Genomic DNA, 72,089 nt, shown 5'->3' on the forward strand with positions numbered 1-72,089 from the left:
ATATTTCCTCATACAAATAACAGATCAAATTTCATCTCTTCAGAAATGTCTTCTCTGATAGACTCCAATTAAAGATACCATCTCCCCACATTACCACTCCTCTCTATAATAGTACTATCTGATATGGAGTCACTATTGTAATAATTTTTGTTTTTTGTTTTCTAAAAGCTTTATTGAGATATACTCCACATATAATAAATGCATCTCTTTAAATAAAATGTGAAATCTGGTGGTTGTTAGTATGTTCACAGATGTGTGCAATGACTGCTATTAATTTTAGAACATTGTCATTACTCTTAAGAAAAAACCTGTACTCATTGGCAGTACCTCTCTATTTTCCTCTTGCCCCAGCTTCTGGCACGCATTAATCTACCTTCTGTCTATATCAATTTGCTTATTATGGACATTTTATTTAAATGAAATCATGGAATATGTGACCTTTTGTGACTGGATTTTTAAATTTGCCATCACATTTTCAAAGTTCATTCATGTTGTGGCATATATAAGTGCCTCAGTTGTCTTTATGAACAATAATATTCCATTATATGCTTAGTGTACATTTTGTTTATCCATTTATCAGTTGGTCAGAATATAGGTTGTTTGTACTTTTTTACTTTTAAGACTAATACTGCTATAAAGATTCTTATGTGGGCATAGATTTTTTCATTCTTGTGGGTATTTATGTAGGAATAAAATTGCTGGGAACTGTGGTGTTGAAGAAGACTTTTGAGAGTCCCTTGGACTGCAAGGAGATCCAACCAGTTCATCCTAAAGGAGATCAGTCCTGGGTGTTCATTGGAAGGACTGATGCTGAAGCTGAAACTCCAATTCTTTGGCCACCTGATGCAGAGAGCTGACTCACTTGAAAAGACCCTGATGCTGGGAAAGATTGAGGGCAGGATGAGGAGCAGACGACAGAGGATGAGATGGTTGGATGGCATCACCAACACAATGGACATGGGTTTGGGTGGACTCCGGGAGTTGGTGATGGACAGGGAGGCCTGGCATACTGCGGTTCATGGGGTCGCAAAGAGTCGGACACAACTGAGCAACTGAACTGAACTGAAAATTGCTGGAATATATGGTAACTCTTAACAGCTTGAGGAACTATCAGACTATTTACCAAATTCTACAGACAATGTATGAGAGTCTGATTTCTCCACATTACCAATTTGGTTCAGTTCAGTTCAGTTCAGCTGCTCAGGCATGTCCAACTCTTTGAGATCCCATGAACTGCAGCATGCCAGGCCTCCCTGTCCATTACCAACTCCTGGAGCCTACTCAAACTCATGTCCATACAAGACAATATATGAGAGTCTGATTTCTCCACATTACCAATTTGGTTCAGTTCAGTTCAGCTGCTCAGGCATGTCCAACTCTTTGAGATCCCATGAACTGCAGCATGCCAGGCCTCCCTGTCCATTACCAACTCCTGGAGCCTACTCAAACTCATGTCAGTGATATCATCCAACCATCTCATCTTCTGTCATCCCCTTCTCCTCCTGCCTTCAATCTTTCCCAGCATCAGGTTCTTTCCCAATGAGTCAGTTCTTCACATCAGGTGGCCAAAGTATTGAACTTTCAGCTTCAGCATCAGTCCTTCCAGTGAATATTCAGGACTGATTTCCTTTAGATTGACTGGTTGGATCTCCTTGCTGTCCAAGGGACTCTCAAGAGTCTTCTCTAACACCACAGTTCAAAAGTGTCAATTCTTCTGCACTTAGCTTTCTTCACAGTCCAACTCTCACATCCATACATGACCACTGGAAAAACCATAGCTTTGACTAGACAGATCGTTGTTGGTTAAGTAATGTCACTACTTTTTAATATGCTGTCTAAGTTGGTCATAGCTTTTCTTCCAAGGAGTAAAGTATCTTTTAATTCCATGGCTGCAGTCATCATCTGCACTTATTTTGGAGCCCAAGAAAATAAAATCTCTCACTGTTTCCATTGTTTCCCCATCTATTTGTCATGAAGTGATGGGATTGGATGCCATGATATTACCAATACCACTTACTATTCTCTTCTTAATTTTAGCCTTCCTAATGTGGATGAAATGCTTTCATTGTATTTTTCATTTTCCTCATGTCTAGTGATGTTTACCAACATTTTCATGTCTTCTTTGGAGAAATGGCTATTCACATTTTGAAAATTTTTCAGTTGGGTTACTTGTACTGTTGAGTTCTAAAAATGCTTCATGTATTCTGATCAGATACATGATTTGAAGATATTTTCCTTATTATGTACATTGTCTTTCAAGTTCTTGGTGGTGTCTTTTGAAAGACATAAGTTTTTACTTTATTTTTAGTTAAAAAATAAAATTGGCCACACTGTGTGCCATGTGGGATCTTAGTTCCTGGACCAGGTATTGAACCATATCTCCTGCAGGGTACTAACCACTGGACCACCAAGGAATACATTTTTAAATTTGATGAAATCCAAAATTCATGAACAGCAGAGTCTGGTAGGCTATGGTCCATTGGGTTGCAAAGAACTGGACATGACTGAGTGACTAACAATTTCATGTATTTATTCTTCTGCCATTTAAATTTTTGATGTCATATCTAAAAGGCATTATTTATCCCTATATTTTCTTCTAGGAATTTTATAACTTCAGTTCTAACAATTAAGTCTATGATCCATTTTAACTTAGTATTTCTCTATACTGTAAGCTAGGGATCGGACTTAATTGTTTTGCATATAAATATTAAATTGTTGCCAGTATCATTTGTTGAAGAGAATATTATTTTCCTATTGGTTTTCCTTTTAACCTAATTGGTTAATCGATCATAAAGGTAAAGATTTACTTATGGGCTCTCAGTTCTATTCTGTTGATCCTATATGTCTTTTTTTTTTCATATTGTCATATTATTGTAGCATGTAATGTGCTTGATTTGTAATACAATAATGCTCCAACTTAATCCCTGTTTTAAAATTTTTTTTTATTATTCTGGATCCTTGCATTTGTGTAAAATTGTAGCATAAATAAAACTCTACAATAATAGAGTTTTGCCAAGAAAACATACTTGTCATAGCAAACACCCTCTTCCAACAACACAAGAGAAAACTCTACACATGGACATCATCAGATGGTTAACACCGAAATCAGATTGATTATATTCTAGGCAGCCAAATGTGAAGAAGCTCTATACAGTCAGGAAAAACAAGACTGGAGCTGATGTGGCTCGGATCATGAACTCCTTATTGCCAAATTCACAGTTAAATTGAAGGAAGTAGGGAAAACCACTAGACCATTCAGGAATGACCTAAATCAAATACCTCATGACCATGCAGTAGAAGTGAGAAATAGATTTAAAGGACTAGATCTGATAGACAGATTGCCTGATGAACTATGGATAGAGGTTCGTGACATTGTACAGGAGACAGGGATCAAGATCGTCCCCAAGAAAAAGAAAAGCAAAAAAGCACAATGGCTGTCTGAGGAGGCCTTAACAAATAACTGTGAAAAGAAGATAAGTGTAAAGCAAAGGAGAAAAGGAGAGATATACTCATTTGAATGCAGAGTTCCAAAGAAAAGCAAGGAGATTTAAAAAAGCCTTCCATAGTGATCAGTGCAAAGAAATAGAGGAAAACAATAGAATGGGAAAGACTAGAGATCTCTTCAAGAAAATTAGAGAATTTGAGGGAACATTTCGTGCAAAGATGAGTTTGATAAAGGACAGAAATGGTATGGACCTAACATAAGCATAAGATATTTAGAAGAGGTGGCAAGAATACACAGAAAAACTATACAAAAAAGATCTTCATGACCCAGATAATCATGATAGTGTGATCACTCACTAGAGACAGACAAGTGTGAAGTCAAGTGGGCCTCAGTTAGGAATCATCACTATAAACAAAGCTAGTGGAGGTAATAAAATTCCAGTTGAGCTATTTCAAATCCTGAAAGATGATGCTATGGAAGTGATGAAATCAATATGCCAGCAAATTTGGAAAACTCAGCAGTGGCCACAGGACTGGAAAACGTGTTTTCATCCCAATCCCAAACAAAGGCAATGCCAAAGAATGCTCAAACTACTGCACAACTGCACTCATCTCATACACTAGTAATGCTCAAAATTCTCCAAGACAGGCTTCAACAATATGGGAACCATGAACTTCCAAATGTTTAAGCTGGTTTTAGAAAAGGAAGAGGAGCCAATGATCAAATTGTCAACATCCATTGGATCATCGAAAAAGCAAGAGAGTTCCAGAAAAACATCTATTTCTGCTTTACTGACTATGCCAAAGCCTTTGACTGTGTGGATCACAAAAAACTGTGGAAAATTCTTAAAGAGGTGGCAATACCAGACCACTTGACCTGCCTCTTGAGAAAAATGAATGCAGGTCAGAAAGCAAGAGTTAGAACTGCATATGGAACAACAGACTGTTTCCAAATAGAAAAAGGAGTACACCAAGGTTGTATATTGCCTCCCTGGTCATTTAACTTATATGCAGAGTACAACATGGGAAACACTGGGCTGCATGAAGCACAAGCTGGAATCAAGATTACTGGGAGAAATATCAATAACCTCGGATAAGAAGATGACACCACGTTTATGGCAGAAAGTGAAGAAGAACTAAAGAGCCTCTTGATGAAAGTGAAAGAGGAGAGTGAAAAAGTTGGCTTAAAGCTCAACATTCAGAAAACTAAGATCATGGCATCTGGCCCCATCGCTTCATGGCAAATAGATGGGGAAACAGTGGTGGACTTTTTTTTTTTTTCTCCTCCAAAATCACTGCAGATGATGACTAGAGTAATGAAATTAAAAGATGGTTACTGCTTGGAAGGAAAGTTATGACCAACATAGACAGCATAAACAAAAAGCAGAGACATTACTTTGTCAACAAAGGTCTGTCTAGTCAAAGCTATTGTTTTTCCAGTAGTCATGTATGGATGTGAGAGTTGGACTATAAAGAAAGCTGAACACCAAAGAATTGATGCTTTTGAACTGTTGTGTTGGAGAAGACTCTTGGGAGTCCCTTGGACTGCAAGGAGGTCCAACCAGTCAACCCTAAAGGAAATCAGTCCCAAATATTCTTTGGAAGGACTGATGCTGAAGCTGAAACTCCAGTACTTTGGCCACCTGATGCGAAGAGCTGACTCATTTGAAAAGAACCTGATGCTGGGAAAGATTGAAATTGAGGGGAAAAGGGGATGATAGAGGATGAGATGGTTGCATGGCATTATCGACTCAATGGGCATGTGTTTGAGTAAACTTCGGGAGTTGGTGATAGACAGGAAGGCCTGGCATGCTGCACTCCATGTGATCGCAAATAGTCAGACATGACTGAGCAAGGGAACTGAACTGAACTGAACTGATGGATCAACTTGTGATTATAGTCATTTAGTATACTAAATATTTCAGTCCATGAACATGGGATTTGTTTCCATTCATTTAGGCTTTCTTCAATCTACTTCATTTTGAAAAATTTTTGTGTACCAATTTTTGGCTTCTTAATGTACCACTATATATATGCATATTTTCTTACTGCCACTATCATAAATTGTGTAGTTTTCTTAATGTCAGGTTTTGAGTATTCATTGCTAGTGTCTAGAAATACAAGAGATATTTGTGTATGGATCTTGTTTCCTAGAATTTTGATATACTCACCAATTGGTTTTGATAGTTATTTGTGGACATGTACTCCATTGTGATTTGAGAACATTGTGATTATTTTTGTTGACAATTTGTTTCATGTAGTGTATTACTTTTCTTTTCCTGTTTTTAGTAGTCTCTGTCTTGTCCTTAGAACAGTTTTGTGGTGAGGCATTTAGTATATTTCTCATTGAGTTTTTCCTACATAGAGCTCATTGAGCTTGTTAGCTGCTGCTGCTGAGTTGCGTCAGTCGTGTCCGACTCTGTGTGACCCCACAGACAGCAGCCCACCAGGCTCCTCTGTCCCTGGGATTCTCCAAGCAAGAATACTAGAGTGGGTTGCCATTTCCTTCTCCAAGCTTGTTAGATGGATAGCTAAATGCTATTCATTAGAATTGGGAAGTTTTTAGCTACTATTTCTTCAAATATCCTTTCTGTTCACCTCCTCCTTCTGTGATCATAGTGGTCCACTTGATTATGTACCATATCACTGAAAGGCTCTGTTCATTTTTCTTCTTTTTCAAGGAGATGGGGACATGGTTTCTGTTCCTCAAACTGAATAATGGCAGCTGACTCTTCTTCAGGTTTACTGATTCATTCTTCAGCCAGCTGATACCAGCTTCTGCAACTCTTAAAATTTTGTTTTCTGTTGCTTTATTTTTACTCTTGTATTTTCATTTGTCTGTCTTTTATTGATATAACCTAAGTAATTCTTTTACTTTGCTTTAATTTTTTAGATATGACTTCCATTAAGTCTTTGAACATATTTGCTTTTCTGTGTATTATCCATGCTTTCCTACTTCTTTATAATTATAATATTTTAAAATAATTTAAATTAAAATAATGTGGCAACCTGAGAAAGAAAATTCTGTCCACTTCCCAGAATCTATTATTATTATTATTTGTTGTTGTTACTGCTCCTGTTACTTAGTGATTTTCCAGGTCTAATTTTTTAAAGTCTTATTCTTTATCATGTGTGACTGTTGAAGTCTGCTCAATTAGCCAAGTGATCTGTTAATGATTGGGCAGAGATTTTTCTTAAATGCATTGAACCAGTAATTCTTTGAAAATTTTCCAAGACATTCTATGTGTCTGTTGAAGCTCAATTTTAATGCTTCAGCAAATAATAGCTGTGCCATAGCTTTAACTTCCTGCTCATTGTCAACCTGAGGTAACAGATTAAACCTTATCAGATCTCTCCTAGGCATGGTAAACCTGTGGATATGTGTGTGGCCTTCTGGATTCTCAGGGACTATTGAAACTTTCAGGAACTCCTGTAGACAACTCATTCCTAAGTTTTTCATTTTCAATTTTTTGGCCAGCTGATTGTTAACCACAACTAGTATCTCCACCTCAGGAAGTTGTGATATTATACAATTACTGCTAACTGTTTCCATCAAACATTCTGGAAATATGGATACTTGTTTAGCTTGAGCTCTGAGTTAAATCAAGCAGAGGCAAACTAATTTTCCAGGGAGTTGCCAGAGAGGTTAAGTACTGACAATTTTTTCTGAGGTTGGGACTTTGTCAAAGATCAAACATGTCCAGATCTCCTTGTTATAGTCTGTCACTTTCATAGTTTTTTATGGGTTTCATGTAGATGTTGCTTATTTTCTTGGTTACTTCAGAGCTGGGGAGAGGGGGATAATAATATTTCAAGTTAAAACATCACAAAATTTATTGGTCCTACTGAAATATAGCTGTTTTCCTTGAAGAAACACTCATCTGATTGTTGCAAATTTTAGTTAATTTACAGAGTTATAACAAAAAATTGATTTCAACTTTTTTTCACTTCCTTTTTTTTTTTTTATAGAGGAGTGGATATTTTCAGTTCTTTCCTCTACCATTCCCTGTCTATTTAAATTTATATTTAAAATAAATATAATTAAAATTTCAGTTCCTGTGTCATCAGTTCAGTTCAGTTGCTCAGTCGTGTCCTACTTTTTGCAACCCCATCAACTGGAGAATGCCAGACCTTCCTCACCAACTCCCAGAGTTTACTCAAACTCATGCCCACTGAGTCGGTGATGCCATCCAACCATCTCATCCTCTATCATCCCCTTCTCCTCCTGCCTTCAGTCTTTCCCAGCATCAGGTTCTTTTCAAATGAGTCAACTCTTCGCATCAGGTGGTCAAAGTATTGGAGTTTCAGCTTCAACATTAGTCCTTGCGATGCATATTCAGGACTGATTTCCTTTATGATGGAATTGTTGAATCTCCTCAAAGTCCAAGGGACTCTCAAGAGTCTTCTCCAACACCACAGTTCAAAAGCGTCAATTCTTCACCGCTCAGCTTTCTTTCTAGTCCAACTCTCACATCCATACATGACTGGAAAAACCACAGCTTTGACTAGATGGACATTTGTTGGCAAAGTAATGTCTCTGCTGTTTAATATGCTGTCTAGGTTGGCCATAACTTTCCTTCCAAGGAGTTAACATCTTTTAATTTCATGGCTGCAGTCACCATCTGCAGTGAGTTTGGAGCCCCCCAAAAATAAAGTCTGTCACTGTTTCCGCTGTTTCCCCATCTATTTGCCATGAAGTGATGGAACCGGATACCATCACTATGCATCTGGTCCCATCCTATGTCATACTGAATACTTTTAAACTATCCAACAGTTACATGAGGCTGGTGGTTATTTTATTGGACAGTGAAGATATAGATCATTTTTTATTACCACAGAACCTTTTATTAGAGCTGTTTGTTGTGCATTAAGCGATTGCATAGTAAATAGTAGTTACTTATCCTTTATGAGTAGTTACTTATTATCCTGATCTGCCAGGTCTACTAATAGCTGCGTTTCTAACTTCACTGGTCAGGGCAACCACACAACTAACTTTGTTTCTGAGGAGCTATAAAGATAGAATGGAACCAAAAATTGCTTTGTTAAGTAACTTGACTATTGTAGTCTCGAAAGAAAAGTCCATGGAAACCTGATTTTTAAAAGAACTTGAAGTCAAAAATTCCAAGTTCAGGCCTGGCATTTTCATTTGCAACTTCATAATAATGGGTAATTGTTAATGGTCTACTATTGTGTTATGTTCAAAGAGCATCCCATGCTACATTAAAGCTTTATAGAATATTCCAGGATTCATAGATATTTTCTTTGTTCATGGGAAGAGTAAATGGTGTGATATTTGATACTTGATAGTTATATTCAAAGTCTGATATACACAGTTGGGAGAAATCGCAGGGTTCTCCTAAATTTTCAAAGGCTTTTGATATTAATGATCTCATTTTATCTTCATAGCAACTTTAATACTGGTTGTATTTTCACACTGACAGAGAGGTTAATTAGCTGGCCCATAAATGTAGAATTACATATGGGGAAGTTGTTTTGTAGCATATGTTTGCTAGCTTCCAGCCTTTTAGATATAAAATACAGCACCTTGCATAATGTAGCTCAGAACAATATGTCATAATTCCTTGATTCTGGGTTGACATATACTCAAATATCCATCATTATTTTAATAACAATTTCTATCAAGTTCACTATTATTTAGAAATGTATAATCCTTGTCCACATCACTTGGAAGATACATCTGGATTTCAGAAACAGTAAATACAAAAGAAATGTGAAAACGCAATCTAAAATCTTGCAATTTTCAAAGTCAAGGAGATGACTAAAAAACAAATGTTGTTTTACTTTTTTCTGATCACAATCAAAATTGTATTCATGTTATGCCAATTGAATTCTCTGGGAAGCAGATGGAAATATTTTTTAGGAGTTCAAAACTTTTGTTGGTTAGTAACACCTATGAAAGAAGGGCAGTTAGGCAGGAAGAGTTATGCCATTTCATAGATATGATGAAGTGTCTGCCAACCCATCAGGGAGCTCTAGAGCAGGAATTATCTGTTAGTCTTGCTTTGGGTAGAAATGACCAGGCCTTAATGGTACTACCTTTCTCAGTCATTAATTGGGGGTCATCCTTGGAGAACATAACCTTAGCTTAAAAAAAAGAAAAATGAGGCCACCCATGAAGGAGCAAACAACTAGAGACTGCCTGATAGCCACACCCCTGGAAACTGGACAGTGAAGAGGAGCTTGAAGGAGGACCTGAGTGATGCATCTGCATGTCTGCCACACACATCTATCACAAAATTAGAGTTAAGCACACAGAAATCATCACGTTGTGGAATTTTTATATTCTGTATAATTATAAATATCCAAGAAAGTCATCGCTATGTATACTTCTGTTATTACAAATAATATAAAAATGATCAGTCTCTGGTAGGAGTTTTTTTATAAACTCAAAATAAAATAGATAGATATTTATGTATTTGCAACCTGATGTTAATTACTTACATGTCTGAATCTTCTCAACTTTGGTCAGAGAATTTAATTTATATTTAGTAGGCCATATTCCCTAATAAAAAACTGCAGGCAAAATAGCAGACATTAACATATTTCAATAAATCTAAGCCATTACTATTCGTAAGATGCACCATTTTGTGCTACTAAAGAAAGCAATCAGTTAAGCAATGATGCAGTTGTATTTCGTGACAGCCATCATAAGATGTAATAAGATTTCAGAGATGTCAAAATGTGAAAAAAATGTATGATACAGAATCATAGAAATGTGATTCTTATATTTCAATTGGTGACTTTGTCTCCTAGAGAAGCCAGTAATCATTCATTCTTCTGCCTAGAAAAAACTCAGTGATGTATTGGAGAGTCTGGCTTATTATATACATTCCAGAACTACAGAATCTTCTCTTATCCTCCTACTACACTTTCCCTGGCTCTTTTCTTATTTTCCTGCCTTTAATTTGTTGCTAAATCCTCTGTTATTAGCATAAGCTAACATCTCAGTAACTATTGTTGTTTGGTTTCTAAATCATGTCCAACTCTGCAATCCTATGAATTGTGGCATGCCAGGGTCCTCTGTCCTCCACTATCTCCCAGAGTTTGCTCAAATTCATGTCCGTTGAGTTGGTGATGCTATCTAACCATCTCATCATCCCCTGCTGCCCCCTTCTCCTTTTGCCATCAGTCTTTTCCAGCATCAGGGTCTTTTCCAGTGAGTTGGCTCTTCATGTCAGGTGGCCAAAGTATTGAAGCTTCAGCTTTAGCAACAGTCCTTCCAGGGACTACTCAGAGTTGATTTCCTTTAGGATTGACTGGTTTGATATCCTTGCAGTCCAAGGGATTCTTAAAAGTATTCTCTAGCACCACAATTTGAAAGCATCAAATCTTCAGTGTTCAACCTTCTTTGTGGTCCAAGTCTCACATCTGTACTTGACTACTGGAAAAACCATAGCTTTCAGTATATAGATATTTGTGGGAAAAGTAATGTCTCTGCATTTTAATAACTTTATAGATAAAGATTTACTTTTCACTCACTCATAAGTATCTATGACATGAGTAGGCCTATGTGTTCAACATAAGTCGTTTAAGGACCCAGATAGTTAGAGATGCTCCCAAAACCCAAAAACAGATGGGTTTTTCTCTTCTGTCTCGGCCAAGAAGACAAATATTAACTTCAATTTACATATGATTCTTGAAACTATTACATGGATGCACCTAACAGCAAAGGGCCTAGGCATCATACATTTTTGTGTGTCCAGTAAGGGAAGAAGAATTGGAAGAGGTATACTTGCAACCTCTACCACAATCAGTCACATCATTGTAACTCCTTTCCATCTCATTATAATTATTGAACAGTGTCTTTCAGAAGCTTTGTGCCTCAGAAGATATGGATGACATAGATTCCACACAACTGTCTTCTCAAAATGCATGGCTCTTTCATCCATTTGAAACACAACACTGAAGTCTGCTCTCACATTGTTTTGTTGATCCATACTTTCAGTTTTTGGTAAAGTTCCTATGCTTTCATGACTATCTCACTTGTAGTTTCCTCAACTAACCTGGAAATGACAAAAAGCATACATACACATACATAAATATATATTAATAATTTGCAAATAATAATATTAATAGATGTCAACTTCCCCATTACTTACTAAAGTTATTGAAGTAAAAAAAAAAGACAATAGGTTGATATCTTTTCACAAAATAGTTAAAATACTTAAGTCCTCATCAATACTTTGGTCTTTATATATATTCTTATATTGTTGTCATATTCATAATTGTTAATGCTACAGTTACTGACATTGCTCCCGTATCTAATTAATCTTTCCTAATAGTCTCCTTGTTGAAGCTGAATCTAGTGCACAATTATATTCTTATTTTAAGAAACAAAAATACTTAAACTCTTTTATGTCTCTATCCAAACTCAACTTGCTAATTAAAGTGGTTACATTTGGTTTTTGACCAAATCTTGAGTGTAATGCTTACATGATTCAGGTTGTTCAGTACAAAATATACCATTTTGATTATACTGTGACATGTTACATGATCCTTCCTCTGACATATTAAACAAATAATTAAAAATTGGTCTTAACTCAGTGGCCATAATGGACTCACTACTTTATCACTAATTCTGTGACCCATACGTTATGATTGTCTTGAAATGATATATATTCCACTGTTATTCCCAATGTTTTCTATTGTATCCCTCAATTTCTAATATATAATTTTGTACCTCTAACTCTTGATGGGTTAGTGAACAGGAAAACTGGCAGTATGTTAATCTGACCTTTCCACCATACTTATGCCTTAAACAGTGGACCGAATTCTATCTTACTGCATTCTCTTTTGTGGCCTGGTTGACTGACTTTAAAAAAATGAGGGCAATAAATTAAATATAGACAGGTAAGTCTCTCTGAACTGATAATAAAACTCCTATATTTCCTTTAGCAAAAATGCAAAAAGTTTTTATCAAATTGTGGCGAACAAATCATTTGAATTTGAGAATGAAGTGAAAATTTCATTTACCTTTTAACTTGTAAGCACCAGTGACTGAAACTCCAACCACTAAAGAAAACAAAAGTAATAATTAGAAATATTAAATCTTCATTCATTTGCACTAACAGTCTTAAAATGAAAGCCTTTGAAAGTAATGAGGCTTTTATTTGAATGCTTTGCTTTCTGGTATTGGTGAATTGAAACATAATGAATTATGAGGCTGGGCATATTTACATAGTTTTAAATCCAGTTGCCAGAAGTGAATGTTTTAGGAAAGCTACTTAATCTTCTTTTTTTCCTCTCTCCTACATTTCTATACCTTTTAATGTATAGTGGGGAAAGGTCTGCTTTAAAGAGTTTTCGTGAAGATTATTTTGGACATTTTTTTTTTTTTTTTAAGTACAGACACAGTGACACAAAATCAGTTTTAGAGAAATTCCTTTGTTTGCCTTTGCATTCTATCCCAAATCCTAAGGTTTGGAATTTATTCTTAAATTCTTAATCCTGTAACAACTCTATCTGTGGAACACTTTAGAGATAGAAAAGGTAGACCTTTGGACGGAGAGTAAAGTAGATAAAAGTTGGCACAAGTTGAATGCAAAGAGGAATCATGTTGAAAAAGAAGTCTTAAAAATTGAGCACCTATAAAAGGATGCAGAAGTTGAGATCTCATTATTTAATTTGAACTTTGCTAATTATTACTTGTTTGTTGGTATTTTCATAGAAATGCTCCTATATACAAATGGAATGATATATTCATAAAACTGTAAAATTTTGTCAAAATATACAAAACTTTCGAACTGTTAGGCAGAAATGCCCATTCCTTAGTTCATGAATTCATCATTGAGCATTGCTGTTCCATGTAAATCACATAAATATTACAATGATGTGTTAGGAGGTTGAGCAATGTTATTTTAAGACTATCCATCAGTGATGTCATGGGTACTCCCAAAATAGCTTATCATTTTCCTTTTCAATTTATTTTATTGAAAATAGTGTTATTATACCATTGCTGCATGCTTACATTCTACATATCCATTTTATGAGCATTAGACAAGTGGCCAATCTTTTGTTTCTCTAGTTAGTGTGATTGTTTATGAAGTCTCTCTTCAAGTTTCTACTATCCATGTATCTAGTGGGGTATAAAAATCAGATAGTAACCTGACCCATTTAAAACTTGTTGAATTGTGGTTTTTCTCAACCTGGAAATTAAGTTAAACACTTCAGAAATATTTTCATTACACCAGATGAAATAAAATAGTCTAAGTAATTATCCAGGAAGAACATCAGTTGAAAAGCTGTCATTCTTCAGTGTCAAGTAGTTGAAATATTTGCTTATTTAGAAAAGATATTATATTTACAACGATCTCACTTTATTGTGTTCAAAAAGCCTTATAGCACAGTTTTTGAGAGCATAGTTATTAATTTAGCTTGATAGACCAGAATTCAATTCCTTATTGAATGAATTGGAGCATACTGTTTAAATTATTTGCATATTTGTTTCTCATCTTAAAAACACAAATATTAAAAGGGTTTTTTTGTGGGAATCAAATTATATAATTAATTTAAAGTGTATAACACATTGTTAGAAAACATTTGGTAAGGGTTTGATAAGCATTCACTATTGATTCTTTTATATTATCAAGTACTTTTTATTAGCGGTTTAGTTTTTAACACATTTAAAGGGCCACAATCCTGATCCTGAATTAGTTTTAAAAATGGCTTCTGTGAATGAGTAAAGGTGATGATAATCATTCTAGTAAATTATTAAATTTCATATGTCCATTGACCTTAAATGAAACAGACTTACCTTTCCTGTTTGTTCATTTTTTTTTACAAGTGGTAAACTTTATTAGATGTAGTGGTTCATGCCTTTATAGGACAGGATTTGAAAGGACTGTATTCATCTTTATACAAAGAAAGGGAAAATTCTCATTCATTTTGCTTTCTATTTGTTTATAGTGTTTTTGTGACCTCATAAGCTTTTATTTCATGAGAAAAGAGATTAAAAAACAGTACATACTCCTTAGAATAATGCTCAGAGCCCTATGACTTCCTGTTCTGCACTGCTGAACTTTAGGGCCCTCTTTTACCGAAAGAGTCTCATTCTTCCTCCTTTGAAGTTCACTGGAAATTCTCTCAGATTTCTGTCCAGAGAGGTACCTTAGATTCCCTAGCCTAGATGACTCTACCTGCCACATCTATGTCTTGGCATTTAGGAGACCTGGAGCAGTAATGTCACTCTGTCCACTGGATCAGCTGACACTCAAGATAAGAAAAGATTGTGATTAGGTGCTAAAAGTAATGAATTCATCTTATGGCATTTAACTTCACGATAGGAAGGCAAGAACTCTGGCAGTCAGAATCTATGAGTTGTTACAGAATTTATTTTCTATAGTTATAAATTATCTTGAGTCCTAATTCCATATATTTTTTGAAGTGTTGAAGTTATCTTGATGAATGCTATGCAGCTACTGTGTGATATGAATAAGTTTGTAAAACAATGTTTTTGAATGAACACATTAAATATTAAGTTTTGGAAGGCTTTTAACAGGAAAATTCATGCTGTTACATAACTAAAATGAGAAATACATGAAAAAAAGTACTATGAACTAATTTCCACACAGAGTAATATTATTTGTCAATATTACAAAATAGAATTGTCCTTGGAAAGAGATCTCTGCATCATCTTTATTATTTTGACAGTATTTTATTTTGTAAGTAATGATTATTACCCTTAGACTATTAACCATGTCCCACTGTGTAAGAATCAAAAAGAGAAAAGAGATCTTGTTCTTTGAAATATGTAGTGGAATAATGATATTTCTCAATTTCTATTTTATTCATCCAAGATGATAAATGTTACCTATTACAGATAAATCTATAGAAAAGTAAGAAAGAATGAGCTCATGGGGTCTATGATGGTTACTTTGAGAATAAAAAAGATACTTACTTTCACAATGTTTAAAAAAGGAGAAATATTTGCCTAGAGGAAGGACACTCGGTTCAGTTCAGTTCAGTTCAGTCGCTCAGTCGTGTCCCACTTTTTGCCACCCCATGAATCGCAGCACGCCTGGCCACCCTGTCCATCACAAACCCCTGGAGTCTACTCAAACTCATGCCCATCAAGTCGGTGATGTCATCCAGCCACTAGGGTAGATAAAAAAAAGACAAGAAATTTTGAATCCTACATCAAAATATCTGAAAAAGCTAACATAGTTTTTCAGTTATAAAATAAGCTTCGAGAGCTATCTAGTAGTACTTATTACTACTAGAAAGAAAATTAAATGAAGAGCTGGATAGGTTTACTTAAAATTATTTCTTTTATACTGTTCATTTATTTACAAATGATAGCTTTTTTATAGATATTAACTATCATAGTAATTTTGAACAAATGCAAGTTTTTAATCATTTCTTACATTTTGAGTTGTGTTGCCTTTTCATGAATCAGAAGATAGAATATATAAGTAGGTGAGCCAAGAAAAAAACAATCCTGGAAGGATTTTCAAACTACTACTACCATGATGCCATTTTCTAGATTCCAAACAGGGCAAGAATAGAGACAAAGACATGGAGAACAAATATGTGAACACTGTGGGTGGGGAAAGGAGAGGATGAGACAAGTTGGGAAGGCAGCATTGACATATATACACTATCATGTGTAAAATGGATAGCTTGTGGAGAACTGCCGTATAGCCCAGGGAGCTCAGCTCAGGGTTCTATGATGACCTAGAGGAGTGGAGTGGGTTTTGGGCAGGAGGCTCAAGAAGAAAAAAATATATGTATACATATAGCTGATCCACTTTGTTGTACAGTAGAAAGTAATACCACATTGCAAGGCAATTATATTCCAATTTAAAAATTAAAAAAAACCAACAACACAAAAAAAAACAAAAAACATACTATTGCCGAAGATGGTGGAACAGGTACAGCATAGAAATGGGTCAAAGTAACATTAGTCTAGGATGGATATTAAAAGTTACAGGTTTCTTGAAAAATTAAAGTCATCCTCATGATTATAAATGCAATTAGTTAATATAGAGATCAATTGGACTGAGTCAATCAAAGGAAGTGTTATTAATGCCATGCTTCATGCTGGTTGCATGGATGTATGTATATTGCAATTTCACAAATCCAACTTTCAAAATAGCCTTCCACAAAAGTGTATATAAACTAAGATTCCTTTTACACTTTAACATAATTTATAATTCCCAGTGTAGATTTTTCCCTTTTCCATAATAATTCTGATATGAGAGTGTTACAGGAGAGAAAGCATGCGTTGGTGTTTGTTATCAAGGATGTCATATAGAGATCCAAATTTTCTCTCCTGAACCTTTCTCTGGACCTGGTCAAGACATCTAAGAAGGTGCCCCATGAGGTTGGGGGAAACAGACCCTGCTTAATGTCATAACTTCCAAAACCTACATCTGTCCATTAATGATGAGTCAGACACGAGGTTAACAAAATCCTATCTAGCAAATATGCAGAAGGTAACAATTTCCAGTTTGAATTATCTTACTAAAAGGCATCCCTTAAAATGAAAATAAAATGCTAGTATTCTAAGGAACAAGAGGATTCAGATTATGTTAGACAAAATCATAATTAAATAATGGATGTGAGAAAATAATAACAATATAAAAGGCATCATACATAAAAATCAAGTAAAGAAGTGTAGGTCAAGATAGTGAGCCACATGTATGGGTTTTCCATTTCTAGGCTGCTAGACAGTTTACCCTAATTCTGTGATATGATTAAAATTCGTTTACCCTAATTTATGAAGATACATTTTAAAATATCCCCAACAAATTTGTTCTTTAAGCATGAAGTCAATTTATCTATGAAGAAAAGCCAATTTATAAGTATGGTGCAAAATGTTGTTTGAACATTAAAATGTTTGACAACACAATTATTTGCCTTGGTCTCTGCAGAAGAAATAACAGGACAGTCCCACTGTGAAATTATTAAAACATATTAATGATTCCTAGATAGAGACATAATTAGATAATACCAGATTTGTGACCAATACATAGAGCTGTGGTACCTTAGCCAAGTTGCTTTATAAGCTTATTTGACAGGTTATATGTAGATAAATTGTTGGGAGTATATGGCACTTCCCTAAGATTTTTGAATGCATGCCAAGGAGAAACTGTGTAGCTATTAGTAAATTGCTACAGATGGTGACTGCAGCCGTGAAATTAAAAGATGCTTGCTCCTTGGAAGAAAAGCTATGACCAACGTAGACAGCATGTTAAAAAACAGAGACATTACTTTGCCAACAAACATCTGTCTAGTCAAAACTATGGTTTTTCCAGTAATCATGTATGGATGTGTGAGAGTTGGACTATAAAGAAGGCTGAGCGCCAAGAAAGGTGATTTTGAACTGTGTTGGTGGAGAAGACTCTTGAGAATCCCTTGGACTGCAAGGAAATCAAACCAGTTAATCCTAAAGGAAATCAATCCTGAATACTCATTGGAAGGACTGATGCTGAAGCTCTAATACTTTGGCCACATGATGGGAAGAGCTGACTCATTAGAAAAGACCCTAATGCTGGGAAAGATTGAAGGCAGGAGGAGAAGGGGATGACAGAAGACAAAATATTGGATGGCATCACTAACTCCATGGACATGAGTATGAGCACGTTCTGGGAGATGGTGAAAGACAGGGAAGCCTGGTGTACTGCAGTCCATGGGGTCGCAAAGAGTCAAACACAATGGAGTGACTGAACAACAATAAGTTAGTAAATTATGTAATGTGTTAGTGCATCATGTGGCATGTTTGGTGGACTGATTGCCTTATGATTTCTATTTCTATTGAAAAAGATTCTATAAGACCCATAATCTTTATTCATGTGTAGAAGCTTATTATTACTGTCATAAGATATAGATTCCTCCTTTGTAGGAAGTTGAGGGTGGGAGTTGGGGATTGAGGTATCTATTCAGGGAAGTCATCTGTGAGTAGACTGTCATTCTGCGAGGATTGTGTTGGGATTAAAGGAGCAAGTAGAAAAGATATCCCCACTTCTTACAAAAATATATGTATATATATTATTTTTTATAACAAACCTTAATTTAAAAATTAAGAATTCATTAATTAGAACTTCTTTTTCCAGATTTACATGGTATGGATTAGTTCAATCAATATTTATTAAGCATACTACTATGTTCCTGGCATTATTTTAGACACAGAATATATATATTTATATATATATATAAAATAAGACATTATTTTAGACACAGAATATATATATATATATTTTTTATGTATTTTATATATATATATATATATACATAAAAAATAAGACTTAATGTCTTATCCTGAAAAACCTCTCAGTTTTTTTAAAGTAAAGATGAAAAGAAATAACAGAGTATGTCAAGTGCTATAATTATGATGTATACAGAATTACTAAAGGAAAACAAGTGGTGGTTGTTCATACTATATTCTAGACAAGGAACAGTTTCACAGAGATGGTGAAATTGGAAGAGGAATGACCTTCTCCAGATAGAATTTTAAAAGAACAGACATTAAAAGCAGAGAAAACAGTATATACAAATAATGTGAAGAGTCTAGAAAAAGGTCATTGTATCTAGTTGTAGTATATAATTAAGACGGGAAGACTGTCAGGACAGAGTTTATAGGAATCTGATGCTACACTCTACTGTTTTTTTCTTTTTTTTTAATGCTATCACTCAGTGATGAGCCTTTGAAAGCTTTAAATAAAGTAATATGATGAGATTTCTATTTTAAAAGGGTAAGACTTGAACAGGATAAACTGTAGACATGTGGCAGAGTTATGCGAAGGAGTGTAGACAGACCTGGAAAATGAGAGTGAAGAGACTAACAGCTGTTTTAATATGAAGGGAAGGAGAGGGAGGAGTTAAGACCACCTTCTTAATGAGTAGTTGATGATCATGAGAGGTTACAAAACCTAGAGGTAATAAAAGTGATTCTGAGTGTCTTACATGTGTGTTCACTGAATCCCATGGCAGTAAAGATGATATGGGAAAAAGATGAGAAATTTGGTTTTCATAATAAGTAGACATGGAAAAATATGTTAAATATTCAGTATGCAGGTTAAATTGGAAGCACAGCACACATATCCAGTGATCAAGGACAGTTCTTGGCTGTGCTCTATGCCTAGCCGCTCAGTTGTGTCAGACTCTTTGTGACCCCATGGACTATAACCCTCTCGGCTCCTCTGTCCATGGGGATTCTCCAGGCAAGAATACTGGAGTGGGTTGCCATGCCATCCTCCAGGGGATCTTCCCAACCTAGGGTAGAACCCGGGTCTCCCAGTTGCAGATGGAGTCTTTACCTTCTGAGCCACCAAGGAAGCCCAACTAGCAGGCTAGGACTCACCTAATATTTATATTATGCTTTTTCAACAGAAATCCAAGGTGAACCACTACTAAAACAGGTTATAATATTATCTGGATGTTGGATGAGTTGGTCTGCTGAACTCTAGACTTCACAGAAGGAATTAAAACTTTGAATTTGTTGTTTAACAAAATTCTGCACTGTGCTAGTTCTGGGCAGATTTCATGAATTAAATAATTTTATTGATTTACTGAATTCATTTGAGTAAGAAAATTCATTTTAAAATGTCTGTAGAGACAAAAACACTCAAGTCTATTAAATGAGAAGATTTGTCTTACATAACAGGAAGTCAGAAATTAGTGATGCTATGGTGAAGTGAAGTGAAGTTGCTCAGTCGTGTCCAACTCTGCGACCCCATGGACTGTAGCCTACCAGGCTCCTCCCTCCATGAGATTCTCCAGGCAAGAGTACTGGAATGGGTTGCCATTTCCTTCTCCAGTGGATCTTCCTGACCTGGGGATTGAACACATGTCTCCTGCTTCTCCTACTTTGACAGGTGATTATTTACCACTGAGCCTCCTGGTAAGCCCAGAATACTTGATAAAAGTGAAAGAAAAAGTGAAAGTGTTAGTGCTCAGTTGTATCTGATTCTTTGTGGCCCCATGTACTGTAACCCACCAGGCTCCTATGTCCATGGGATTCTGCAGACAAGGCTACTAGTGTGGGTAACCATTCCCTTCTCCAAGGGATTTTCCTGACTCAGGGATCAAACTTAAGTCTCCTGCAGTGCAGGCAGATTCTTTACCATTTGAGTCACCAGGGAGATACTTGGTAGACAACTATTAATAACAGTGCTTACTGTAGGTAAGGGAATTCAAGCTTTGTTGAAAGAAACCTCAACAGTATGAAATTAAAGAATACGCAGAGGGGGCTGAATGCCTTAGGCAACACTGAAAAGAAAAATCAGAAATTGTTCAGGGGAATATGGGAAATGAGAGGAACCTAATGGAGAAGAGGTATTTTATGAGAATAAATGCAATAATTTTTAAGACTTTTGATCTAAAGCTGGGATTATAATTATTCAATGTCTCAAAATATCTACTTAAGGTATGTATAGTTTGTGGCTCAGATGGTAAAGAATCTGCCTGTAACACCAGAAACCTGGATTCAATCTCTGAGTCACGAAGACCTGCTAGAGAAGGAAATGGCTCCTCACTCCAGTATTCTTGCCTGAATAATTCCATGGACAGAGGAGCTTGGCAGGCTATAGTCCATGAGGTCCTAAAAACTCAGACATGACTGAGTGACTAACACTTTTACCAATGATCATACAAACCAAGATCACAATTTATTTCAAAATCCAGTGTTTCTAAAACAACTAATAACTAAAACCATGTAAGGTGTTTGTTGAAGCGTCGATCCTCCGTCTCTGGAGATTATGGTTCAGCAGTTCTCTGTGAGACCTGGGAACCTGTAGCTGTAATTCACCCACAGAGTTTCAATTGATTACTCAAGTTTTGAACACACTGTCCTATACCATGGAGATTTATTATTTATTGAGTGTGTGCTTAGTCACTCAGTCGTGTCCAACTGTTTGAGACCCCATGGACTGTAGCCCACCAGGCTCCTCTGTCCATGAAATTTTCTAGGCAAGAATCCTGGAGTGGGTTGACCTCTCCTCCTCCAGGGGATCGTCCCAACCCAGGTATCAAACCCACGTCTCCTGTGTCTTTTGCATTGGCAGGCAGATTCTTTACCACTGAGCCACCTAGGAAGCCCTTTTATATAATAGTATTTCTATTTTAATAATTATTAAAAATATTTCCGCATTACCTCTTATCCCCCATTTATGGTGACTTGGCAAAAATCCAATACATTGAAAACATCCAATTCAAAGTGCTAGTGTATTTAAAAAGAAAAAAAAAAAGAGGGTGGCAGTCAAGAACATACTGAAAATATGCACAAGGTTATTTTGTTTAAACTGTGTGATATCAGGATGCAGCTCCACTTGGAATTATTTAGATCTTATCAGTCAGTGTATAGAATGGCGCTGGAATGTATACAGAGATGATAAGCTAAAATCAAGAAAGGTGTAGTAAAGATGAGAAAGAGCATGGCTGTCCAATGAGGACAGGGTGAAAAGATGAGGACTCTAGTCTCCGAAACAGTGCAACAGACATGTGGTTGAGTCCTATAATGCAGAAGAATTAAGAGACAGGATCTCAAAACATGAGAGGCTAATTTAAGACCCCAAACTGAAAGCACTATATTACACAGCAGGTAGTAAATTCAGAAAATCATTTCCTCAGGAGAATGGTGTGCATGAAGTTATAGTTACAGGAAGGAAGCTTTAGATACATTTGAGGGTGAAAGATTTACAGAGTGAATTCACTCTGCTAATATGGAGAAAAAACTTGTTTTCCTTCCTAAAACCAAGCTGTCTATTTGTCTCAGATCTCATTTCGTTATTCTCTCAGGTCAGGGGCAATACAGCATTTCTGCTTCTTTCTCCTGTGTCATTTTTTCCTATGCATATTTTATTCCCAGCACTACATGACCGTGTATTTTGAAAATCCACTTTTCTGAAAATTAACTTCTTTTGGAATATTTCATTTCTCTATGTCCCATAATACAAACTTTCTTGAGAAAAAATAGTAATAAATGAGGAGGCTGAAAGGAAACTTCCAGAGGTGATGTAGATGTTTATGCTATAGGTTGTGGTGACAGTTTCAAGGGTATATACTTACTTCAAAATTCATCAAGTTGTATACATTAAATATGTAAAGCTTTTTGTATGCCAATCATACTTCAATAGAGTGGGTTTAAAGTAAGGAAAAAATGGAGTTATTATTCTCTTCCTTTTCTCGATTTAAAAATAAATAGAAAACTGCATGTATCATGATTGTTCCGCCCAGTGTATTGTAACCATTTCCCAGATTAGAAAACAAAACAAAACAAAACTGTGCCCTTGCACCATCCCAGTAGAATCCACCCTGCCTTTCCTTAAGGTAACTTTGTATTCCATGAATAAGCTTTTCTGTTTTTAAATATTAGATACATGAAATATTGCAATGCAATAGATTTTTTTTTAAAAAAGTTAGCCATTCTTTATGTGTGTGATGATATCTCACTGTGGTTTTAGTTTTTATCTCCATGTGACTAATGTGGTCTAGCAGCTTTTCATAAGTGTATCAAATATAATTTAATTGTATAATTATTATATATAATTCAATTATACAATTCGTAATTGTATCTGAATTTGTGAAGTCCCTAAGTACTATACATCTTTATTTATTTGTAATGGTAGCTTCTTTCTTTTTCTTGATTAATAGGCATTTCTATATATTCTGGATGCAAGTCCTTTGTTAATGATCTGTATATACTTCCTTTAATCTGTGGCTTGCCTTTGAATAATTTAACAATGTCTTTGGATAAAATTTTTAGTTAGACACATTGAGAAAATATTTATAATCTCTTTTAAAATCATCACAAAGGTACTTGTCTATGTTATCTTTTAGAAATCTTTATTGTTTTACCTGTCATATATCAATCTATAATCCACCTGGAGGTGATGTTTTTGTGGACTGTGGGAAGAGGAAATCAAGATTATTTCTTTAATGACTGTTTAACTCAGTTTAATTTATTGAAATGACTGTCATTCTCCCACTGTTTTATGGAACCAACTTTGTCAGAAACCCAGTGTTTATAAATGTGTGAGTTGGTTTCTGAACTTTTCCTTGCTGATTATGGCTCTGTATAGCCTTGTGACATTACAACAGTACTTTAGTGAAAATTTTATAAGAAATCTTGATATCTGGTTAGAAAAGTTTTCAAATGTTGTTCTTTTTCTTCAGTATCCTGTTGTCTCGTCTAGGCCTATTGTATTTTGCATATACATTTTCAATTCAACTTGCTAGTTTCTTTTTAAAAAATCTAAAACTGAGTTGAAAATTATATTTATCTAGAGGTCAATTTGAGAGGACTTGATATCTTTACACAATTGAGTCTTCAATGCAGGAACATCAACTATTTATACCTTCTTAAATTTTTTTCAGTAATGTAGTGCAGTTTTCTAAGTAGCGATGTATACAGCTTTCATTGTATGCCTATCCACATAATGTATGATTTTTCAATGGTATATTTTGTTAATAAATTTTATTCCCTAACTGCTTGTTGATAGTAAACAGAAGTGCACAATGTTTATGTAGTTTGTTTTATGTAATGGCATAAGCCTCTTGGAGGCTAAGGTTTTTATGAGCCTACAGTAATGACAGTAATATATATGTCTGTGGGCGGAAAATGTATCTTGGAGGAGACAGATTTCATCCACAGAGAAACCAGCTGTTGTTTCATCATTTTCTTCTTTTCATTGCCTATTTCTTCAGAAGTCAATTCACTACATTGTTGTCAACATTAAGAACAATTCTGTGTTTGGGCCTGTAGCAGACCCTCTTATAGACATCAACAGCAGGGGAACAAAGTGATTTTGCATTTGATGCTGCCAGTGGTTAATCTTTATGAATAGCTCATGCTTGTTTTTCCTTAATGCATAACAGAGACTCAATGTCTATGAAACTGTGCAAGAAACAGCTCAGGTGGCAATGGAACAGTATTTACTAATGAAAGATCTCTGACAAAGGACACTCCTCGATGTGTCATTCAAAGATGACTGCTGAAAATTGCTCTGTTTTGTGAAATGAATACTTAAAGCCCAAATTAGGCTATCGTTTTCTGGTTATGCATGATATTATTTCATGCATATGTTTTCATGGATTTAAAGATGGCATAGAAAAATATATAAAATTCTACATAAAGTGGGAGAAAAATCTGATTTCTCGGAGCAGGAAAAATAGCATGCTCTATAGTCACTGCTGGTGGTATTGTAATAGCCTGAGAAGATCCCTGGTAGTCTAGCAAGAACTGAAGAGGTTGATATTAAAAATTGAGTGTGGACCCCCTTCAAGATGAAACAGTCTAATTCAGTCTCTGGTGGCCTCCACAAAAGAGGAGGCAGATAATTACAAAGGAAACCAGAAAGGAAAATAAAAGAACCATGGAAGAATTAAAATACTTTGGAGACACAATTGGAACAACAATGTCTTATTCCTGCTTTGAAAATAAAGTTCTATAATAAAAGACCCTTTTATAGATATGCAGATGTAGTTTTACCAAATTGTATCAGTTGCTTTCAATCTCTAACACTTGTTTAGGATGTGTACCTAATTACCTACTGTGGGGTACAAAAGTATAAGAAATGCTAAGTTTGAATATAGTGATATATTTGGGATTTTATAGAAGAAAAGTGAGAAGTTTGAGTGGAAACAATAGGATTTTGTTAATACACCACTATAATTGTGTACTTAGTATGTGTCTAGCTCTTAGATAGGTCGCTCATTAAACCTCCACCCAAATTGTTTGAGTTATATGTTTCATCCTCATTCTACATATCAGCATACCTATACTCAAGGGTGTTATGTGAGGATCATGCACATTAGGTACCAGAGTCAGAGTCAACTCATCTTGTCTGAATTCATACGTCCATCTTCCACAATACAAAAAAAAAAAAAGTATTCATCTACTTTTGATTATATTTACATGTTAGATAATAGCCTTTGAATCCCTGTTGTATCGACACACATTCTTATTCCAAGTGCTCACCTTTTCCTTTCCTTTTCCTCCTTCCCTCAAAAGATATGTATCAGTGTATAAACAATAGAACCTAATGCTTTTAACCTGTTAAAAACAACCAGTTAAAGGAATATGATTTGATGGAGGAAGATTATTATTAACATGGGCATATTACATTGATAGTTAAGTCCTAATCTATTTAGTTCTTTTATTCAATGTACATGAAGGGTCTCATGTATAAGATGGAAAAAAATCAAGACTGAAATGTTTCCTTGAGTCACTTCTGAAAGTGGTACTGGCACTAAGATGAAATATTTCATAAATGAAAAGAGATATCATTTTTAGAATGCTTTGCAATAGTGATTATTAGCTTGACATAGAAAAGACACGTGGCTTTCCCTTTGATTGTGCTTATTTTCCTATAACTCGTGTCAAACATTTTTAAATTCACCTTTGCAAATCAGGTCACAAATGAATTTAAGAAATGTCCAAGATTGGTTATGAGTGTTGAATGCTGAAAAGTATTTTCCTCCACTATTATTATTTTCATATCAAATAATAGTGATCATAAAACTATGTAGTAACTATTAGAAACTTTCATATGAATAGAATTTTATTCCTTGATTCTAAAACTAATTGCTTAACCATATAGATGTGTAGTCCTAATCTCTTACCGTAAAAGCCAGTAGAATAAGGTGCCAGTCTGATTGCTTTGATATTAATCTTGGAATCTCACTGACCCACTGACTTTTTTTAATATTGAGTGGAGAAGAGGGTTGATTTACCCACAGTAGATCACAGTGATTGCTTGCTAAGCCCTTTGATATTTTAAAAACTATGATTTATTATAAGGAATCATATGAAAAAGAAAACAGATTTCTTGGATCATCTCCAGTGTCCTGGATGTAATTAGTGAGGTGGAGACTGACCTCAACAGCTAGAGCAATATTTCTTTCTTCAGGTCTTCCAGTCTCCTCTCTTCTGAAACATCAGAGAAGTTATAAATTTTAGTCCTCATAATTCCGAGTGTCTAATGGATTACTTCAAACATAAGCCTCAATTCTCTGATGCTAGTGAAATCAATTAATAGTTTAAAAAATAATACAGAGGAAAATGTGATAAATGTTACAGAAAGAACAACAAAATTCAGGATACTATGTAACCGGTTAGTCTAGATTTTTTAGATATATCACTAATGATAAAACAGTTACAATGTTTTTCTCTCCTGATTCTTCCTGGAATTTTTTTTTTTTTTTACCTTATGTAAAATCCTTATGCCTATATCTGTTCTTTAGTGAGTATAATGTTATATCACAAAATTCACAGATTAATAAAATGCAAAATCCTAACTTTTATAAATCCTTTTATTTCTTCGGCCTAAGAAACATTTACTAATAAAACCAGACAGTAAAAATTACTTGTGATAGGATTCTAAAACTTGGAAGCTCAGCATCTTGAGAGTGTGTCTGTGTTGAATAGCGCAGTCTGTGTCTGTGCTTTAACCTTAAAGACAGTTAATGAGGAAGGACTAGACTGAGAGAGTGAAGTAATCTGGTTAGAGGGCTATATAACTTTCTGTAATATAAATCCTTTCTTAAAATAGCAGAGACTTTCAAATTATAGTAACAATGTTGTTTAGTGTCCCATGTGAACATGATGTATAAACACAATTAGTTTTGCATATAGCCCACTATTTGTACCCTATTGATTTAATCCAATCCAGTTTTCATTAAGAAAGTTGAAACAAATTCAAAGTTCTCAAGTTACATATCTAGGTAATGGTAGACTTTGAACTGGAATATTTACTTTCCAAAAACTGTTTTCATGTTATTTCATCTTTATTTTGTAGACTAGGTACAATATAACATGAAACACATTCATGTGTTGTTATTTAAAGTAACATAATTATCTCTAGTCTATAATGAACTAGTGTATTTAAAGATAAAGATAGGAATGAAGTAAGATGAATTTTATAGTAATTCATGATAAATGTGATAGTGGCTTAAAATAGAGAAGTGGCAGTGGAAAAGCAATTCTGAAGTTTAACAGTGCATATTATATTGAATACAGATAACAGTTATGGGGATGAAGAAACTATATTGGTATTCCAGTTTCTAACGTGGGCAGTTGGGGCACTGCTAGGATGATTACTGTAGATTTAGTATACGGGAGAAAGTTTGGTAAGAAGCAATTCATTTTGTATTTTCCTTTGAGTTATGCATGTGCATATCCAAGTACATTTGGATATCTAGTTTTTAAGCTCATGGAAAAAAATTTAGACTTGTGATTTAAATTCATATTTATTGGTATATCAATTGTAATTGAGTACAGAAATTAGGAGGGATGAGATAATAACCATCTGAGACACATCAACTGCAGTCATCCCATGCTATCCATAGAATGGGGAAGTGTTGCCCTCAGATACCAAAATCCACTCCACAGATGGTAAAGTGCCTTATGCAAAATGGCATAGTATTTACATATAACCTATACATATCTGCCTATATACTTTAAATCATCTCTAGACTATTTTTAATACCTAGTCTTAATGTAAATTCTATGTAAATAGTTACTAAGTACATTGCTTTTTGAAACTTTCTGGAATTTAAAAAGAAGATGGTTTCAGCTGTAGTTGGCAGAGTCCATAGATGCAGAACCTGTAGATAAAGAGTATGGAATGTATAAAGTTCAGTAAGAAAAGGTAAAGTGTTAGTTGCTCAGTTGTATCTGACTCTTTTGTGACCCCATGGACTGTAGCACACCAGGCTACTCTGCCATGGAATTCCTCAGGCAAGAATACTGGAGTGGGTAGCCATTTCCTTCTCCAGGGAATCTCCTGACCCAGTGATTGAACCCAGGTCTCTTGCATTGCAGGCAGATTCTTTACTGTCTGAGCCACCATGGAAACCCTCAGTAAGAAGCAGATATCAACAAAAATGATCATGCATTTTATAGATCAAAACAAGCAAAGAATGAAACATCTTTTTCAAGAAGATTGTATTCTACAGTTTGCAGTTTAGAGAATGAATAAAAGAACTACAAATTATGCATTGTCTTAATGCCAGATATATATATCAGTGAATTTATTGAGAAAATATTTGTGGTTATAGAGAAGAAACCAGAATGAGGTAGATAGAGGTATTAGCATGAGGTAAAGAACTAGAGAAATGAACAAAGAAACCTTGTTCAAAAAGTGTGGGCATGAAGAAAGGAAGAAGGTGGTAGCTGACTGATAACGGAGACCAGAGTGGGACAGCTGTGGTAATGCACCTTGTGTTCCTCCTGTTACTTGCAGCCTAATTGATAAATTGCCCCAGGTTCTGAGCCTTAAAAGCCATCATAGCATTCACAAAGCCACTCCTCCTGTAAGCTTCATCTACTCAACACGAGTGAGTCAGAAATACCAAAGCAGACCTTTCTGGGGAGACAGGGGCAGACTTGGGCTCAAGGACTCCCTGATGACCTTGTTGAATGTTTCTTAGATTGCACAACTTCCACCTAGCCTTCTCTTCTCTTTTTCAGTTCAGTTCAGTTCAGTCGCTCAGTTGTGTCTGACTCTTCGCGACCCCATGAATCGCAGCATGCCAGGCCTCCCTGTCCATCACCAACTCCCGGAGTTTACTCAAACTCATGTCCATCGAGTCGGCGATGCCACCCAGCCATCTCATCCTCTGTCATCCCCTTCTGCTCCTACCCCCAATCCCTCCCAGCATTATGGTCTTTTCCAGTGAGTCAACTCTTTGCATGAGGTGGCCAAAGTATTGGAGTTTCAGCTTCAGCATCAGTCCCTCCAATGAACACCCAGGACTGATCTCCTTTAGGATGGACTGGTTGGATCTCCTTGCAGTCCATGGGACTCTCAAGAGTCTTCTCCAACATCACAGTTCAAAAGCATCAATTCTTCGGTGCTCAGCTTTCTTCACCGTCCAACTCTCACATCCATACACGACTACTGGAAAAACCACAGCCTTGACTAGATGAACCTTTGCTGACAAAGTAATGTCTCTGCTTTTTAATATGCTATCTAGGTTGGTCATAACTTCCCTTCCACGGAGTAAGCATCTTTTAATTTCATGGCTGCAATCACCATCTGCAGTGATTTTGGAGCCCCCAAAAATAAAATCTGACACTGTTTCCATTGTCTCCCCATCTAGTTCCCATGAGTTGATGGGACCAGATGCCATGATCTTAGTTTTCTGAATGTTGAGCTTTAAGCCAATTTTTTCATTCTCCTCTTTCACTTTCATCAAGAGGTTTTTTAGTTCCTCTTCACTCTCTGCCATAAGGGTGGTGTCATCTGCATATCTGAGGTTATTGATATTTCTCCCGGCAATCGTGATTCCAGCCCAGCGTTTCTCATGATGTGCTCTGCATATAAGTTAAATAAGCAGGTTGACAATATACAGCCTTGATGTACTCCTTTTCCTATTTGGAACCAGTCTGTTGTTCCATGTCCTGTTCTACTGCCTGATTGGTTCTCTCAGCAGTCTTCCATGCCTCTTTCCCTCTTTCCTTTCACATAGTCTTGCCTTTAATAAAATCTCTGCATGCAAGGGACTTCCTTGATCGTTTAAACAGTAAAGAATCCACCTGCAATGCAGGAGACCTGGGTTTGATTCCTGGTAAGGAAGATCCCCTGGAGAAGAGAATGGCTATACCTACTCTAGTGTTCTTGCCTGGAGAATTCCATGGACAGGAGCCTGGTGGATTATAGTCCAAAGTTGACTCAGTGGCTTTCACTTTTTTTTTTTTTGCATGCTTACTTCTTTGTGTCTGCATCTCAGGGCAACTGACAAATATATCAAGCCAGGGATATTTTTTTTATGGTGAGTCTCAAATTGATTTGGAGGTAGAGTTTTCAGCAGGGAATAAAAAAAGAATAAGAACATAGGACATCTCTGTATCATGGACTGAGGGTTAGAGAAAACATTTAAGCTGCAAGTTTTGAGGAGGTAGGAAGCTAGGGAAGGAAGCAGAGTTATGTTTGTGAGAAGACACATTGTAATCTGTATGGTGAGAAACTTCTAAGAAAGAAGAGTAAGCAAAAGGTTTTACTTATTTGCCTGTGATGAAGGAGAGGAACCTTGCATGGTTTTTTTTGTTTGTTTGTTTGTTTTTTTTTTTTTGCTTTTAATTGTGCAAGAGCACTTAGAATGAAATGTATCTTCTCAACAACAATTTCAGTCACACTGCCGTACTGTTAACTGTAGGCACAGCATTGTACAGCCGCTCCCTAGGACTTCCTCATCTTGCATAACTGAATCTATGTTGTTGAAAAGCAACCTCCCATTTCTCCCTCCCTCTAGCTTGTGGCAACCACCATTGTACTCTCTGTCCCTGTGAGTCTGACTGTTAAGGTACCTCATATATGGAGACTCATACAGCACTTTCTCTGTGACTGGCTTATTTCACTTAGCATGCGTCCTCCAGTTTCATCCATCCTGTTGTGTATGGCATTAGATTTTGAAAGAACTGTCTCTAGCTGTCTCCTAGTGGATGTTGGTTAGTAGGAATCAGGGCACCAGTGCTCAGATGCTGGCTATCTCGCCATTCTGGCAAAGATCCTGCTTATCAGTTTCCCTCAAGTGTAAAACAGAGGCTGCTGTGGTCAGATGCCTGGTCCAGGATCCATAGAGGTATGGAAATGGCCATCATAGACTCTGGGCATGAGGAGAGAAGGCTGGGCAGAGTCCTGATGGTAGAGAGAGAGCCTCATGTTTAGGCAAAAGCAGAAATCCTACTCGTCAGAAGCACTTCAAATGCAGATCTGTGTCTGTAGTTTCATGAAATATTTTAACCCATTAGCATTAATGTCAAGAAAATTTAATAAATAATTTAAAGTATATAAAAGGAGGCCTTGTCTTATTTGTGTGGATTAGAAAGAAAACAGCAAAATATTCTAACTTGAATTAAAATATAGTTGAAAATCTTTCAAGCAAATGATATTCATATTTTGGGGGACATTTTAGAATTGCTTTGTCAGAATGGATACTTAGGGCATTAAAGTTTTTGTCAAAAACTCTCTTGTTATCAGGTTGTGATGAATCAGCTGCTTTACTATGAGTAGCAGTGATCCAAGTTTAGAAAAATCAATATATAAAAACTCCAGACTTTGTCATTTTAAAGCAAATATTTTTGTTGAACTTTGTGCCAGCGGCAGTCAGGCTGTAGCAGGCATTGTAGAAGCATGTGCCTATAGATTCTAGGTCTACAAGAGGAAAATGATGAAAAAACTGGTGAAAGTAAAGTGTAATTTCATATCATAAATGAGCATTTAAATCATCAACCCTAAAGTTTCTCTTGGTGACAGGAAGTAATGACTCTGCATTTGGGATGAGTGAAGAATTGAAATGAATAGTTATATCCAACTTTCTGTATGAATAATAAACTAAAAATGTATATGAAAGGGTGAGTTAATTTCAATTAAAAAAGTTTGAGGGAGCCTAATGAAAAAGAAAAGTACTCATATTTGACTCTTAATACCATAAGATGTAAGTCTAATTCCTTATTAGCTCTATGCTTAAAAATGAGACCTTGTCTGATTTGTGTCGTTTTGGAAGGAAACAGAAAAAATATTCTAACCTGGAGTAAAATAGATCTGAAAATAATCCTTTAAATAATATTCATGCTTTTTGAGGAAAATTTTGAGAAACTCCTCCGTAATTTTTGTCAAAGTCTCCTGCAAAGTTCTACTGTGAAGCAGGGGCTTGGGAGAGGACCTAAAATAATTTAGTGGGTTTTTTTTAATGTACTTATAGTTATTGTAATGTTTCAACATTTTCTGACTTTGGAGTTGCAAAGGGGTAGCTTCTGTGTAGTTATTTTTTGTTTGTTTTTGGAAGAGTTGTTATTAAATGTGAAAACAAGTAGCCACATTGTCTTCACCTGTGTGGGAAATTCCCTCTTCCATTTCATTTTATTGTCAGTTATTTTTAGACTGTAGGACATCTTTAGATTTTTCTATGTTGGACATATCTAGCAACTTAGTTTCTAAATAAATAAAACTAGTTTTTATATTGTTTATGTCTTAATAATAGTGTATATAGATAGAAAGTGTGACCACTTGATTTCTGCCCTTGCAAATTCACTTATGGTTTGATGCAAAGCCATATACTTCCATTTAGAAAGAGTTGATAGCGTCTTCATGGCACAGTTATGCATAAACAACCACACATTGTTAAGTGTAAATTTATTAAATGTATATATAATAATTAAAGTTATGAAATTCAGTTTTTTTTTTACATGAAAGCCATTTATTGTATAGCTTATTGGGAACTGGCCAAAAATTAGAAAGTCAAGGAAATCTTTTAATCTTCATTTGTGAAAAATATACTCTGAGTCTAAGTAACCAAGGAATCATTGAGCCAACAAAATACAAGTGAACAAAGCATAAATTCTCTAATGAATGAAGTGCTTGCCATAGTTTTCCACTTAAACTATCTTTCTTATGTAAAGATAGTTCTCACATGAAATATAGAACCTAAACAGTAGTAATCAATATTGTGCAGCTTCCTTGGGCAATGTAAACCTAAAATCAGATGAACAAAGATAAAAGCCATTATAGTTTTGCTTCAGAAGGAAAAACAATGAAAAAACAATGCCCCTTTCATACCCACAGAATATTGACACAAAAATTGCAAAAGCTTCCTATATGTTGAATGAGGTATTTTTACCTCATAACAAATTGAAAAGATATGCTCCTTCTGCTTATATTTTTATGCACTGCTTTTTAGTTCTACAGAGATAAAAGTTACACTGAATTTTAAACTTTCACTGGATAATCTGATATGAATTGCATAATATCCTTTCTAGGATATTGTTTTGTTTCTAGGATATTGATCTACCTTTTGTGAAACTCATTTTTTTCTTAAATATTTAACATTTCACTGTCTTGATTATATTCCCTCAGATGTATACTGCAATTATGATATCACACAACTGATTTCTTAAAAAATTCAAACATTTCATTCAGAACACAAAGCATACATAAATAAAAACATTATGGAGCTCATTGTTAAAAGTTAGTTTAAACATAACATTATTTAATAAAGTTAATAAATATTTGCGTTATTCTTGGTGATGCTTAGGATTTTTGTCATTTCTACTTTTATTGTGTATTCCTAATGTTTTAATGTGTCACTTTGCTATCTTACAGTGTTTGCAGCTAATTTATCAGATCTAAAAGTAAAAGACTATTAGTTCACTGAAATTCACAGTGTAGCAATTTTCAACTGATTGCTTCTTAAAATAATTACAGGTTTGACCCTTTATGTAAAAGCAATTTAAACCTAAACCATTGAACTCAGGCTTAGCTTTCCTTTGATAGATAAACTTCATATCACTGAAAGTAGCACGCCTCACTACCACCAACATTTCATCATCTAGTCTCAGTTATCCAGTCTCAGAAACCTGTATGAGAACATGAAAAATATAGTATAGCTCTGTGATCAAGAGGAATAGAAAATAGGTTTGCTGAATACACGGCAGTCTCTACCCACTATTCTTCCCAAGTTTTTGCTATTTTATATGCTTCCTGAGAGGGACCCATTACCAACTCCAAATGACAGATTTTTCAAATTCTTGTAATTCTTTCCATATTTCCTGTATTGTATAAGGGACATTCCCCAAAAATGCTCGTTGTCATGACTCGCCCTTAGCTGGCTCTTAGATGATGAACTCTGAGCCTTGGAATATTCTCCCTGATAAAGAGGATTTTTGTATGCCTGAAACTTTGGTTCATGCTGTTCCCTTTGACCAGGTAAGTTTGGCTAACAATGTAATCTATGATGAGTGCTTGTTTTTTTATTCCTGAGGACATGGGTCATGCTGTACCAGTCTGATCCTATAGTTTATGTTAACAATGTAATTTACAGTTAACACCTGTTTTCACTCTGCAGGGACTGGAGTCTGAGTAACTGAGGCCAGTCATTCAAGTGCTGCATGGCTGCATGACTGACCCCATTAAAAACCCTGGAGATGAGGGACCTCTTTGGTTGGCAACACTTAACATAAGTTGTTACATACCATTGCTGGGAGAATTAAGTATGTCCATCATGAGACTCCTCTGGGAGAGGACACCTGGAAGCTTGTGCCTCATCTCTCCTGGGCTTCACCCAGATGTCTTTCCCTATGCTGATTTGAGTCGGTATTGTTTTCCTGTAATGCAACTTTGTCTTGTGAATCCTTCTTGTGAGTCATTGAGCCTGAGAGACCCTGGTGCAGGACCTTAATGATGAATAGACAGGAAGACAGAACGTTGTGCTCAGTTGTGTCCTACTCTTTGCAACCCCATGCAGCCTGCAGAAGGCGGGCCACAGGTACCCTGCTAGGCTCCTTCATCCATGGGATTTTTCAGGCAAGAATACTGGAGTGGGTGGCATTTCCTTCTCCAGGGGATCTTCCCATCCCAGGGATCAAGCCTGGGTCTCCTGCACTGCAGAAGGATTCTTTACCAACTGAGCCACCAGCGAACCCCTCCTTTAGTGATCAATATTATTATATTTAAAAAAAGACATCTTCAATCCTTATCTTGATTTAATTTTCAGTTTATAGATTTTTATTCTATTTATAGATCCTCTTACTATATGGCTCAACCCTCCATCAGGGTGTCTTCTTGTTGTTCAGTCACTAAGTCGTGTCTGACTTTTGTGACACCATGGACTACAGCATACCAGGCTTCCCTGTCCTTCACTATCTCCCAGAGTTTGCTCAAACTCCTTGTCCATTGAGTCAGTGATGCTATCCAGCCATCTCATCCTCTGCCCCCTCTTCTCCTCCTGCCCTCAGTCTTTTCCAGAATCCAGGTCTTTTCCAATGAGTTTGCTCTTTGCACCAAACAAAGTATTGGAGCTTCAGTTTCAGCATCAGTCCTTCGAATGAATAAGTCAGGGTTGATTTATTTTAGGATTGACTGGTTTGATCTCCTTGCAATCCAAGTGAGTCTCAACAGTCTTTTCCAGCACCAAGTTTGAAAGCATCAGTTCTTTAATACTCAGCTTTCTTTATGGTCCAACTCTCACATCTCTACTTGACTACTGGAAAAACAATAGCTTTGACTTGACAGACCTTTGTTGGCAAAATTATGTCGCTGTTTTTTAATCTGCTATCTACGTTTGTCATAGCTTTTCTTCCAAGGAGCAAGCATCTTTTAATTTCATGGCTGCAGGCACCATCCACAGAGATTTTGGAGCCTAAGAGTACAAAATCTGCCAATGTTTCTACTTTTTCCCCATTTATTTGCCATGAAGTCATGCGACCAGATGCCAAGATTTTAGTTTTTTGAATATTGAGTTTTAAGCTAGCTTTTTCACTCTCTTTCACACTCATCAAGAGGCTTTTTAGTTTCTCTTTGCTTTTTGCCAATAGGGTGGTATTATCTGCATATCTGAAGTTGTTGATATTTCTCCCAGAAATCTTGATTCCAGCTTGTGATTCCTCCAACCCTGCATTTCTCATGATGCACTCTGCATATAAGTTAAATAAACAGGGTGACAATGTACGGCCTTGATGTACTCCTTTCCCAATTTTGAACCAGTCCATTGTTCCATGACCAGTTCAAACTGTTGCCTCTTGACCTGCATACAAGTTTTTCAGGAGGCTAAATGTGGTCTGGTATTGCCATCTCTTTAAGAATTTTCCACAGTTTGTTGTGATCCATACAGTCAAAGGCTTTAGTGTAGTCAATGAAACAGAACTAGATGCTTTTCTGGAATTCCTTTGCTTCTTCTATGATCCAGTGGATGTTGGGAATTTGATCTCTGGTTCCTTTGCCTCTAAATCCTGCTTGTACATCTGGAAGTTCTTGTTTAACATACTGTTGAAACCTGGCTTGAAGGATTTTAAGCATTACCTTGCTAGCATGTGAAAAGAGCTCAATTGTCTGGTAGTTTAGCATTCTTTTCACATTGCCTTTCTTTGGAATTAGAATGAAAACTGACCTTTTCCAGTCCTGTGGCCACTAATGAGTTTTCCAAGTGTGCTCGCATATTGGATGCAGCACTTTGACCGCATCATCTTTCAGAATTTGAAATAGCTCAGCTGGAATTCTATCACCTCCACTAGCTTTGTAGTAATGCCTCCTAAAGCCCACTTGACTTCATATTCCAGGATGTTTGGCTGTAGATGAGTGACCACACCATCGTGATTATCCGGGTCGTTAAGACCTTTGTTGTAGAGTACTGTGTATTCTTGCCATCTCTTGTTAATCTCTTCAGCTTCTCTTAAGTCCTTGTCATTTCTGTCATTTATTGTGCCCATCTTTGCATGAAATGTTTCCTTTGATCTCCAATTTTCTTGAAGAAATCGCTCTACTTTTTCCCATTCCATTGTTTTCCTCTATTTCTTTGCACTATTCACTTAAGAAGACTTTCTTTTTTCTCCTTGCCATTGCCTATGATGTAATAATAGTTATTAATTTTTTTTTTTGCTGATCACCATGCTTACCTTCTACTCTTCATCCTCAGCACACACCAGATGTACTCATCCAAGCACTCATTTTTTTAAATCTGAACCCAATAAATTTGGAATTAAGTTTACCCTTCAAACCTTCGAAAAGGAAAGAAAATCCCCACGTATCTTTGTAAGCAAAGAAATCTTATATTCCTGACACTTTCATCATTTGTTTCCCACCTGAAGTGTGACGTTTTTGTTTAAAAATCATTCAGTTATCAGAAAAATATTTGCTGATCCTGCTGCTATATTGTTGCTTTGATCGATACCTCAATGCTAAGTACATCAAGTGTAAGTTTTAACTTCCGGAAGTTTAAAATGTAGTAAAAGTTTTAATAGTATAAAATGAACAATAAGAGCTATAAGAAAGGTGCAAAAGGAGATCAGTGGGATACTTAAAGACACTACTTTCATTCAATGCCAATTCTGGGTTTTGTTGATTTTTAATTTTTGTTTTCTCAAAAAATAGGCTTAAAGCTCAGCATTCAGAAAACTAAGATCATAGCATCCAGTCCCATCACTTCATGGCAAATAGATGGGGAAACAGTGGCTGACTTTATTTTTGGGGGCTCCAGAATCACTGCAGATGGTGATAGCAGCCATGAAATTAAAAGACACTTACTCCTTGGAAAGAAAGTTATGACCTACCTATACAGCATATTAAAAAGCAGAGACATTACTTTGTCAACAAAGGTCCATCTAGTCAAGGCTATGGTTTTTCCAGTAGTCATGTATGGATGTGAGAGGTGGACTATAAAGAAAGCTGAGCACCGAAGAATTGATTCTTTTGAACTGTGGTTTTGGAGAAGACTCTTGAGAGTCCCTTGGACTGCGAGAATATCCAATCAGTCCATCCTAAAGGAAATCAGTCCTGGGTGTTCATTGGAGGGACTGATGTTAAAGCTGAAGCACCAATACTTTGGTGACCTGATGCAAAGAGCTGACTCATTTGAAAAGACCCTGATGCTGGGAAAGATTGAGGGCAGGAGGAGAAGGGGACGACAGAGGATGAGATGGTTGGATGGCATCACCGACTCAATGGACATGGGTTTGGATGGACTCTGGGAGTTGGTGATGGACAGGGAGTCCTGGCATGCTGCAGCTCATGGGGTCGCATAGAGTCAGACACGACTGAGCGACTGAACTGAACTGAACATTGGTATTTCCAGCTTTAATTTCAAATTCTTCAATAGCACAGTCATGCCTGCTCTTGTGAAATGTTATCATGCCTAGTTCAGTAAATTATAGAAATAGATAATGAATAGTTTAAGAAAAATAGTTGTTTTTAGGTGTTTAAAGTGGAGTTATTTTACAGGAATATTTTTAAAAATAAATGTTAATTTAGAAAACTCAACATTACTGGGTAACATTATTAAAAGACTACTCATGCTTTTAACATTAGTTTCAAGGGGTTGTCTCAATTTTTAACATTACTTTTATGTCTGAATTATTAATTATAATATTAGCAAAAATACTAGTAACTATTATAAATTTTTTCTGCACATAAGAAGTAAACCTTTATGATAGTCAGAAAATGTATTGATCTCATAAAATGGTAAAGAAGTAGTTAAGTTTATTGAATGGAGAACATTAACATTCAACACCTTGATTCAGCTATCCCTATTTGCACATTTATATTTCTATTTATTCAAAATCATGTTAGAGTTTGTCACCCACTAGCTAGTGCCCGAGGTTTATATCATTCTGTTAAAATGTAAACTATTTACAGCTTACCTTTTTGTTTTGTTTTGTTTTGTTTTGTTAGTCACTCAGGATAGATAATCAAAGAAAGCTGCCATTGAAAAGGTGCCTAGACTCCATTCCAGGTACAGTAAGTTTTGAATCAGTCCTTTCCTCTGTCCATGGAATTCTCCAGACAAGAATACTGGAGAGGGTAGCCATTCCCTAGATCTTCCCAACCCAGGGATCGAACCCAGGTCTCCCACATGGAAGGTGGATTCTTTACCATCTGCAATATCAGAGAAGCCCAAGATGTTTATATAGTAATATAATTTCCCTCTACTCCGCCACCCACTGTAGCAGTATTAACTAAGAGTAGGGAAGTTAAGAGCCAGTGATTATAGTTCATCACTTGTATCCAAATGGAAATGCTGTCATTTCAATTTAGTAGTTAACTGGCTGTTACTGTCCTTTTAACACTATCAAACACAAAAGGTGTATCCTGATAAATTCAGAAAAAAATTCAGTTGCCTTTTCTCTGTTTGAGTACTTTTCCCATTTAGACTTGCCTAGAGTTGTTTTGCTAATATATGCCTAACTTCAAGAAAAATTACTTTTACTTGGAGTAATTTGAATTTCTTTTTTCACTACTGTGTCAGAACTGAAACATTTTAAACGATGTGCTTCAGTTATTAGTTTTAAAGCTAGATATATACATTTGTGGATGCTATTACAATAAAATCCGTTCAGAATGACTAACCCTTTGGCACTGACTATTTCTTTCCATTACTTACCATATTTGAGACTCTTTCCATAAAAGCAATAAAAAGTTAAACCAAATTGATTCTTAATGGTGACAAATGACATTTAAAAAAAAATTTAGTACTCACATTTGAAAGGAAGGGACATATGAAAGATGAATGTGTAATACATTTCTTTTGAATGTAGGGGAAAGTACTGTTATTTCCTGTACTAATTTAGATCAGCATCTTTATATCTTTTACTATTTCTTCACCTAAATGATGGCCAAGGATATGTAAATGCATTTAACATCCCAAAGTACACACATATATTTGATTATTACAAGCATCTTGAGATCCAGATTTGCACCCAGAAGTGCTACTATACTATGACAAGACAAAATTTGCCTCCACGTTGTGAGACACAGTTTATTTTAGGTCAGATTGTTTTCTTTGGGTGTATATTGATTTGTATATCCATTTCATTGATTTCCTGCTACGTAATGCAGTGCTGATACTAAATTTTGTGACTATAAAAGTAACTAGCTAAAAGCTCTATTAATTCCATCGTTAACACCTTGACTTTTATTTTTATTTAGATTATATAATGTTCATTTATTAATTCAGCAAGATTTTTTTTTAATTTTTCAATTTAGTTGTTTACTTTAATTGAAGTATAGTTTATGTACAATATTATGTTAACTTCAAGTATTCAACTTAGTGATTCAACATTTAAATACATTACAAAATGATCCCCCTGGTAAGTCTAGTAAACACGTGTTCCTGTACAAAGTTCTTGCATTATTATTGACCATATTCCTTATACTGGGCTTCCCTGGTGGCTCAGATGATAAAGAACCTGCCTGCAGTGCGGAAGACCTGGGTTCAATCCCTGGGTCAGGAGGATCCCCTGGAGGAAGGCATGGCAACCCACTCCAGCATTCTTGCCTAGAGAACCCCCATGGACAGAGGAACCTGGCAGGCTACAGTCCACGGGGTCGCAAAGAGTCGGACACAACTCAGCGACTAAGCACACACATGTTCCTTATACTATACAATATATCTCTGTGATTAATTCATTTTACAACTGGAAGTTCGTACTTCTTAATCCCATTTAGCTATTTCACCCAACCTCTTATGCAACTCCTTTCTGACAACCAACAATTTCTGTGTGTATGAATCTACTTCTGAGTGCATTTATCTTTTCAAATTAAAATTATCATTTTCTTCACTTAAATACTGAGAAATGGAGTTATTGAATCATATGACAGTTCTGTTTCTAATTTTTTTAGGAATGTCCATACATGTTTCTGTGATAACTGTACAAATTTACATTTTCACCACAGTATATGAAGGTTCCTTTTTCTCTACACCATTACCCATGTTTTATTTGCTTTCTTTTTGATGATAGCCATTCTGACAGGTGTGAGATGATATGTCATTGTAGTTTTCATTTGTGTTTCCCTGATGATTAAGGATGTTGAGTACCTTTTTGTGTGTCTGTTGGCCATCTGCATGTCTCACTTGGAAAACTGTGGTTTTTTACAGGTTCTTTTCCCATTTGTAATAATTTTTTTCAGGTTCTCTTCCCATTTTTAATCATTTTTTGTTATGGCATTATATAGGTTTTATATATATATATATATATATATATGATATTAAACTCCTACAATATGAATTATTTTGGAGTATCTTCTTTTATTCAGCAGGTTGCCTTTTTGTTTTGTTGGTGGTTTCTTTAGCTGTGCAAAAACTTTTTAGTTTGATGTAGTCCCATTTGTTTGTTTTTATTTGTGTGTACATTACCAGAGGAGACATACCAGAAAAATACTGTGTAGTTATACCAGAGCACATACTGGCTATGTTTTCTTCTAGGAGTTTTATGATTCCAGGTCTTAAATTTAAGTCTTTAATCCATTTTGTATGGTTTATTTTTGTATATGGTGTAAGAAAGTGGCTTAGTTTCATTCTTTTTCACATTGCTGTCCAGTTTCTCAACATCACTTACTGAAGAGGCTGCCTTTCCCTATTATATGTTCTTGCATCTTTTGTTATAGATCAATTGCTCATATAAGTATGAGTTCTTGTTGAGATTATCTCTCCTGTTCTGTGGCTTTCCACGTGGCACTAGTGGTAAAGAACCCACCTGCCAGTGCAGGAGACATGAGATGTGGATTTGATCCCAGGGTCAAGTAGATCCCCTGGAGGAGGGCATGGCAACACATTCCAGTATTGTTGCCTGGAGAATTCCCACGGACAGGGGAGCTTGAAGGATTACAGTCCACAGGTGTGCACAGAGCCGGACGGAACTGAATTGACTTAACATGCATGCTCCCATTCTGTTCTGCTGTTCAGTATGTCTGCCTCAGGCCAGCACCATACTGTTTTGATTACTCTAGCTTTGTAGGATAGTTTTAAATGATGGCACGTGATACCTTCAGCTTTGTTCTTCTTTCTAAAGATAGCTTTGGCTATTTGGGGACTTCGGTGGTTCTGGTTCCATACAGATTTTAGGATTATATGTTTTCAGTCTGTCAAAACTACTATTTGTATTTTGATAACAATAGCATTGAATCTGTAGATTGATTTGGGTAGTATGGATATCTTAACAATATTAATTCTTCCAGCCCATAAGCATATTATATCTTTCCATTTATTTGTGTCTTTAATATCTTTTACCAGGTTATATATTTTTCAAAGTCTGCATTTTTCACTTCCTTGCTTAAATTTATTGCTTGGTACTCTATTAAATACACTTGTAAATAGATTATTCCCTTAATTTCTCTTCCTGTTAATCCATTGTTAGTGTATAGAAATACAGTATTTCTGCATACTACTTTTGCATCCTGAAACTTTACTGGACTTCTTTATTAGTTCTATTATTATTATTTTTTTTTTTGTACAATCTTTAGGGTGTTCTATAGATAGTATCATGCCATCTGCAAACTGTGACAGTTTTATTTATCCCTTTCCTATGTGGATGCCTTTTATTTCTTTTTCTTGTCTCATTGTTATGGCTGGGACTTTCAGCAATATATTGAATAAAAGAGGCAATATAGGTTACCTTGGTCTAGTTCCTGACCTTGTTAGCTGTGAGTTTGTCATATATAACCTTTATTATGTTGAGGTATGTTCCCTCTATATCCACTTTGTTGAAAGTTTTTATCATAAATAGATGTTGAATTTGGTCAAGAGTTTTTTTTTTCCTTCTTCTATTGAGACGATGATATGATTTTTAGCCTTTGTTTTGTTAATGTGGTTTTTCATATTTATCAATTTGCTGATACTGATCCATTCTTGCATTCCTGGATCCATCCCAGTTGACTGTGGTCTATGATATTTTTAATGTATTGTTGAATTCAGTTTGCTAATATGTTGCTGAGGATTTTTGCATTTAGGTTCATTAGAAATAGTGACCTGTAATTTTCCTTATGTTCTTGTCTGATTTTGGTATCAAGGTAATGCTGGCCTCATAGAATAAATTTGGAAGCAGTCTTAAAAGAGGATATATTATGTATAGAATTTAAAAATGTGTTATTAATTTCTACTGCTAGGTATTTATATATTTGTTACATGAAGCATTTAAATTATTTGTCCTAAGATAAACCTATCAAAGTGCAAATAACATTACAAATGAAAAAAGAGGTAGTCCAAATTATCTTCAAGTTTTTTATGATAATCAATACAGCAACTCAGATATTAAGATTTAAAAATAAAGGAAAGAAAAGATCAAAAGCCAAATGCATTAGTTTTTCAGGAGCATTGAGCATTGATTAATAAATACTACTATTACATGTGGCAATTGGATATATGTTTATGTTTATTATTGTTGTTGTTCAGTCGCTAAGCTGTATCCAACTCTGCAACACCACAGAGGACAGCACACCAAGTTCCTCTGTCCTTCAATATCTCCCTGAGTTTGCACAAACTCATGTCCTTTGAGTCGATGATGCCATTCAACCATCTCATCGTCTGCTGCCCCCTTCTCCTCTTGCCCTCAATCTTTCCTAACATCAGGGTCTTTTCCAGTGTGCTGGCTCTTCACATCAGGAAGCCAAAATATTGGGGCTTCAGCTTCAGTGTCAGTCCTTCCAATGAATATTCAGGGCTGATTTCCTTTAGGAAAAACTGGTTTGATCTCCTTGCTGTCCTAGGGACTCTCAAGAGTCTTCTCCATTACCACAGGTCAAAAACATCAATTCTGTGGTGCTCAGCATTCTGTATGGTCCCACTCCCACATCTGTATATGACTACTGAAAAAATGATAGCTTTGAATATATGTACCTTTGTTGGCAAAGTGATATCTCTGCTTTTTAATGTGCTGTCTAGTTTGTTCATAGCTTTTCTTCCAAGGAGCAAGTATCTTTTAGTTTCTTGGCTGCAGTTACCTTCTGAAGTGATTTTGGAGCCCAAGAAAACAAAACCTGCCACTGTTTCCATTGTTTCCCCATCTATTTGCCATGAAGTGATAGGACCAGATGCTGTGATCTTAGTTTTTTGAATGTTGAGTTTTAAGCCAGCTTTTTCACTCTCCTTTTTCACCATTATCAAGAGGGTCTTTATTTCCACTTAGCTTTCTGCCACTAGGGTGGTACTTTCTGCATATCTGAGGTTGTTGATATTTCTCCCATCAATCTTGATTCCAGCTTGTGATTCATCCACTTCAGTCATTAGCCCTAATATAGAGCCTGTAATCCTACCATAGAGCTACCAGATGGGTGACCCAAAAACTGGAGAGCGATTATACCAAAGCAGTTGTTGCACTGTTGCAAAGACCCACATCTGACTTCCCAACCTGGGTATCTGGCAAAGGGACTGGGAATCCTCAGGGAATCTAACTTTTGGATGTCAGTGGGATTTGATTACAGAACTTCTACAGGACTGTGGGAAACAGATATTTGGAAGGCACAAACAAAACATTATGTGTCATATTACCCAGGGGAAAGGGACAGTGACTCTGCAGGAGACTGGGGCATACCTGCCTGTGAGTGTCTGAGGGTCTTCTGTGAAGCATGGGCTGACAATGGTCTGCCGTGGGGACAGGGGCATTGACAGCAGTGGTCCTGGGTGACGCATGATGGCATAAGTCCTTTTGGAGGTCACCTTTAGCCCTACCATAGAGCCTGTAGACTCCAGGACTGGGCCACCTTAGGCCAAACAACTAGTAGGAAGGGAGCACAACCCCACTCATCAGCAGAAAACTGGATTAAAGTTTTACTGACCATGTCCACCAGAGCAAGACCCAGTTTTTCCCACAACCAGCCTCTCCCATCAGGAAGTTTGCAGAAGCCTCTTTTCCCCATCCATCAGAAGACAGACAGAAGAAGAAAGAACTACAATCCCAGGATCTTCATAACAATAATCACATTCACAGAAAACTAACCAAAATTATCACATGGATCACAGCCTTGTGTAAGTTGGTGAAGCTATGAACCATGCCATGCACGGCCACCCAAGATGGACAAGTCATGGTGGAGAGAGTTCTGACAAAACATGGTCCACTGGAGGAGGGAATGGCAAACCATTTCAGTATTCTTGCCTTGGGAACCCCCATATGAAAAGGCAAAAAGATACAACACTGAAAGATCCACCCCCCAGGTTGTTAGGTGTTCAATATACTACTGGGAAAGAACAGAGAAATAACTCCAGAAAGAATGGAGGCTGGGCCAAAGTGGAAACAGTGTCCAGTTGTGGATATATCTGGTGGTGAAAGTAAAGTCTATGCTATAAAGAACAATATTGCATAGGAACCTGGAATATTAGGTGCATGAATCAAAGTAAATTGGATGTGGTCAAACAAGAGATGGCAAGAGTGAACATCAGTATTTTAGGAATTAGTAAACTAAAATGAATGAGAATCAGTTCATTTCAGTCACTTTGTCGTGTCCAACTCTTTGTGACCCCATGGCCTGCAAAATGCCAGGCTTCCCTGTCCATAACCAACTTCCAAAGCTTGCTCAAACTCATGTCCATCGAGTCGGTGATGCCATCCAACCATCTCATCTTCTGTCGTCCCCTTCTCCTCCTGCTTTCAATCTTTCCCAGCATCGGGGTCTTTTCCGATGAGTCAGTTCTTCACATCAGGTGGCCAAAGTATTGTAATTTCAGCTTCAGCATCAGCCCTTCCAATGAATATTCAGGACTGATTTCCTTTAGGATTGTTTGGTTTGATCTCCTTGCAGTCCAAGGACTCTCAAGAGTCTTCTCTAATACCACAGTTCAAAAGTATCAATTCTTCAGTGCTCAGCTTTCTTTATAGTCCAACTCTCGCATCCATAGATTACTACTAGAAAAACCATAGCTTTGACTGTACAGACCTTTGTTGGCAAATTAATGTCTCTGCTTTTTAATATGCTGTCTAGGTTTACCATAGCTGAATAGGAATGAGTGAACTTAATTCAGATGATATCTACTACTGTGGCCAAGAATCCCTTAGAAGAAATGGAGTGGCCCTCATAGTCCACAGAAGAGTTCAAAATGCCGTAGTACTTGGGTGCAATCTCAGAAACAACAGAATGCTCTTGGTTCATTTTCAAGGCAACCCATTTATTATATATATATATATATATATAAAGTCCTTCCTAAAATTTAGCTTCTGTAAGAGAAATATAGAATTCTCTAAATGACTTTCTAGGTGACCCAGTGAACCATATATTTGCTTTCCAGTTGGTCAGAAAATTTGAGTTGGTAATACAGATCATCCTTAAATTATAATGGGATGACATCATGGTAAGCCCATTGTAAGTTGAAAATATTATTAAGTGGAAAGTGCGTTTAATACATCCAGCCTAGTAAACATCATAGCTTAGTGCAGCTTACCTTAAATATTCTCAGAATAATTATGTTAGCCTACAGTTGGACAAAATCATCTATCAAAAGGCCTATTTTGTAAGAAAGTATTGAATATCTTGTTTAATTCATTGGATACTGTACAGAAAGTGAAAAACAGAATGGCCATATGGGTGTGTATAGTGGTTATATGAGTTGTTTGTTTACCCTTGTGATCTTATGGCTGACTGGGAGCTGTGGCTTAAAGCTGCCTTGCATCACAAGAGAGAATTGTATTGCATATTTCCAGCCCAGAAAAAGATCATAATTCAAACGCTGAATAAATCTTTGTATTTTAAAATCAAAACATTGAACACCAGGAGTTGTCTTATGTAGAAAGTGCTGTATTAAGCTGTGCATGTATGCAATGAATGACTTTAATGTAGGTAGAATGAAAAAGCATTTTTTAAAACAGAGTGTGTTGAACTTGATCAATGGATACTGTAGGAGCATAAAAGATAATGATATGGTTCAGCTTTGGGAGTGTGAAAGGGTCAGCAAAATATCAAACTTGAGAGAAGAGAAAAAGATGGGTCTTAGGCCTAAGCAGAGGTAACAGTAGAATATTCATTGCAGGCACTGATGCTGAAGCTCCAATACTTTGACCACTTGATGCGAACAGTCGACTCATTGGAAAAGACCCTGATGCTGGGAAAGATTGAATGCTGGAGGAGAAGGGGAGACAGTGAAGGACAGGGAAGCCTGGTGTGCTACAGCCCATGGGGTCACAAAGAATCGGACACGACTGAGCGACTGAAGAACAGAAAAGAGGTAACAGAAGTTGGGAAGGAGCTGGCTTGGTGCGTGTAAGCACAGCTAGAAGCTTGGTATTACTGGAACTTGGGTATAACATTTAGAGGTAAGATGAGAGGGGGTAAGCCAGAGAGGGAGGCAGTGGCATGATCTTGAAGAGCTTTCATTTAAGTTTAAATAAGAATTTTTAGCAAAGATGTGGCCTCATGAAATTATTTTAAGTGAAAATGAGAAAGGCTATGTTTTTCTGGAATGGTTATACCAGAAGCTATGTGGAAATGTATTCACTGTGAGGGGATTTATATCATCTTTTATCCTTTGCTATCATCATGCTATTTTCTTACTAGTTATTTTATTCTCACCAAAATCTTTACCTACTAAGCCATAATGCATAACTCTTTCCCACATCCTTTGCTGGCATGGAAGTGTTCTCACTTTGCATGTTTGTATGAGGAGAGTGACTCCTACTAATAAGGCAGTTGATATATGCATACCCCTCCCTTCTCCTTTGTCCTATTGTCTCATTTTTTCCTGCAGTATCAAATACAGTGGTACACTAAATATGCCTCTCTTTATATCTATTTTGAACATGATCATTCAATTAAATATTGTTTGTTCTTCTATGGACAGTGTTCTCATTTCTCTTTTGAGACTAGATCATTTGAAGAAACACTACATTTGTGACAGTGTTTACACTTTGCATTTTGTATTGGTGTTAATGAGAAACTGGGATCATTAGATTCTTTAAAATGTGAGGGTGGGCTAACATTTTAGTTATATGTTAAAAAGTCCTACATGATTTTCCTGCTGACTTGTGCCAGGAGTCTGTATAAAGAATAAGAGACAAAGAGAATTATAGGTTCTTGCTAAAGAAATACATTGAAGTTGAAAGAATACTTTACCAAGTTGATATGTGCAAAAAAAAAAAAGAAAAGAAAACAATTGAAATAGTCAAAAGCTCAGTTGACCAAATGTGAAGGATAGAGGAATAGGTTGAGAACAATGGAAAGAGAAAAGATCTATACATGATCTAGAAGAGCTGGCCAATCTATAACTCATCTAGGACTATAACCTGTCTAGCCTGTCTCCAATATTAGAAGTAAAGGGTCAGGACTTCCAAATAAATAGGTTAGGCACTGCTGTGGAAGAGTCAGAAGGTTCCAACTGAAATACAACCCATCTCTTTGATGACAATTGGTCCAAAGTATCCTTCACTGTGTGATCATATCACTGCCTCTTCCATCAAAAGGTCCTTACACTTGCACAGTTCTTACTATCTACAAAAAATAGCTTATCCTTGCAGCAAAGAAGCAGAATTGTATACTGTTTGAAGTTGCTTCAACACCACTCTGAAACTGAGCTTCTTTTTCAGTCTAACCCATTGGATAAATATGTACATGAACCCCTTTCTTGGACGAAATGTCTCCTTGTCTTCTCTATTTCAGATCCAAGGACTATCTGACAAAAGTAAATCATCTGTCTTAGATTTTTTCCCAGTGTTTCCTGTTTCACAAGCTTTACTTCTATTAACAGTTTTCTGAATTTCAACTCTGTTCTAATTATAAAACTCTCTGAATAGGAACCCTAGAGCCCCTCCTTATTAGCATGTTATCAGATTTCAGTATACGTGTTAGTAATGTTAAATAAGAACTCCAGCTATGCATTTGAAAGTCTCTTAACCTGAAATAAGGTACAACAGTTAATAAAATCTAAACTAGTTTTGGAGACTATTCTATATGAACTGAAATCTAGCAAAAACATGCAAATAAATACTTATAGAGCCATCACTGAAGTTATTATGAATTGATCATTTCTACTGTTTAGCTGTATGCAGTATGCATAGAAAAATTGACTTTGTCTTGATTTTTGTATAATGTGAGCAATACAAATTCTCAAAGAAGCTGAACACACACATATACACACACGTGTGTCACACACATGCACACAGATTAGTAATAAATGCTCATAAGTTTGAGCTAAACCTGTGAACAGCTTTATTCCAATCAAGTCCCTTTGAAAATTTGGTTCATACTTGCAGATTGGTTCCAGGTTAATGTTGTGAAACACAATTTCAGAAGAAAAAAAAACTGGTAACATTATTTCTTTTCTTAAAGTTTGGTTTTCTTTTGTGTGGTCATACCTCTTTGAGCCATGTGATCATTTCTCTTTTTTTTTTTTTTCCTCCCCTTTTTGAGTAAAGACATATAAATAGACATACCTCCTCAACCTCACTCTAATACAAAGGATAGCTAAGCTTCTGATTTTACTTCTTGCATGTCAAGTCAACATTTTGGGTCCTGATCATTTTACATTTTCTCCAGTGAATTACTCCCCCTTTCTCTTTATCTTGTGTGTGTGTGGGTATGCATGTGCTCAGTGAGGCTTAGAATTAAAGACTCTATTCTGCACAATGCATCCGCTCTATCAAGAGCCAAATTTTTATCTTGCTTTGAACCCTCAGGGATCATTGACTTCAAAAGAATATATTATGTTCCAAAGTGGCTCCATACAGCTGTAGAGGAAGGCATAAAATTGGTCCCGAGAGACTAGTTTCTCAATTCAGTGTGATATTATTCTGCTGCATACATAAGCAGCTCTGTCTTTCTCTCTGGTGCATGAATGTTTACGTGTGTTTTTGATCAGGTACACTTGAATAAGACAGAAGTCTGAATTCTTTCTGTAATTATTCTCAGGCAGTAGTAGAGAAGGTATTATAAAAATAAAAACTTATTAATATTTTAAACAGAAGGCTGTTCTGTGATTTATGCTCCCTTTGAAGTACAAATAAGCAGTAAGTCAGATAAAAAACATATCCACAGTGAATAAACCGCCAGTTCTCTAGGTGCCCTCCAAACCAAAAGGTTTCTAGAATATCAGTTTACTTGTTTAATTGTGGTAATTATATGGGGGTCTCAGATGTAAAGTAAAGATCACATTACAGAAAACAAAAGGAAAGTGTATGATCATTGTGTATGACTACCTGATCCGCTTATATATATTCACAGGTAGACATAACATTCAGCCTAATGTCAAAAAAATATGTATTTCTAGGTACTGATGCAACTCTTTTAGACTTTCCCCTACACAGTCTAACTATACAAATTAATTTGGGATTCACATTTGCCTGTATTCATTTTTTACAAAAGGTGTTTTATGGTAAAAAAAAAAAAAGTTACTAAGCAAAAAGATAAAACGAAGTTTGAAGGTCAATGTCTTGGGAAATTGGGAGATAAAAAATGTCAATCAAATTTATTTTGTTAGTAATAAAGTACTTTGTAGAGCCTTCATTTTGCCATATTGTCCTGCAAAAGTAGAATATAGAATAATTATCATCCCCAAAGTATATTTGACACCAAAGCAAAGCCATTCTGCTATTCCATCCCTGACTCAATATCAAATTGACATTTTGCAGGATTTTTTATGCAATATATATTTGTATTTAGTAAAGAGCATTTCATTTTTTTCCTCTACAGATCCCCTTACACATTTTTTAATCTTTTTATTAATTTCTCAAAAATAAGGACCACTCCTTACAGTCAAATGCACTAACAATTTTGCAATATTTGACAGTTTGAATTTGTACTGGTGCATGAATTTGGTGTTTTAACCAGTGGTTAAGGTAGAAGGTTTTCTAGCTCTAGACATTCAAATTGTTCTGGAGTATTATCTATAGTCATAGCTTCTGAGGCTAAAAGGTGGCAGTCTTTAATAGTAAATATTAATATAAGAGCAATATTCCCTGACATATTGAAAGATATTGATGTTTTCAGTTCAGTTCAGTTCAGTCACTCAGGCATGTCTGACTCTTTGCAACCCCATGGACTGAAGCACGCCAGGCCTCCCTGTCCATCACTAACTACCGGAGTTTACTTAAACTCATGTCCATTGAGTCGGTGATGCCATCCAACCATCTCAACCTCTGTCGTCCCCTTCTCCTCCCGCCTTCAGTCTTTCCCCGCATCAGGGTCTTTTCCAATGAGTCTGTTTTTCGCATCAGGTGGCAAAAGTATTGGAATTTAGCTTCAGCATCAGTCCTTCCAATGAATATTCAGGACTGATTTCCTTTAGGATAGACTGGTTGGATCTCCTTGAAGTCCAAGGGACTCTCAAGAGTCTTCTCCAACACCATAGTTCAAAAGGAGATGATCCAGTGGATGTTGGCAATATGATCTCTGTTTCCTCTGCCTTTTCTAAAACCAGTTTGAACATCTGGAAGTTCATGGTTCACATATTGCTGAAGCCTGGCTTGGAGAATTTTGCACATTACTTTACTAGCGTGTGCTGCTGCTGCTGCTGCTAAGTCACTTCAGTCATGTCTGACTCTGTGCGACCCCATCCCTGGGATTCTCCAGGCAAGAACACTAGCGTGTGAGATGAGTGCAATTGTGTGGTAGTTTGAGCATTCTTTGCCATTGCCTTTCTTTGGGATTGGAATGAAAACTGACCTTTTCCAGTCGTGTGGCCACTGCTGCATTTTCCAGATTTGCTGGCATATTGAGTGCAGCACCTTCACAGCATCATCTTTTAGGATTTGAAATAGCTCAACTGCAATTTCATCACCTCCACTAGCTTTGTGCATAGTGATGCTTCCTAAGGCCCACTTGACTTCACATTGCAGGATGTCTGTCTCTAGGTGAGTGATCATACCATTGTGATTATCTGGGTCGTGAAGATCTTCTTTGTATCATTCTTCTGTGTATTCTTGCCACCTCTTCTCAATATCTTCTGCTTCTATTAGGTCCATACCATTTCTGTCCTTTATTGTGCCTATCTTTGCATGAAATGTTCCCTTGGTTTTCATTTATACCCTTATAAGTACATGTTAATGATCATTACCCGTTTTTTCTGTTGGCAATATGTACTAGTATCCCATTAAATATTGCTGATTGGAAGATTATAATCTTATTCTCTAATCATGCTGGAAATTTGCAGTAAATAAAACAATCATATTTTGACACACAGTGGATTGATATATAGACAAAAACACATTGCACTGAGACAAAGAGAATCTTTAACCTCAAGTTTCTTCAGCCTTATGAAGTAGGCATTAGTTGTATCATTGTTGCTTTTTATCTGTGTTTTTATAAAGAACCCAAGAAATAATAGGATAACAGAACAAAGTTCTTTTAGTGGGTCAAATCTACTCATAATTAGGAGATTTCTGCCTCTCATTTCTGAATGTATGCTACATAATTTTCTGAATTCACACAATGTGAGCAGGGAAGTAGTTTTATGTTTCTTTCTGGAAAAATTAACCCAATATAAAACACCATGTGAAAATAACTTGTATATTAGTTTTCCTACCTTGTGATTCATAGGAAAAGTTATATAAGCATTAATATATGATGGAAAGAATAAAATCCTATTTATTATTAAATTATATAACTAGGTAGGAAATGTGAAAAAAAAAAAGTCATAATCCTGAATCTAGGCATTTTGTGAATGATGTGGGCAGAAATTTTACTCATATCCAATCAAATTTTTATCTACATTTAATAATTTATATTTTATTATTACAGTGTTTCAGGTCTGAAACTATTAAATTATTTAGGTTATAACTTGAAAGAGGACTCACTAGTTTCATCAGGAAAGTAAAATAGATAAAAACAAGCCTACATTTATTTGTCCCCTTGTATACTTCTCTATTCTCTATTTCTGTTTCTATTATAAGCTCATCATAAACTGGATATGGAACAACAGATTGGTTCCAAGTAGGGAAAAGAGTACGTCAAGGCTGTATATTGTCACCCTGCTTATTTAAATTATATGCAGAGTACATCATGAGAAATGCTGGGCTGGAAGAAACACAAGCTGGAATCAAGATTACCGGGAGAAATATCAATAACCTCAGATATGCAGATGACACCACCCTTATGGCAGAAAGTGAAGAGGAACTAAAAAGCCTCTTGATGAAAGTGAAAGAGAAGAGTGAAAAAGTTGGCTTAAAGCTTAACATTCAGAAAATTAAGATCATGGCATCTGGTCCCATCACTTCATGGGAAAGAGACAGGGAGACAGTGGAAACAGTGTCAGGCTTTATTTTTGGGGGCTCCAAAATCACTGCAGATGGTGATTGCAGCCATGAAATTAAAAGACACTTCCTCTTTGGAAGGAAAGTTATGACCAACCTAGATAGCATATTAAAAAGCAGATACATTACTTTGCCAACAAAGGTCTGTCTGGTCAAGGCTATGGTTTTTCCAGTGGTCATGTATGGATGTGAGAGTTGGACGGTGAAGAAAGCTGAGTGCTGAAAAATTGATGCTTTTGAACTGTGATGTTGGAGAAGACTCTTGAGAGTCCCTTGTACTGCAAGGAGATCCAACCAGTCCATCCTAAAGGAGATCAGTCCTGGGTGTTCATTGGAAGGACTGATGCTGAAGCTGAAACTCCAGTACTTTGGCCACCTCACGCAAAGAGTTGACTCACTGGAAAAGACCCTAATGCTGTGAAGGATTGGGGGCAGAAGGAGAAGGGGCTGACAGAGGATGAGATGGTTGGATGGCATCACTGATTCAATGGACATGGGTTTGAGTAAACTCCGGGAGTTGGTGATGGACAGAGATGCCTGGCATGCTGTGATTCATGAGGTTGCAAAGAGTCGGACATGACTGAGTGACTGAACTGAACTGAACTGATACTTCTCTATAGCTGCAAATACATAATTGCACAATGGATGTAATTTCAGTCGATGCAATAAGTTATGTTAACAGGTACCCAGGAATCCATAAACCAGATAAAGATAAAATTGAATATTGTAGTGACCTACAGATACAACTTAAGATTAGGAGAGATGGCTTCCAAATATATGATGTTTTTCTAAACATCATTTTTGCTACTTTCTACATGTATTTCTTTTTAAAGATGAGCACATGCTTGGATTTTCCATTTCTGGTTCACATTTTCATCAGGAGAATAATGGTAATACATGAAAGTATACTTCAAAATTTGTTGAAAGAACCTTAGAGATTACAGTCAAATTACCTGAATTAGAAATTGGTGAAATTAAATTGGAAAAAAGCTCTTAGCAGAGCATGTCATATAAATGCTGATGTGCTTCTATGAATGTCTGTTTATATCATTTAAAGACTAAGATGGATATTTTCCACTGATGTCTATAGCTTGAAACTTTCTGCAAAATAACTTTATCATTGTTACTATCATAGTGATTCAGTAGGACGTAGTGGCGGCAGTAGTGGTAACAGTGGCAGTGACAGAAGACATTTAATCTCGGCTCTGTCCCCTTTATTTTCCATAAAACTTCTGTGAGAATTCCTTTGAAGACTGGAGGCTGTCTTTCAACACTAGGACCCATACATCCAAATTAAGAGACATTTAAAATGACCATATTTGGAATCTAGTTAGTTTATGACTTAGTTACGTGTATAATCTCACAGGTTAAGATCTCTTTCAGCCATACCAGCCATCATGGCTGCAAAAGTCTACTATTACAAAACGAATTAGGCAAGAAATAGTTAAAAATATAGCAGGATCTTCTCGTTTAATCCCTTCCACCAGAAGGTATCATGAACCTACCTGAATAAGTTCTTTTTTCTTGTATGGTTGCTTAATAGAGGAATTCAATAATACCACAATTGATTCTATGTAAATTATCTTGTAGTTAATTTCCATTTTAAGAACTAGGGTTTTTCCTTTGAAGATTTTTGCACCTCACGGGATACGCCAATAGCTATTTTTCACTATTTTGTCTTGATCTGCAAATATATATTTAAGCTCTCATTAATTTGCATAAACTCAGAGATTAAAAACAGGATTTTGTCTTAGAAATATATAATTGTCATGGTTTCCTTAAAGAAGGGAACTGCAGTCTGTAGAAAATACAAAGTGTGCTATTTTCTCAAAGTTCTCAATAATATGATAAAAATAAGAAGGAACGCTCTTGAGGAAAATACATGTTTTCACAAAACTACCAGCAAGAGGATAACTCTTAAAGTTTACAATAATTCTTTTCTAATGAGAGAAATTTTCTTTGGTTGATTACTGTTAATAACAACCAAAATAGAGAATTCAAAATATAACTATGTTAATAAAATGTTAATTTATAAAAATCATCACAATACCTAAAGTATTAATAGACATTGGTAGGGGGCGGCAAATGATCATTTGACCTGATTCACATTGTTTAAAAAAAACTGAAAGAAAATATAAATGATTAGTAAGGAATTATTATATGTTTCTTATAAAACCAAATGAGTTGAAAAAAGATCTTTTTAAGAAAAGCTAACTGATTCTCAGACCTAGAAACAACTTCTTCTACTCAGTATCATATGTTACATGAATATAACCCACTATGAAAAATATATATATGTAAAAGCAAAAAGAATGGGACTAGATTTGAGCAGCAATTCACAGCCAAATGAGAACCTTATTGTTGATATTTTATGCCTTGTCGTAAAGTTAACATAAAGAAAACATGTGGAAACCCATTCTGCGACCCGTAATATTATCTTCTTCACTGAGCTGGAACCTCAGCGCAATCTCACAAGATAAAGTACATATTGTTACTCAACAAATGGACTTTTGTTTCATGCTTCCTGTATGTGCATACCCTTCCCCCATCCAGTGCTGGAGTCTGTTTTTCCCTACTTGGGATATAACTTGATTGATTAATAGAATGGATGAAAGAGACATCCTGGTACTTCTGACATTTCACTATTAGAAACCTTGAGTCTTTCACCTGGGCTTCCCAGGTAGCGTTAGTGGTGAAGAACCCACCTGCCAATGCAGGAGACATATGAGATGAGGCTTCAATCCCAGAGTCAGGAAGATCCCCTGGGGAAGGGCATGGCAACCCACTCCTGTATTCTTGCTTGGAAAATATCATTAGCAGAGGAGCCTGGCTGGCTGTAGTCTATTGGGTTGCAAAGAGTCGGACATGACTGAAGTGACTTAACACACACATACTCTCTTTCTCTCTCTATCTGGGCTTCCCAGGTAGCCAGTGGTAAAGAATCTGTCTGTGAATGCAGGAGACACAGGAGATGCAGGTTTGATCCCTGTGTCGGGACGATCCTCTGGAGTAGGAAATGGCAACTCACTCCAGTGTTCTTGCCTGGAGAATTCCAGGGACAGAGGAGCCATGTGGGCACAATCTATGGGTTTGCAGAGAATCAACACGACTTAGCGACTGAGCATGCATGTACATTTCACCTAGTCGTATTGCAGCACTCACTCTGGAGAAAGCAAATCAATGTGTAAGAGGGCCAACCACCCTGAGACCACCACATGGTGAGAAGCACAGCCACATGGATGGATCCGGGATATGCCTTGTGGAGAACAAGAGACCAAGGAAAATTGGGGCACCAGACATCTGAATGATGAGGTCATTATGGAGTTGTGTGCTCCAGCCCCAGATAGCCAACTGTCAGTGCCCTGGTCAGAGACAAACCACCTAATCAGAGTATTCCTGAATTCCCACACAAACCATAAGCGAATAAAATAATTATTTTGAGTCTTAAATTATTTGAGTCTTGAGGTAGTGTGTTACCCAGAACTAGTTAAATGGGGCCATTTCCAATATCATTTCTAGGTGGTAGAGAAACCAGTTCTGTGAGCTTTTAATACAGAAGAGAAGGGAGCATTTGTTTCAGGTGAAATTATGCTGTATGTGCTAACTAGACTGGGATTTTTGACACACATTTAACTGAAACTTTTCTGGTTCAAAGGGTAAACTACAAAGAAACATGACTGAAATATTTTGACTGTTGGGTCAGAGAATACGTCAGGGAATCAGATATTGCTTTGACATGTATTTTTATCTTGTTGCCTTGTTTTCCTGCATCATTTAGGTATAATAATCATAAAAGAAACCCAATGCCCTGCACTGACTCTGCTAATGTTTTATTTATAATGTGAAGGTCTCTCTTTGCCTTTTAGCTGGGCTCTGCAGGGATATTTCAATGAATTCTTAATCTTCGTTGTAACCCTCCTTTAAAGCCGAGCTACAAGTGTGTCTCACAGAAGGCTAGGCTGAGCAACCAGGTATTTGTCAGGCTGCCCCATGAGTCATTTTTTTTCAATGACAAAGCAGGTGGCTGCCCTGGAGGAGAACATAAAAGAAATCTCAGTAATCATGTCCTACTTGAGTTGCCTACGCACTGCTGACTCAACAGCTGGCTCTAGTGAGAAGACGAGGCAGGAGATAAAATATAAACTAAAAACAAACAAAAAGAATAAATGCAATAAAACCACTGGTGAAACAATAACCATTTTTTCTTTTGAAGAAGAATGATTTCTTGTCAGGCATGGTTTAAATGAAAATGCATAAAACAAATTATAAACAGAATATCTTTACATTTTATAGGACATTGGATATGGTGTTTCTTCAGCAAAATATGATAGGAAAATTACAATCACAAGATTCTCAATTCCTTTCTTGTTTGCAAAATGAAATATCTAAGCCCAGAGGAATTCTAGAAGTCCTAAATATGATCTCAGGCCAAGAATTGAGTCAGGAATTTCCAGGTCACATTACCACATGATTTGCTGCCAGCATCATTGCATAACAGTAGGAGATGTAATTTCTGAAAATACCTGAGAATACATGTTGAATGGAGGCATGTCATTGTCTTTTTTAATCTAGTAGTGGATCAGCAGAGTCCCTCTAGTGGCATGGGAGGCTTTTAAACAATCACAAGGGCCTGTGAATATGTAAGTAGGCTTCTTAAACATGATAGTAAGTTGAGACATACATTCTTCTTTTAAAAAGGTGTGAAATTGTGTGAAAATAAAGGAATTTCTGGATAGATAATAAAAGAGAATACAGAGAGGATCAGAAAACCACAGCCCCCTGAATCACCTTACAGTAGAGGAAAAAGAACCATTTGTGTTGGTGGAGGCCATTGATGGGATTACATCCCCACCTGAGAGTAGGAATGGGCCTAAGTCTGTGCTAAAGACCTTCGAGGTGGGAGTGAGGGTAGGTAAGCCCAGGGAGCACAGGTAAATCGGTATGGAAGAGCAGCAGGACCACGAGTAAAAGGCAGAATGGGTCAAAAAATTTCTACCACTGACAGTCTAAAAGCAAAACGACAGAAGACATTCCCGAAATAATTGTTTTAATGTTCCCATGTTATAGATACCCTTTCTTGACAAAACAGTTTTGCAGATCTGATCAGAAACTTTTAATCTTCAAATTATTCCATTTTTAAAATTGTATAGATTTAAGATTTGATATGCATCGCGATATAGTCACTACCATCAAGCTGATTAACATGTACAGCATTTCACATGGTTAATTTCTGCCCCCTCCCTGGCCCTACCCACTGCCGCTGAGAACACTTAGGATCTATTCTTTTAGCAAATTTCAAATACAAGTACAGTATGATTACCTGTAGTCACCATGTTATACATTAGATCTTCCAAACATATTCATCTTGCACAACTGAAATTTTGTATGTTTAGACTTTCATCTTCCTGTTTCCTCCTGCTCCAGCCTCTGACAGGGGCTTCCCAGGTAGTTCTAGTGATAAAGAACCTGCCTGCCAATGTAGGAGACTTAAGAGACACCGGTTTGATCCCTGGGTCGGGAAGATCTCTTGGAGGAAGGCATGGCAATCCCATATTCTTGCCTGGAGAATCCCATGGACAGAGGAAGCTGACAGGTGTCCACAGGGTCCCACAGAGTGGGACATGACTGAAGCGACTTACCGCGCACGCACGTACAGCCTCTGAAAATAACCTTTCTCCTCTCTCCTTCTGTCAGTTGGATAGTCTGTCATCACTTCTAAAACAAAATCATCCCATACTGCTGAGATAAAACCTTGTGTGACTGTTTCCTGCCTCTCTTTACCCTGCCGCCTTCTACTATTTTTCCTCCAAACCAGCCATTCTGGCCACCCACCAGCAGCTGATTTTCTCTCTTTCTGCTCAATGTCTATATACACATTTACAATTCATTCCACCTAGAATGCCCATCCAGTGTCCCATCACTGCTTCCTCTTGTAGGTGCCCAATATATACAATCTTACCTGTGTAACTTATTTTCATTTCCATTTCAAAGCATCAGGTATAGTCACTCTCTGGAGGAAAACTTCACCAACCCTCTCAGAATAGGTTAGTAACCTCCTTCTCCCAACACTCACGAGATGCTATTTTTTCTTATGACTTGTGTAAAAATCAATTTAATGTCTATTTCATTCCTGCTAGATTATAACTCCCATGAGGGTAGGGCTCATATCTGTCATGTCCTAATTATTGTATCCGAAAGCCTGACATGAAGTCTGGAATAATAACTTAATAAACATTGGTTAAATAGTAAATGGTCAAAGTGCACATCTTAAAATATATGTTTCCAAGACAACAGCAAAAGATAAAAGAAGCCACTAAAGAAACATGTTTCATCTCTATAACCAATCTTAATTGTTTATAGCTGTAAAAATACAGTTTTCTTTCTTCCTATTTAATTATGGTCATATGTGTTGTACTTTTCGTAAAATGTTAAAGACAGCCCAGTAGAACTTCTGCCATAATATAAATAGGCTATGTTTGCACTACTGAACATTTGAAATGTGGTTAATGAGACCAAAAACTTTGCTTTTAAATTGTATTACTATTTATTACTATTTAAATTAATCGTAGTCACATAAGGATAGTGGGTATAATATTGGACAGCATACTTAAACAATACAGAAGTGTGTCTAATAAGTGCCACTTATCAGTTGCCTCTCTGAAGAGTGGAAGACAGAATTTAGAATGTTTGGAAACATAGCAAGGAAGACCAGGAAAGTGAAAAGTGTTCCCTCTCACTCTGAGAAAAACCTTTGAGTTTAACGGCAGAAATAGTTGTATGGCCCCTTCACTGGGGCTTGTTGCTCTCCATCTATAATATCTTTAGACGGTTCAGTTCAGTTCAATTCAGTTGCTCAGTCGTGTCTGACTCTTTGCAACCCCATGGACTGCAGCATGCCAGGCCTCCCTGTCCATCACCAACTCCTGCAGTCTACTCAGACACGTCCATTGAGTCGGCGATGCCATCCAACCATCTCATCCTCTGTCATCCCCTTCTCTTCCCTCCTTCAATCTTTTCCAGCACCAGGTCTTTTCAAATGAGTCAGTTCTTCATATCAGGTGACCAAAGTATTGGAGTTTCAGCTTCAACATCAGCATCAGTCCTTCCAGTGAATACTCAGGACTGATCTCCTTTAGGATGGACTGGTTGGATCACCTTGCAGTCCAAGGAACTCTCAAGAGTAGGGTGTATATATAGGACTTCCCTGGTGGCTCAGCAGTAAAGAATCCACATGCAATGTGGGAGACTTGCAGGAGACACAGGTTCGATCCCTGGGTCAGGTAGATCTTCTGGAGGAGGAAATGGCAAGCCACTCCAATTTACTTTCCTGGAACATCCTATGGCTAGAAGAACATGGTGGGTTGCAGTCAATGGGGTCGCAAAGAGTCAAGACAATTATATGTTACTATAATAGGTATTAGATTTTGGTAGAAGTTCATCAGAGTTTCTGCATATAATTACTAATAATTTCATTTAAGTGTATATTGGGCCATTCAAAAGTGTATATTCCAATTCTTGGCTGTTCATTACTTTTCTCATGTGCGGCCAGCTCCCTCCTATGTACTGTATGACCAGATTCCTTCATTTGGGGGGCAAATGTCTGAATATAGCACTCTGTGCATCTGTGTGTATTTTTAAACTTTGTCAACATACCATTGACTAGGGACAATTGTAGCTCTGCATTAGGGCACATTAAAATTCAATACAGCACATGTTTACTCATGTAAAAATGTAGAAGTAATATCCATCTACCGAACCTGAATGCTATGCTCAATTAAATGCCAAGCACATTCCCCATGCATCTGCTCGATGCGTGCTCTGGTCACAGCCTAATAGTCAATTGTGCAGTGACAAATAAATACATGACATATCATGTTAAGATAATTCTGTGTTCTTAGGAAGTCTTAGCAGTTTTGAATTTTGAGCCTTTGTGCTTGAATCTTTATAGTGAAAAGTAAGCAGTTCCTTTGGTATCATTAGTGATCTAACTTAAAACAAAAATGTCTTATTCTTTCAAGATGCTTTATCAGTCTAATTGAAGAGTGCAAACAAGACATTAAAAATACAACTTCTTAGCCTTGTGAGTCAGAATTTTCTCCATGGTTTACAAATCCAAAAAGGTCAATCAATTATATTACTTTTTCCATCATCTGAAGTCCAGATCTACATGTTTATGTATAGCTAAAGAATCTAATTTCTCATAGCAAACTCTTTAATGTATAAATGTTGTGCCTTTCAATTTACAAACCCAATTTATTCCAGTTCAGTTCAGTTCACTTCAGTCGCTCAGTCATGTCTGACTCTTTGCGACCTCATGAGCCGCAGCACGCCAGGCCTCCCTGTCCATCACCAACTCCCGAGTTTACCCAAACTCATGTCCATTAAGTCAGTGATGCCATCCAACCATCTCATCCTCTGTCGTCCCCTTCTCCTCCCACCCTCAATCTTTCCCAGCATAAGAGATCTTTCAAATGAGTCTGCTCTTTGCATGAGGTGGCCAAAGTATTGGAGTCTCATCTTCAACATCAGTCCTTCCAAGGAACACCCAGGACTGATTTCCTTTAGGATGGACTGATTGGATCTCCTTGCAGTCCAAGGGACTCTCAAGAGTCTTCTCCAACACCACAGTTCAAAAGCATCAATTCTTCAGCACTCAGCTTTCTTTATAGTCCAACTCTCACATCCATACATGAATACTGGAAAACCATAGCCTTTACTAGATGGACCTTTGTTGGCAAAGTAAGGTCTCTGCTTTTTAATATGCTGTCTAGGTTGGTCATAACTTTCCTTCCAAGGAGTAAACGTCTTTTAATTTCATGGCTGCACTCACCATCTGCAGTGATTTTGGAGCCCCCAAATATAAAGTCAGCCACTGTTTCTACTGTTTCCCCATCTATTTGCCATGAAGTGATGGGACCAGATGCCGTTATTTTAGTTTTCTGAATGTTGAGTTTTAAGTCAACTTTTTCACTCTCCTCTTTTACTTTCATCAAGAGGCTCTTTAGTTCTTCTTCACTTTCTGCCATAAAGGTGGTGTCATCTGCATACCTGAAGTTATTGATATTTCTCACAGTAAATATAACTTTAAATGTATAAAGTTTACTTATCTCAACAAAACCTCACTTTTGTATTTAGTAATTCCTATTTGTAGTGGGTATGAATAAACTTTATCCTCCAACCTGGAGTAGAAAAATGACAACCTGTCTAGAAAATATTTCCACATTATGTATATGATGAAGTATGTGTAACCAAAATATACAGAGAAATGCTTCAGCTCAGTAAGAAGATGACAAGCAAGTCAATTAAAAAAAATGGGCAAATTGTTTTCTTACTCATTTGAGCAGATATCCACTGTTATCATAAAAATGTTACCAAAAACAAAATGCCTGATGATACCAAGTGTTGGCAATCGTGTAAAAAAATTTAACCTTTATATAATGCTGGTAGGAATGCAAACTAGTACAGTTGCTTTAGAAAAGACTGTGACAGTTTCTTAAAAAGTTAAGTATGCATTTAATCCCATTCTTAAGTCCATGAGAAATCCAAACATTTGTTTACACAAAGATGACTATGCAAATGCTCTTGGCAGCATTATTCAGAATGTCTGTAAACTGGAAACAATCTGAAAATCTATCAACTAGTGACTAGATAAAAAATTAAATTTCACAATAAAAAGAACAAATTATGATAAATGTTGCAACATGAGTGAACCACAAAAACTTTATGCTCAGTGATATAAGCCAGGCACAAAAGACTATGTATTATATGGTTCCACTTATATCCAGAAAAGGTGATTGCATAGAAATACAAAGGATATCTTTGAGTGATGGAGTGCTCTGTAACTATTTTGAAGCAATGGTTGGACCTATTAATTTCCTTACAATATATCAAATTGTGCACTTGAAATGGATGTATAAAAGAGAATATGAGTTATAGTTTAAAAAATCTGAGTAAAAGAGACTTAACATCCACTTCTCAGTTGTTCTTTAGAAAAACAATGCTTGAGTCTTTTAACAATACTGTTAGAATTTTCTAACTTTCTCATTTCATGTTGTTATATTTATGTGAACTTGCTTGTGCTATTTTTTTAAAAGTTTGGAAATTTACAAAATTAGTTATAATGTCTTTCTCAGTCTACATGTATAAACCTATTCATACTCCTCTGTATTCAAGAGATATATTTTTGAAAAGTAGAAATATTTTTGTTCTTGAAAAATTAAGTAAATCATTAGGAAAACCTTCAAAAAAAAAAAGGATTTTCTATGTCTGTTGTGTAACTGACACTTAAAATTAATTTTTGTTGTTTGTTTTTAGTGGATTAAATCATCCAAACTTTCTGTTTTCTTCACCTCATAAAAGTGAAAACTTTTAACATAAATTGTAAGTGTATTTTTTAAATAAAATGAATACAACTATTATTGTCCTAGAATTCTCCAAATTGAGAGTATATGAATTAGTCCGGATCATCTAACTGCAGGCACATCAGATCACTAGCTCTCCCTTCCAGGCTTCTGGTGGCAATGAGGTCATCTCACTTGTACTAATGATGTCCTCTTACCTATTTGAAACTTCTGTCCCTGCGTCTTTCCTGTGATGGTCACACAGATCTTTGGTCATGATGCAGCATTACCTGCTTTTCTTACTTAAGCACCTTGGCCTGGAGCTATACTGTTGTTTTACCCAATCTCTAAAATTCACCTTGAACTACCGTTATGATGCCCAAAATATTCTGATGATCTGTTTTCCATCCATGACTATACTAAAATAAAGAAGTTACAATCCGTTTCTTTTACCCAAGTTTTTACTAGGTCACAGGGCTTCCTAGGTGGTGCAGTGGGGGAGAATCTGCCTGCCACTTCAGGAGATGCAGGAGACGTGGGTTCGATCCTAGGTTGGGAAGATCTCCAGGATGAAGAAATGGCAACCCACCCCGATATTCTTGCCTGGGAAGTCTCATTGATAGAGAAACCTGGTGGGCTGTAGTCCACAGGGTCATAAACAGTCAGATGCAACTGAGCTAGGTCACATAGTAGTATTACCTTCCTTGTTTGTTGTTTTATAAGATGTTCTGTATTAGAATACTGAACCTAAAGCTAGCAGGCCATACAAACAGCCCACAGCATGTTGTTCTCAATATCATACCTTACCTTTATTAGTCATTTTTTTCTGAATAACAAATTACCCATATACTCAGAGACTTAGAATTAATATATATATATATAATTTGTCTTGCTCATAGATCCAGTAGGTTAGATGGAGTGACTTTGCTTCAAGCTTTCAATGTTTGTTCAGGTCTGCTTTGTGTCTTTTTGATTCTGGATCAGTGGTTACTGTGGAACATGTTTTTAATTAATCATAAGAGAGCAGAAGGGAAAACCCAACCAAGAAAGCATTCTTAAAATCTCTCCCTGTATCTTATAAACTGAACAAACCCAACTCAATAAAGTGGATATATATTTTTATCCAGATGAGATAATATGTATTTCTAGGACTGAAAAATCTATGTGTAACATAGAAGTGATAATTAGAACAGCAATCCAGTCTGTCAAAAATCCCTTCCATGAGAATCTATTCATTCAAAACCAAGTGTGTGTATTTTGACCTTCTTCCTACTCCTTTTCCTAGAAGTTTCTATCTATGAAAATATTCCTCTTTCAGGCCCATTCCATCAATCAGCTTTTTCTGCTTCATGTTCTAGGCATAGTCACAGAAATCTGAGTACCATGCAATAGTAAACATGTGTTTCTAGCTCACATGTTTACAGTTGGCTGGGACAGCGAGGCTATCTGTCTGTGATATTTCATTCTTGAGTCAAGGGTGAGAGAAGTGTCTATCTTCATTGTATTTTTCTCATGGCAAAGGCAGGTACACAAAAAAGCAGCCAAACTGCATAGGCAATACATCTCTGCCCATAGTACACCTGCTAACATCTCATTCGTAAAGCATCACATAGCCAAACCTGGAGTAAAAGGGAGGAGAAGTACTCTCTATACCCTATGAGACCACCAGTTGGCCATTTTAGTCACTATGAGTCATTTCCCTCCCACATATTTTAAAGCTGTCACCTACCTTTGATTTAATGAGTTATCACTTTATTTAAAAACATTGCTATTTTTAGACTCTATATTCCCTCTGCATTCCCCTTAAACTGGCCAGATAATGTTATACCTATCATGGCAGCTAGTTCACACTTTTAAATCTCTGCATCAAATCTTTCTTGCCCAGGGTGGCAAGTTCATTAAGGTACATTGTCTAATGTGTAATTTTACCAGATGTTGTATGACTACAGAATATAGTTTATGGTTCTTGCAGCCTCTGATAAAAGTTTTCTTGCCAAAATCCAATGTGCATATTTTAAGGGTTTGTTTTAACACAACCTCTATCCTCATATTAAAATTGATATCAGACAAGGTATGTTCAGGAAAATAGAAACCACTGTATATGTGGTAGTTTAGTCACCAAGTCGTGTCTGACCCTTGTGACCCCACAGACCATTGTCTGCCAGGCTCCTCTGTCCATAGGATTTTCCAGGCAAGAGTACTGGAGTGGGTTGCCATTTCCTTCTCCAGGGGATCTTCCTGACCCAGGGATCAAATCTGGGTTTCCTGCACTGCAGGCAGATTCTTTTACCAACTGAGCTACCAGAGAAGCCCCAAAGCAAAACTTACTACAGAATTAAGCAGAAAACTGATTCCCTGGTGGCTTAGACGATAAAGTATCTGCCTGCAATGCAGGAAACCTGGATTCAATCCCTGGGTCAGGAAGACCTGTTAGAGAAGGGAATGGCAACCCACTCCAGTATTCTTGCCTGGAGAATTCCATGGACAGAGGAGCCTGGCGGACTACAGTCCATAGAGTCTCAAAGAGTTGGACACGACTAACACTTTCACTTTGCTTCCCCTGTGGCTCAGCTGGTAAAGAATCCGCCTACAATGTGGGAGACCTGGGTTCGATCCCTGGGTTGGGAAGATCCCCTGGAGAAGGGAAAGGCTACCCACTCCAGTATTCTGGCCTGGAGAATTCCATGGACAGAGGAGCCTGGCGGATTACAGTCCATAGAGTCTCAAAGAGTTGGACACGACTAACACTTTCACTTTGCTTCCCCTGTGGCTCAGCTGGTAAAGAATCCACCTACAATGTGGGAGACCTGGGTTCGATCCCTGGGTTGGGAAGATCCCCTGGAGAAGGGAAAGGCTACCCACTCCAGTATTCTGGCCTGGAGAATTCCATGGGCTGTGTAGTCCATGGCGTCTCAAAGAGTTGGACACGACTGAGCGACTTTCACTTTCAAGCAGAAAGAGCCAGAGATCAGCGAGGCTGCATTGTGGATCAGAGGATTTGACTCTGAAACAGTTGAGAGGTGGTTCTCAGGAGCTTGCTAGACAGTGGCTGTAAATCTTTGTCTCCCTACAAGTCAAACTGTAGCCCCATCTGGAGAACAATAGTTTCTCCTTTTCATTTACCTGACTAATCTTACATGTACTCTTCTTTTGGGCAAAGAAATTAATCAAGTGAAGAGGATTCTGGGAAAGATAATAATCAGCCTTCAAACATGGTGGAACTGGGTTAGCAACAGAAAATCCAGCATGGTTGTCTTTCAATCAATGGGTTAGTTGAGGTTTAACAATGCATCCCTGAATCTGAGATCCCTATGCATCTTGAATTAAATCAAAATGCTTTTAAATGTATATCAAAGAATAGAACATCAGTGTGGAGGGAAACGGAGTTTAGAAGAAGTTGTGATACACATTAACAGACACATTTTAGAGAGACTAGCGTCTCTCTTGAGAAGAATTTAACTGAAACCATTTCATAAGTTGCCTAAAATGAGTGAAAAAATCGAATATATTACCACAAATGTAGCAAAAATATTTTGAATGAGTATTTTTCCTGTTCTGTCTCTATCTCATTTTTCTTTTCATTTTGCTCTACTTCCATGTGCTATGTTTCTTTACCTATATGATAGATACACACAAATAATATTTAAAGTGAAGAGCTATGTAAAAGCATGTATTATTTGGAATAAGTATAGCTTTAGTCAGCATAAAGCATATTGACCTGTATAAAGCTCAAGGTAAATCCTAATGCGAAAAACTTAATGATTAAATTCCTATAGGAAAATGTACTTCCACAGAGTTAGTATTAATAGTCTTGAAAATCGTAAGTTGTAGGTTGGGATACAAGAGTAAAAAATGGAAATTTAAGGACTTAATGAGTATCTTCTATATTTCATGCTTCTTGTGGTTTAGTCGCTAAGTTGTATCCCACTCTGTGACCCTATGAACTACACCACGCCAGGCTTCTCTGTCCTTCACCATCTCCCATAGTTTGCTCAAACTCAGTCTATTGGGTCTGTGATGCCATCCAACCATCTCATCCTCTGTTAGCCCCCTTCTCCTCTTGCCCTCAGTCTTTCCCAGCATCAGGGTCTTTTCCAGTGAGTTGGTTCCTCTCATCAGGTGGCCAAAGTTTTGGAGCTTCAGGATCAATCCTTCCAATGAATATTCAGGGTTGATTTCCTTTAGGGATGTCTCCTTTGATCTCCTTGCTGTCCGTGGGAATCTCAGTAGTCTTCTCCAGCACTATAATTCAAAAGCATCATACTTCTTAGTGACAAAGAAAAATGATTGTAGAAATTAAATGTTGATTTACAGTGTGGGAAAGGAGAAACAGTTTCAAACTAAAAATCAGGATATGCAGTTTTTTCACTCCCTCCCCCTGCCGCCCTAATCCATGATTTTGGTCAGTTGATTAAGCTAAGACTTGTTTTCCTGAATTACAGTAACAGATTGAGATTCAGTTTTCTCTCAGATAATGTCAAATCCAGGATCTATTATTATGTAATATTGAAGACACATTAAGCATATTTTGAACTGTATTTAATCTCCTTGGTGAAATTTCTAATGATAAAATTCAGATATTTGCTTTTGAAGTTACTTGCTTCTAGCCTAGTATGCCCCATTGTATATGTATGTGGCTCAGTTCAGTGCCCAGTAACACCTATAAAGCTTTGCCCAACTTTGCATTTGGAGATCATTCCTGTGAGAGTGGAATTATAAATGCCCTTTCTTTAAGATGAACTCTTTAGATTGGTCAAGATATCATGTAATATGTTTTTTCCTAAAAGCAGAACTTTTTGTTAAACCCATTTTAATACCAAAGATGATTTTGATGCAGCCGCTTCATGACTTTGGTGCTGGCAGTTTTATGCTAAAGCATCACTCTTTGATCTGTTATTTGGATTTCTGACCTTTGTCAGTAATGCCTTTTATGTAGCAGTCTTGCTGTGGCTAGATAAGAGAGGACTGATAGTGGCATATTTGGGGGATGGCAGATGGAAAGTAGTGTGTGGAGCTTGATCATTGCTGATGGGTAAAGGTTGATATGCCGACTTCAAAAAATAGAGTGAAGTTGTTTTGGGCAATATCAGAATGCTCTGAATGGTTTTAACACTTATTTCACATCTTCTCTGTTACTTAAAAAAAAAAGAAAATATTTTCATTCCACTATTGCTTATCTTTTTCTCTATTCTTCTTAAATTATTACAGATTTTCACTCTTGCTGTTTATAAACTTAAAAATTGTTTGAGAAAATATCTTGGTTCTTCTTCAATTATATATTTTCACTGTATAAGTTTTAGAACCTATTTGATAATTTTATGACAAATAGGATTATGTACCATATTTATCCTTTTCTTATATTCTTTATAAGATATATGAATTTTCTGTTTCCATAAAATTTAAACTCTCATGTGGAAGAGAATAAACATTCAAATTGGGTTTGAGATGTAAATACTGGTTTGATCAAAAATAAATATGCCAATGATGAAAATAAGATGTTTCAATTCATATTTAATTTAAAATGCCCTTATATTTTCTTTCATTTTCATGTGTAAAAATTTCATATTTTTAAAATCAAAACTGGACAAATTTGAGTTAAATTTTCTTCAGCTTCATCCCAGTGATGAGGTACAGAAATGATTAAAACTAGTGGCAGAAACTAACACCATATTGTAAAGCAAATATCCTCCAATTGAAAAAAAAAAAAAGCTACTATATATAAAATAAATAAGCAACAAAGATATATTGTACAGCACAAGAAAATGTAAACTTTATTTTGAAATACTGTACAAAAAAGATCTTCATGACCCAGATAATCACAAAGGTGATAACTCACACTCACCTACAGCCAGACATCCTGAAATGTGAAGTCAGGTGGGCCTTAGGAAGCATCACTATCAACAAAGCTAGTGGAGACAATGGAATTCCAGTTGAGCTATTTCAAATTCTAAAAGATGATGTTGTGAAACTGTTGCACTCAATATGCCAGCAAATTTTGAAAACTCAGCAGTGGCCCCAGGATGGGAAAAGGTCAGTTTTCATTCCAATCCCAAAGAAAGGTAATGCCAAAGACTGCTCAAACTACCACACAATTGCACTCATCTCACACGCTAGTAAAGTAATGCTCAAAATTCTCCAAGCCAGGCTTCAGCAATATGTGAACCGTGAACTTCCAGATGTTCAAGCTGGTTTTAGAAAAGGTTGAGGAACCAGAGATCAAATTGCCAACATTCACTGGATCATCGAAAAAGCAAGAGAGTTCCAGAAAAACATCTATTTCTGCTTTATTGACTATGCCAAAGCCTTCAACTGTGTGGATCACAATAAACTGCTGAAAATTCTGAAAGAGAGGGGAATACCAGACCACCTGACCTGCCTCTTGAGAAACCTGTATGCAGGTCAGGAAGCAACAGTTAGAACTGGACATGGAACAACACACTGGTTCCAAATAGGAAAAGGATTATGTCAAGGCTGTACAATTGTCACCCTGCTTATTTAACTTATATGCAGAGTACATCATGAGAAATGCTGGGCTGGAAGAAACACACAAGCTGGAATTAAGATTGCCAGGAGAAATATCAATAACCTCAGATATGCAGATGACACCACCCTTATGGCAGAAAGTGAAGAAGAACTAAAGAGCCTCATGATGAAAGTGAAAGAGGAGAGTGCAAAAGTTGGCTTAAAGCTCAACATTCAGAAAACTAAGATCATGGCATCTGGTTCCATCACCTCATGTCAAATAGATGGGGAAACAGTAGAAACAGTGGCTGATTTTATATTTTGGAGCTCCAGAATTCACTGCAGATGGTGATTGCAGCCATGAAATTAAAAGACGCTTACTCCTTGGAAGGAAACTTATGACCAACCTAGACAGCATATTAAAAAGCAGAGACATTTCTTTGCCAACAAAGGTCTGTCAAGTCAAGGCTATGGTTTTCCAGTGGTCATGTATGGATGTGAGAGTTGGACTATAAAGAAAGCTGAGTGCCGAAGAATTGATGCTTTTGAACTGTGGTGTTGGAGAAGACTCTTGAGAGTCCCTTGGACTGCAAGGAGTCCATCCTAAAGGAGATCAGTCCTGGGTGTTCATTGGAGGGACTGATGCTGAGGCTGAAACTCCAATACTTTGGCAACCTGATGTGGTGAGCTGACTCATTGGAAAAGATCCTGATGCTGGGAAAGATTGAGGGCAGGCGGAGAAGGGGACAACCGAGGATGGGATGGTTAGATGGCATCACCGACACAATGGACATCGGTTTGGGTGGTCTCCGGGAGCTGGTGATGGACAGGGAGGCCTGGCATGCCACGGTTCATGGGGTTGCAAAGAGTCAGACACAACTGAGTGACTCAACTGAACCGAAATAAAGTTTACTTCAATTTAAAAAAAAGTAAAAATAAGAAGAAAAGGAATAATGGACTGTAAACAATAAGCAAAGTTTTTAAAATTCAATTTTATTGACTTTTTAAAATAGAATGAAAAGTGATGTCAAGTAGTTAAAAAAAAAACTAATGAAATTTATATATTAATTTAAGACATCTATCATAACTGAAAGTCTGAAATTTAAAGTTAAATAAAGGTAAGATATCCATTACAAAAAAAATAAATAAAAAGCTCCTTATTCATTAGAAGAATATTTTCCTGAATATACTCCTTTTAAAAAAAATTAGGGAAATGTTAATTTGAAATTAGTAGAAAGGATGAGCAAATATTCAGAATCTCTTTAAAGTAAGCATATGGTTATGGTTTTAAGATGACTTAACTATTAGAGGATTTATTTACTATTTGTAAATAGTCTTTCTGAATTAAATTAAGTATGTTTAATATCGCTTCTGCCTACATGCAAGTATAAGTAAACAAACACACAGACACATACTGCATGGAGGACTAAAAGTAACTAGAAAACGTGTCAACATCCTTAAGTTTGTAACATCTCACAGTCACATGCTTTGATGTCAAAAATGTATGAGGATTTGATGCAGATTTAAATGAAGTATCAAGCTGTATGGAACTTGATCTAGTCTTTGACTTATTTGGCTACTAAGCCAGTGTAAGAAAAAGAAATGAAAGGGAATAAAGAGAAAGAAATGATATATTAATAGAAAGGAAAGGGAAGGAAAAAAGGGAAAAGAAATGATAAGCTAGCAAAGGAAATGAATTGGTAAAGAGAATGTAAGTCATTGAGATAAGACTAAAGATTTAGAAATTTGAGGTATATATATGTATTACATATTGGTATATTTTGTGTTGCTATATATTTTGCCTTTTATTTATATGTTTAACAATGCATTGTTCATTTTTATGAATTATATTCAATAACAGGATGAAAGATTATTCATAGCATTTCTCATACCTATTTAAAATTTAGTTCTAGCAACTAAACACAAGGTAGACTTCTACATCAACTACAGAAGTACAGTGATTACAGAAATGTTACCAGGATAATTCCGTCTCAAAGTGCACATCTTCCAAAGTAAATAATAAGATGCAGTTCAGTTCTGTTTAGTCATTCAGCAGTGTCCAACTCTTTGCGACCCCATGGACTGCAGCATGCCAGGCTTCCCTGTCCATCACCAACTCTTGGAGCTCGCTTAAACTCATGTCCATCCCATCAGTGATGCCATCAAACCATCTCATCCTCTGTCATCTTCTCCTGTCTTCAGTCTTTCCCAGCAGCAGTCTTTTCCAATGAGTCAGTTCTCTGCATCAGATGACCAAAGTTTTGGAACTTCAGCTTCAGCATCAGTCCTTCCAGTGAATATTCAGGACTGATTTCCTTTAGAATTGACTGATTTGATCTGCAGTAGCAAATGTCAAAATAAAGGCAAAGAGAGATTGTTTGCATGTAGAAAATAAGGTTTTAATGTAACCACTGTATGTTCTGTAAAGAATCCTTTATTATTGAAGTCAAATCCCC

The sequence above is a fragment of the Dama dama genome, chromosome 18 (assembly GCF_033118175.1).
Source record: "Dama dama isolate Ldn47 chromosome 18, ASM3311817v1, whole genome shotgun sequence".
NCBI classification, from domain to species: Eukaryota; Metazoa; Chordata; class Mammalia; order Artiodactyla; family Cervidae; genus Dama; species Dama dama.